General features: G+C 40.6%; 4 protein-coding genes and 1 pseudogene across 5 annotated transcripts; 3 read left to right on the forward strand and 2 right to left on the reverse strand.

The window, feature by feature from the left end:
* Positions 1-7,863: 7,863 nt before the first annotated feature.
* Positions 7,864-9,893, reverse strand: C9H11orf71 (chromosome 9 C11orf71 homolog). Its single transcript, XM_057553638.1, has one exon. The coding sequence runs from the start codon at positions 9,681-9,683 to the stop codon at positions 9,288-9,290; it is 396 nt and encodes a 131-aa protein (XP_057409621.1). The 5' UTR covers positions 9,684-9,893; the 3' UTR covers positions 7,864-9,287.
* A 10-nt stretch (positions 9,894-9,903) lies between these two features.
* RBM7 (RNA binding motif protein 7) lies at positions 9,904-18,798 on the forward strand. 2 transcript variants are annotated; one of them, XM_007171977.2, is made up of 6 exons: positions 10,002-10,113; positions 10,704-10,827; positions 11,008-11,170; positions 11,811-11,898; positions 14,671-14,761; positions 17,232-18,798. In XM_007171977.2, the coding sequence occupies exons 3-6, from the start codon at positions 11,110-11,112 to the stop codon at positions 17,592-17,594; spliced, it is 603 nt and encodes a 200-aa protein (XP_007172039.1). In that variant the 5' UTR covers positions 10,002-10,113; positions 10,704-10,827; positions 11,008-11,109; the 3' UTR covers positions 17,595-18,798. The 2 variants fall into 2 exon arrangements, with proteins under 2 accessions (XP_007172038.1, XP_007172039.1); XM_007171976.3 differs by lacking the exon at positions 10,704-10,827 and having other exon boundaries at positions 9,904-10,113.
* Positions 18,799-23,359: 4,561 nt separating this feature from the next.
* On the reverse strand, positions 23,360-24,507 carry LOC103011927 (nucleus accumbens-associated protein 1-like; annotated as a pseudogene).
* Positions 24,508-46,374: 21,867 nt separating this feature from the next.
* REXO2 (RNA exonuclease 2) lies at positions 46,375-56,816 on the forward strand. The gene is made up of 7 exons (XM_007196539.3): positions 46,375-46,582; positions 47,546-47,629; positions 51,030-51,107; positions 51,625-51,736; positions 53,070-53,178; positions 54,403-54,456; positions 56,375-56,816. Exons 1-7 carry the CDS (start codon positions 46,436-46,438, stop codon positions 56,502-56,504), a joined length of 714 nt encoding a protein of 237 aa, XP_007196601.1. The 5' UTR covers positions 46,375-46,435; the 3' UTR covers positions 56,505-56,816.
* Positions 56,817-61,768: 4,952 nt separating this feature from the next.
* On the forward strand, positions 61,769-62,746 carry LOC130708925 (ATP synthase F(0) complex subunit B1, mitochondrial). Its single transcript, XM_057553428.1, has one exon. It carries the CDS (start codon positions 61,803-61,805, stop codon positions 62,571-62,573), a length of 771 nt encoding a protein of 256 aa, XP_057409411.1. The 5' UTR covers positions 61,769-61,802; the 3' UTR covers positions 62,574-62,746.
* The last annotated feature ends 8,510 nt before the right edge of the window (positions 62,747-71,256 follow it).

Here is a 71,256-nt window from a genome sequence, read left to right on the forward strand (position 1 = left end):
TAAAATACTTTACAGATTATTTAAATTTAAACAATTTTTTGATAAAAATTAACAATTATTTTGTAAATTCAGAAAAACATAATCAGCATATATTATACAAAATGCCATCACCCAAAAATCACACTTTGGCAAAATTATTCCTAGTCTTTTCTCTATATATTTTGTTGATATAGGTTAGAGCATATCATATATACAATTTTATATCCAGCTTTTGTCATATATAACATAAATGTCATTACACAAATAAATTCCTATGTTATCTAAAACTTCATATGTGAATGGCTAAATGGAATGCCATCTTAAATCAGAGGTTGCAAGCTCAAACGGCATCAGGGGCCAGGTAGGTAACTAAAATATGTGAAATGTAAGGGTATAAGACACAGGGGGTAACTGAAAACATATATCCCACCAAAGGCATTCAAATTTAGTTTTATTTTTAAATATATGATGCCAAAATCAAGTGGAGAAAATAAGCAAGCCACAGAAGAATAAGTACAGTATAATACCATTTATATTGTTTTAAAACAGGTAAAACAATTCTGTGTTACACTTAGAGATACACTAGGCATGCACATGTAATGAAAGCAGTTTTAAAAAGTAAAGCAGCGAATGCAAAATGCCAAATTCAGGACAGTGATTATGTCAGGTGGGAGGAAGAGATGTGAGCACAAGATTATCAAAGTGAGATAAACAGAAGAGATTTTTAAGAGCGGGGTAATATTTAAAGTTGGATAGTAAGCACCCAGGTGTCGACTGAAAAAAATGCACATCCTAAAAGTTGAGAATTGTTTCATTTGGCAGACCTTCTGAGGACTTCAAGCCCCAGAGGCAGCCTCTCAGGTAGCTCTGAGGGACTGCTCTGAAGAGGTAAGGGAGGAGCGAGGATATATAGGAGTTTTGCAATGAAGACCAGGTAGTCAGAACATCAAAAGATTACTGTTAATTAAAGAAAACCAGATATCTCAAGTTAGTGAATTTAGCGCTTTTCTATGTATGGGAAGATGTAAGGGTCTGGGCTCACTGAAATCATTCCTTTGATGTGCACCTTGGCTATCTAGGGCCAGTATCCGGTGCTTTCCCATCCTGAGGCTCCTCTGGGTGCACCGCTAGGGGGCTGCAATGGCTAAAGTCTTGGCAGTAGGCAGCTGGGTTGTCCCCATCCTGAGTTCCCTCAGGGCTCACTGTTCAGTGTGGCTGCAGTCACCTGATGGCCGCAGCATCCTTTGTCTACTGATATGATAGGCAACATTTTTCATTCACATGGGTATTGGTTGCATTTTACTTACACTGTCTTGTACATATTATTGTATATTTTAAAGGGGAAAAAACGCCCAAACTGCTAGCTAAAGAAAACGTCCCTCTGGATTTCGCCACCAGCTAGCTGCTAGCTGGCTACCTTAGCACAAGTAGTATAGCACGGTCACCAAGAGTATGGGCTCTGAGGCCAGGCTGCCTGGTCAAACTTGAATCTCCACTCTACCACTAAATAGTTTTGTGCCCTTGGGCGGTTACTAAAATTCTCTGCAAACTAAGGCTCAAAGATCAAACCCAGCCCTTTGCCAATTTTCATAGAACCTTCCAGCTAAGAATGGTTTGTACATTTTTAAGTGGTTAGAAGAACTGCCCTAGACCACTGTTATCGAACTGTAAATGGCTTTGGAAATTAGCTTTTGCTACAGGCTTGATAATGTTTCTCAATGAATTAAACCTAAAGCTGTAAAGCAAAACAGCACTTCTACACCATACCTATACTGTGGTAGAGTCATTTCAACAACTAACCTTGTTTGAATCACAAGAAATCTCAAGCTGGTTTATATACTTTACTATGCTGTTCATAAGTTAAGAAGTAAGATCTCCATATCCAAACAAATTTGCAGTAGATATATTCTCTGAGTTCAAACTACTGTTCAACAGTCTTTTGGACCTAGATCTAAGTGCAAAGAAAATTCCCATATTTCAAAATCCATTTAACTGTGCAATTGAGGAGCTTCCACCTAAACTTCAATTGAAAGCAATTAATCTACAATGTAATGACATGCTAAAAGGCAAATATCAGAAGAAGAATTTAATAGAATTGTATAAATGCCTTCCAAGCAATGAATATGCTCAATTAAAACCATATGTTCATGGACCGATATCAGTATTTGGCAGTACCCATGAAAAGAAAATTTCAAAGATATTTTCAAAGATAAAATACATAAAATTCATTAAAAATCAGCATTTTCAGATGAGCATTTGCTATTGATTTTGATGATAGGGAATACCAACTTTGAATTTCAGTTAAGCAAAGAGAATTCCATCTTCTCCTTAATAGTACTAGTGTTACTGAACCAAACTTGGGTCCACTCGCCTGCACGCAGTAAAGCCAATTTACTGACACTGGATTGTGGTGAAGGAAAATGCAGCATTTATCCTAAATACGCTAATACAAGGAGGACAGTGGCTTGTGCTCTAAAACCCCAAACTCCCCAAAGGGTGTCAGCAAAGCATTTTTAAAGGCCAGGTGAGGGAGGGGGGGTCACAGGGTATGTGGTCAGCTCATGCACAATGCTCTGATTGGTTTATGATGAGGTAACAGGGCTGTGTCACAGGGGTTAATGTTGTCAATCCGTAGGTGCCAGTAGGTCTGGGTGGGGCTCATGATCATCAAGTAGTTAATTTCTTCCACTTGTTGGTGGTTTTAGCATCTGTAAAACAACTCAGGAAGTGTGCATCAGATACTATTATCTAGGTACTTCAGAGAGGATCTAAAGCAGAGGATATGGGGGAGGGGTCTGTCCAGGGAAGGCCCCATAGGGTCCTGCCCGGTTACATTAGCATTACAAAAAATTGTATCAATTATTATATTTTGAAATTCATCAATACAAATTTTGCAGAAATTTTTCTTGTTACATAAATACCTACATAATAGCCTCAATTTTGCCTCTTGGATTACAAAGTCTAAAATATTTACTACCTGGCTTTTTATAGAAAGTTTGCCAATCCCTGTCATAGAATGATTGTGAGGATTAAGTAAAATAATCCTTGTGTAAATAATTAGTAGCAACCTGGCATGTAGTAAGCACTCTTTTTTTTTTTTTTTTCCTTTACCTGTCATCTATTTTGGACACATAGTTTCCCTCTTTTTAAAATTATAGGTAGGGGGGCTTCCCTGGTGGTGCAGTGGTTAAGAATCTGCCTGTCAATGCAGGGGGACATGGGTTCGAGCCCTGGTCCAGGAAGATCCCACATGCCATGGAGCAACTAACCCCTTGCGCCACAACTACTGAAGCCCATGCGCCTAGAGCCTGTGCTCCACAACAGTAGAAGCCACTGCAATGAGAAGCCCGCATGGCAACGAAGAATAGTCCCCCGCTGGTAGCAACTAGAGAAAGCTCACACGCAGCAACGAAGACCCAACGCAGCCAAAAATAAATAAATTTAAAAATTAATTAATTAATTTAAAAAATTATAGGTAGGGAAAAATTTTAATACATTAAATATTTATGTGCATAAATATTTGTCCACATCTTGGATTAGATTATGTTCCTAGAGGCAGGTTGATTTCAAATCCTAAATACTCAGCTCTTGGAGAATGGTTAAATAAATGGTATAGTTATAGGTCAGAATAATATTCACATTTGGCCTCCAATTAAAATACAGAAAGTGAAACGAGTGTAGTTCTCACTCTAACAAGAACAAACCAGGTAAGCTACAAAGGCATGGCTTTTTTTTTTTTTTTAATTGAAGAAAACTTATTTTGCCTTACCATAATTACTCTTATTCCTGCACTTGCCTTCCTGGAATGTTCCATTTTGCGATTTTGATTCCAAGGAGAAATAGCCTATCTGTGAAGTTCATTCATTCATTTAACAGGCATTTATGAAATATCTACTCTTTGGGCACTTAATAGGTACAAATAAATACAAAGATAAATTTAGACAAGTTGTCTGCCCTCAGACAATGTAGTAGGGGAGATAAGAAATAGATTATACCTCTATCCCTGGAGCTAGGTGTGAAGCCTTACCCCAAATACATGAACAGAGAATGAGGGAGAAGGTTCCAAGGAAAGGGAAAACCAAGGTGCTCCTATAGATGAAGGATAACTAGTTGTTAGGTAGACAGAATATCAGAAGTCACCACACTTTTCCAGTTCTGTGAGTCAATACAGTCCATTTTTTGCTTAACCTGGTTAAAAAGGGTGTGTCCTTTGCAACAGTAAAAACTTTAACCAATCTGGATGGATAAAAATTTAACTGGCAGAAAATGAGAAGGACAAGCAATTTAGTTAAAAGGTCTAGGATAGGCATAGACACAGAGGCAGAAAAGAGCAGCAACCCCCCCGGGGCAATTAAGAACAAGAAAGAAGGCTGGCAATATAGCTTGGTCAGATTATGGAAAGTCTTAAAAGTCTGTTTATAGAGTGTACAGTTTTTAAAGCTGCACTGCTTCAGTTACTTTCAGGTCTCTGGGAAGATGAAGACAATTATTTTTCTCCTCTGATTCAGAAGAAGTGTATTTTGAAGGAGGGCTGCCTTCAGATATTACAGTGAAATAAAAGCCATTTTTATTTTATTTATTTATTTTTTAAAAAAATTTATTTATTTTATTTATTTTTATTTTTGGCTGTGTTGGGTCTTTGTTGCTGCGCACGGGCTTTCTCTAGCTGCGGTGAGCGGGGGCTACTCTTCGTTGCGGTGGCTTCTCTTGTTACGGAGAACGGGCTCTAGAACGCAGGCTCAGTAGCTGTGGCTCGCGGGCTTAGTTACTCCGCGGCATGTGGGATCTTCCTGCACCAGGGCTTGAACCCGTGTCCCCTGCATCGGCAGGCGGATTCTTAACCACTGCGCCACCAGGGAAATCCTCAACAATTATTTTTTTAACATTACACTATTAGCATACTTAATAACTGTACCTACCTGTATTCATCAGGGGAAGTTCCTAACTCCCTTCCTTAGTAACAAAGCCAGTCTTGATCCTCAGTGGCTGGGAATCTAGCCACTAGGCGCATGCTTGCCTCCATCCTCCCACCCACTCACCAAAGACGTAGACAGGTACCAGAAACCATTTGGAATAAAGATGGGGTGGAACTTTGTCAAACCATGAGTGAGGAAACCGACCCACTTGCATAACTCATAACATTCTGGAAACTTATTAAATTCCGCCACACCATATAAAGATCCATTTCTAATACCTGACGTGGGGAGCCGATGGAGCTTCTTAGGTAGGCAGCATTTCTAATTGTTTCTGTAGGACTGAGGCTCCTCAGGAAGATAGGTAGTATGCAAAAATTTTTAATTTATGGACAAATACATTTGTGAAACATTGGTTAAAATGAAGTTACACAGGTTTCCTTTTCTAAAGGAATTATCAGACCCTTTAACATGTTATTACACATTATGACAACCTAAGAAGGTGATAAAACATGCATTTGTCAATTTTATTGACCTCTTGTCTTTTTTCCAAAGAGTATCTTGTATTTCTAGTAGAGGTTCTATGGAATATACTATGGGAAACACTGGAAGAATTTATGGTACTGTAAAGTTATAGTTTAACTATGCGATCAGAGAGATATGCTTTGGGCTTATTGATCTGGAGCTATATATATTTAGGATGCAGAGAGACAGAAGCAAACAAAACGGGATAGACGTCCAGGTAAATACAGTCCAGGTGATGAAAGTATATATGGAAACATAACATAAATACATTGTGAAGATAAAATGAGCAGGACTTTGCAATTGAATGGACATAGGCGATAAAGATAGGAAATAGGTGGTATGAAGTCGTAGATACTTAAACTTACACATTTGGTTGGCTAGGAAAATGAGAGTACTTTTCATGGAAATTGGGAAGACAGAAGCTGCACCTAAGTGGGATCTAGATAGGTTCATCAAAGGAATAAAAGACACAATTTTGTTCGAAATACAGTTGAGCCTCACCATTAAGTCTACCTACTCTTCCCTCCCATAGGACTTTCCTCCTTTTCTTTCTTTTCTTCCTGCTGAGTTACCCCTCTTAGAATTAGGCTTAGCACCAAATCTGGGTATTAAGGGAAAATCACCTTGGCCTCCTTTTTTTCTATACCCCAAATGGGCATTCTTTTTAAGAGTTTTAGAACTGATGAATAGAGGAAGTAAATATACTAACAGGACTTCCCTTCGACACATACTAGTCAGTTGCTTAGTATGATATAAAAAACAATAGCCAATAAGAACAAAAAGGAAGTTACCATGGCTTTTAAAAAACTTATGGAAGTATTAATTTGGGGGACTATTTTTTGTCTTAGAAAATTCATCTATTTTAGAATGACAACATGCTATACTTAAGCAGTGATATTAAATTAAAAGTAATTTTGTACACTAACATATGGATTTTTAATAACATGGACTACTCTTGGGAAAACTTAGTTGTTTCATTTAAAGAGGTTTATGTTGGTCCTTGCTTCCACAATACAGTCTTTGTGGCTCTAGGCAGATGCTGTAACTTGGACACCAGTGCAGATGTTAAGAACAAGGAGAATTTAGACATCCTTTGGCTCAGATTTAAAATCATGGAGCATCGGGACTTCCCTGGCGGCCCAGTAGTTAAGATTCCGTACTCTCACTGTAGCCGGCGAGGGCTCGATCCCAGTCCGGGGCACTAAGATCCCACATGCCACGTGGTGCAGCCAAAAAAATTAAATGATGGAGCATTAATGTGAACAAGGTTCTCCTCTTATCAAACAATTTTTTTTTCATATCATTTTCTTTCTGGCACATATACACTATTTATTATTCAATCAAAGTCCTACTCCTGATGACCCTATGGGAGAACAAACAGAAATCAAGTCACTCCCACTGGGTCCTCTTCCTCTTGTGTGCTTTTGTGCACGTTTATGCCAAACTTTTCCTCCTTTGTTTACAAATCTCAGCTTTCTTTCCCTGAAGCTAAGGAATATGCCTCAAAGGTATATTTAATGTTGTACCATCTCCTAGGGTGATATGATCCAACCTGGCTGCCTAGGGCAGCCCCTATTTATGCCTATTGCCTAAGCATAACTAATTGATAGCCCCCTTCCCCTCTCAAGTGCCCTGGTTTGCACAGTAAATATGGTCATCCTACGTATTGGATGTATACATCCTATACAAAAATGTATACCTCATTTTTCACTTCTCACCCCCCCCAATTCTCCATTTTCAATTTTAATCAAGTTTATGATTTAAAGAATAGAATTAAAGGTTAAATGGAAAAGAACTGAAGAAGTCATCTATGACTTTTCATCTTATAAAATAAGAAGTCTTATTTCATACTTGACAGAATTTAGCCTCTATGTGAACTTTGGAGAGTTAATTTATTACCCTGTGACGTGGTATTTTCCACCATCAGGCATCTCTAAGTTTTATGAAAATCCTTCTTACCTTCAGCCTTAATTTTATTATTCTTTCCCAATCTAAAACTCTTAGCATGTAGGTTTGGGATTCTTTCTCAACCACACCCAGCCTAAGGAATCCATATATTATGAATTAACTTCTTTTCAGATATCTATTGATAGAATAGCATTAGTTAGCTACTATCTTTGCGAGAATTGAGAAAACAGTCACTCAAGTCATTTTTGGTGTTACGTGATTCAAATGAGGAACCTGGGTTGAATGGCTACAAGGCTCTATCTAGCTGTATGACCTTGAAAAGTTTACTTCATCTCTTTGTGCCTTGGTTTCTTGGCAAAAAAACGAAAGTATAATACTTTTGTTATGGGCTGTTGTGAGAATTAAATGACATACATAAAGCTCCATAAGAGCAAAGACCTTATCTATCTTATTCACCACTTTATTCTAAGTGCCTAACATAGTTACTAGCAGGCACAGTTACTAGCAGGCACAGAATAAGTGCTCAATAAATATCTGAATAAACAATGAATAATCGCCTCTAGCACATTGCCTTGTACATATTACACATAGCTACTATCCTTTCAAACGATTTTCTATGACCTGGTTTCCAGACCTCTCACTGTATTGGTCACTCTTACAGAAGCTCTCTGGTTTGTCAATATTCTTCTTAAAATGTAGTTCTCACAATTCAATTGTTTGGTGTGTGGTAATTTTGCTTTATCTGAACGTAATTACAGACCAGAGTCCGCTGGGAAAAAGCTACACTGCCTGCTTACATAGAGTTGCCACTTACAAAACCCACAAATTTTCTCCCAATACCACCCTTTAAACCTTGGGGTATGTATGGTTAAAACAAAATTATTAGCAGATAAGGAGCGATCAGCCAGATAAGGGAAGAACCAGGATAGTGCAGTATTACGGAAAGCCATGGCAACCAAGGTTTATTTTCATCACTGCACCTAATGAACAGTCCAGTGTGGTGATTTAGTAGCCTCTCCATCTTGAGTACACTCCTTGATCTCCTTGATAGCAGGGCTATGTAAAGTTCATCCACAGTGCTTAGCACTGGGAAGATCTTCAAATACTATTTAATGGTGGAATGGGAAAAGACAAATGAGAAAGCTTAAGGAAGATGCTAGAGTGAACAGATGAGCAGCTGCCTAAGAGGAGACTGTTAGATGAAGGTTTCCAATTTTTGTGTAGTTTGGGACAAGATTCAGATTAAGGAAGCTGGGACTGAATGTGAGCAATAAAGTGACAAATATAAGTGTAAAAGTTCATTTGGAACTTTTGGCGAACAAAGAAATGTAAATTGGTTTAATAATTTGAAAGAGTAGCAAGGTTTAGGTTTTGCTTTTGCTGTTTTAGTATAATTGAGACTGAAGTTTGTAGATATTCCTTAAGAAAGAATGGAGGAGGGGAATGGAAGAAGTCTTAAGGACAAGATGATAGAACTGTTGGGCCATGGGTGGGAGGATACGCCACAGTAATAAACCAACAGAAGTAAAGGTAAAGGAAATAGTCTGAGGTAGAAAGGTAGGCATGTAAGGAAACTCGGAATTGTAAGTCTCAAAGTAGGAGAATCTGCCAGGGAGGAGGTGTAAGACTTGGTGGAAAGCAAGACAAATTTGGATCCATTGTTGGGAGGATAAAAGGATTATTGACCTCTGGGAAGGATGATCCCATCCTTTGTGACTACCTCAAAAAAATCTCTGCAGCTCCTCCCTTCCGATCTAATCATCATGGCTGTTTAAAACCATCTGCATCAAGTAACTGTAAACATTTTACTTTGCGCTAGGCTAGAGTTAACAGGACTCCCACGCATTTTTATATGAAACTGAAAAGACGTCCCTCGAAAAATAAGACTTCGGTTGCACCAAGAAAGTATTTTAGAGAAGCCTTGTTCACAAGCTAACTGAGGGGCGGAGCGAGGTATTCATTTTAAGCTGAAAGACGGGCTGCGCTAACACCTCCAAATGCCACCAGACGCTGTTGCAGGACACTTCTTAGGAGGTCGAGTTTAACCGCAGGGCCCGGGTAAGGTGAGAATCTGGCTCGGCGGCTTTGGCTCCGCGCCTCCTGTTCCCTTCCCTCTATAAAGCGGGTCGGGCTCCGGCCGCCACCAGGCGCCCGACGGCTCTCGGTCCGGAAGTTCAGCCGCACAGTGGACCGAAGAATAGGTTCTGGAAGAATCTCCTCGGGACTGGTAACGAGGACGCTGTCTCCAGAGACCATCGCCAACGCTAAGGCCGACGAGCTGAGGTCGCCGTGGGAAGAGCGGTAGGCCACCAGGCCTCTTCGATCGCCGGCAGACAGGGACACATAGTTCAGGGCCATCTTCAAACACTGCCCGCAGTATCTGTGTTACGTCCCACGGTCAAGGCAGGCTCTTCGCGGCTCCACTGATCAGTCCAGCCGGTCTCGAACACTGAGACCGACTTCATCGGAAGCCATCACCTGAGCGGCTGCGGATCAACAAGCCACCTTAACCCAGCGCTCTCCTCAAGCGCATGCGCAGTCCGTCAGCGCACGACGACGCCGCTGAGAAACGACGTGATTGACGTTTACGTCTGTGACGCCTGGGAGCGCGAGGACGTGGGGTTTCTGAGAGTGCGCAGTGGATGCGTCGGCGGCGACCCTTCGGTCTTTTTCGGGAGGGGGCGATGCTGAGATGGGGGCGGCGGCAGCCGAAGCGGATCGTACTCTCTTTGTGGGCAACCTTGAAACGAAAGTGACAGAGGAGCTCCTTTTCGAGCTTTTCCACCAGGTAAGCGGCTGGGATCAGCCTTTCCCTTTCGTTTTCCGGCCCGGCTAGGGCCCGGCCCAATGGCCATCCCCGCTTTCCTGGCTCAAGCGGGACGGTTCGTCCCGGCACCCGACAGGTGGGCGGGCTGGAGGTGGGAGTCGCGCTTAGAAAGGGAGGCGCTCGCTACTTGTCCCTTTATTAGAAGGATCCTGGTTAGTTCAGGCCGAAGTAACGACTAAAAGTGGTGGAGGGTCCTCTATCGGGCACTCACGTGGTAAAGAGTCAGTGCTGTTAAGCGACCTCGTACGCGTGGGTCCTTCGTTGAGCTGTGCTTTTCCTCTTCCTGCTTTTCTCATCTTCCGCTTGTAAATTTTATTTCAATTTCTTTCTTAGTATCCGTTTTCCACTTAAGCTTCTTACGAAGTTGCAACAAAGACAGACTCAAATACTCTGTATAAGAGCGGCACTGTAGTGTTTATGTATTAAAATCTGTATCAAGACGCGTTAAACCTGTTCCCTCCAGTTCTTTCAACAACTGGTAATGTTTGATTAGTCGATACAAAAGTGAATTTTTAGTCCAAGAAAACTACTTTCTCTTACTCTTGATAAAGGTTAATTTCCACGCAGTGGGATAATGATGGATGTTGGTCGCCTTGTTAAAGTCATAAAGTGCTGTGAAATGTAAATTCAGTCGGTGATTGGGTTTCCGGTTCCTTATGGGCTCCCTCCCTCCAAGTAAGTTAATCTAATTTTCAGTCATATCTATAGGATCTTTAACCCAGATGGAAATCCGAGTGTATCCATTTTTAAAATTAGAGTCCCCGGTTACATTTTTGAATTTTTTAAACTTTGTAAAAGTTGAGTATTTTCCTGAAACTGCCTTACTGAAATTCTGAAAACTTTTTTTGTCTGTAGGCTGGGCCAGTAATAAAAGTGAAAATTCCAAAAGATAAGGATGGTAAACCAAAGCAGTTTGCGTTTGTGAATTTCAAACATGAAGTATCTGTTCCTTATGCCATGAATCTGCTTAACGGAATCAAACTTTTTGGAAGGCCCATCAAAATTCAGTTTAGATCAGGTAACTATTCACTGATGATGTTTAGGAGAGAGGTTGCCGCTTTGTTTGTTGTTTTTAATTTTGTTATTTAAAGAACCTATTTTTGGATGAAAATGCTTTAAGCTTTATGAATAGTAAACTTTATATATCCCTGAAAATGGGTAACATTGACAGTATGGATTTTGAAAGCTGTAATTTTAAAATGAGAGTTAAAATTTCAGTTTGGGTTTGTGAAAAGGACATAAACTTTATTATTAAAATGACTGAGTTTGGGTTCACGCTCTAAAAGCACAAGGATTATTTCCTGAAAATACTTTTCCTGACTGCTTTGTAATTTACTTTTACAAATTTTGATGCGTGATCATGCGAGGAAACTTTCCTTGTAGTGAGTCTTACAATTTAGTGTGGGGATCAAAATATTATGGCCAGATTGGGTATTTATACATTGGAAAGTACCTTATTTGGAACCCTTTGTTTTGGGTATATTTGGTATTAAACACTTAACAATTTTCACTCTGATGAACTATAAAGCAATCTACTGAAATTTGAGGTTTTCACTTTTAGCCTATGTCTACCTTTTTTGGCGTGATTGGGCTGAGGGATACAAAATTTCAAATTAAGTTTTTTATCAATAAGAATTTATCAAATTGTTTCATTTTAGGAAGTAGCCATGCCTCACAGGAGGTCAGTTTGTCATATCCCCAGCATCATGTTGGAAGTTCAAGCCCTACTTCCACATCTCCTAGCAGGTAATATTTATCACCTATTTTTAAAATCATTTATCAGGAATTTTTTTAGGCAGTGACCTCAAAATGCATAATGAGTGATTGGTTTCTTTCTTTATGCTCCTACCTCTTAATTCTTCTGCTATATTTGCTATGTTGGATTATAGTTATATATGTATCTATTTTAAGGGGACTATAAGCCCGTTATATATAGTTCCCTTAAAATAGATACGTACATAACTATATTTATGTTCATTTGTAAAGATATACCCACACCCACATACATGTATATAACCGAGACAAAATTTCTCAAAACATTACTTAACCTTACTACTTGTAGTAACCTCTATTTTCTATTTTATTTTATTTTTTAAAAAGTCACATTAGTTTTATGACCACTAAATGGTTGTTGCTTGCAGTTTAAAAATACCTGTTAGTAAACAGACTACTGGACTAAGAGTTCATAGAATTGGATTCTAGATCTGTCTCTACCAATTGTGTAATCTTGAGCTAGTCTGTGTCTCTGTCTTTCCATTTGTAAGGAAAAGAAGTTGATTTGAATGATCTCTAAAATCCCTCTTAGCTACTGAGGATTAGAAGAGGTACCATATTTATATTTACTAATAATTTTCTTTGGAGAGGCTGATATTTTACCAGGGACAGTTTCTTCCCGGTATGTCCATAGAGCTATTTATCAATTTATGGCTTCATTCAAGAAAGAGTTAACAAATACCTGTCACCTGTCAGGTTCTTCACCAAGTCCTTTGCACCTATGATCTCATTTATTCCTCACAGTAGTTTTATGAGGCAAGGATTATTATTATCTCTACCTTATGTATGAAGAAAATGAAGGTTGGAGGTTAACTTGCTCAAGCGTGAACTGCTCATAAGCAGTGGGCTTGTTTTCAAACCCAGGCAGTGTGATTGAGCACACCCACCATGATATGAGTAGAAAGTGTCTAGAAAGTTTTAACAAGGAGAGATAAGTGAATGAGGACTTGAAAGAGGGCAGTGTACCTAGATCATAATGAATAAAAAATGGAGAGTAGTAGATGATACTGTTGAAGTAGATAGAGGCAGATGATACAGGGTCTTTCTTATAGGCCCTAATTAGGATCTTGGAATTTCACCCTAAGAACAGTAGGAAGACATTGAAACGTTTTCAGTAGGGTAGCAAGAGGAACGGGGGTTTGTATTTTAATGAGTTAGTTGGTTGTACTGGTAGAGAATGGATTAAAGGGGACAAGGGTCACTAGGAAGCTGTTGGTAGCAAGGTATTGTATTATTGGTGTTAGTAGCAAGGAAGCTGTGGGAGTGAGGTTGCTGCTTTGGATTAAGGTGGTGCCAAGAGCTGGAGAGAAGTGGGTGGATATGAAAAGAGTTTGGAAGGTGAAATTGTAAGAGAGCAATAATATGAAAAGGGTACCCTCTTAGAGTCTTTTCTTGCCAGCTGAAGTTAATTGTGTTTAAATGCTTTTCAGTATGGTTGGAATTCGAAGCATCTCTAACCACTTTTATGGACTCTTGAAAGGTTATCTTAGGTGGAGGGGAAAAAAAGAGTTTTTAACCCTTCTTAGAAATTCTTGGGGAAAAAAATATACAAGTAAATACTGTAGTTTTAATCAAACACTAGAGTGTACCTGATTTTTATACTCTCTGTAAGTAAAATTACACTTTTTACCCCCTTAGCATACAGGTACGTAATCCGATTTCAGAAAACCCAAAATACGGCACTTCCCTGGCGGTCCAGTGGTTAAGACTCCGCACTTCTACTGCAGGGGGCAAGGGTTTATTTATATATATATATATATATATATATATATATAAAGAAATAAAAGGTCTTTTTTTAAAAAAGTAGCTTTCTTTACAGCGTACAAATAAAATCAGTTCTGCTTAAAAAAAAGAAGAAAAAAAGAAAACCCAAGATAAAAAGATCTAAACTGTAAGATAAATCAGTTGGTGATTTGATTCCAAAGGCATATTTTAAAATAAAATTAAAACCTTTCTGAGTTTTTCTGTAGAGCAAGTTACCTCTATAGGAAGTGAGGAATAAGGTTTAAGTCCTTAAGATTAATATTCTGTTTATGTTACAGAACTCCTTACTCCCCAAAACCTATTATTATTTTTTCTTATCTCAGTAAAGGTCTACCTAATTGCTCAAGCCAAAAATCTAGATTTTTATCCTTTATTTCTTCTGTTTCCCTCACCTGTTATGTCTAATTGATCAAATCCTTTTCATTTTAGTTCTCAGTCTAGGCCTTTGCATTACTGGCACAGGTATTGACGATTTTTTTTCTATAAATTGACAAAAAATTTTTTTTCTATAAAGAACTTGTTTCTTCTGCCATTGTAGCACCGCACAGATAATACCAAAACAAAAGAGCCTGGCTAAGTTCTTGTAAAACTTTGTTTACACAAACTGAGTTTGGCGCACAGGCTGTAGTTTGCTTACCCGTGCACTAGTCCTTCCCTCAGCTGGAGTGCGTTGCCTCCAGGTAATCTTGTTCAGCTCAAACTTCAAATGTCTCCTTTTTCGAAAGGCCATTCCTGACCAGTCAAGCTGAAGTAGAACCCCCTATCTCTGTCACCTCAAGTTGCTCTTTAGTCATTTATTACTATATCTTTGTAACCATGTGAAATTGTCTTGTCTGAATCCTTACCCCAGCTCCATGAGAGCAGACACCTTGTTGGTCTTGTTCATTCCTATCTTTGAAGACTGTGTCTTGCCCAGGATGGGTATGTAGTAAACATTTACTGAATGAATGATTCTATGTTGGTTTTCTTAACTTTTCACAGGTATGAAAGGACAGTGGATAACATGACTCCATCAACACCGATAATTCAAAGATCTTTCTCTTCTTCAGAAAATCTTCAGAGACAAGCAGTGGTAAACTGATTTTTCAACTCGAGTTGCTAAAAAACTCATACTTAGTTCAAACATTCATTCTTAATTCTTAAGTTCATTTCTTAAATTTTAGTTAGACTAGCATGATCTTTGTAGATCACTCATTTTAGTTTTCACTGGGCTGAAATATATATTTAAAAGATTGAAGATAAAAAGAACTGCTTGTCACATTTGTATTTTTCTTTAACCATTGTTGGTGTGATGTGTGTGTGTGTTGCAAATATTGGATACTCATTCTTTGATGTTCTTGCAACCTGTGCCAAGTAACTTCTTATCATGTACTGTCTTTAATACTTAATACGTTAATATACTACAGTCTTCTAGACCACCTCCCTTGTGAACATGCCATTTTTATCTGTAATAATATCACCAGTGATAAAATCTTAGGTATCTTTTGCTGTTGCATCTTTGTCTTTGGTCAGTCTCCAGATCCTTCATTTTTTTCTTTTTCTTACATTTGTTTCTTCCTTTTTATTTTCTTTGCCCAAATCACAATCTTGAATTGTGGTCCCTAGGATTTTGTATTGCACAGGTCTGCAGAATAAAAATATAAGTGAAATAAAATAAAATTGAGAGACCAATATAAACAGATATCAACTCTTATAAACATGTTATATATTTTCCTTATTTTGCTGTAGACCATTAAAAAAAAACCATCATTGGCTAATGTCTGTCCACAGGCAGAATTTGGGAACCACTTGTCTAGTCACTTAGTACTTATGTCTATTTTCTTCTCACTAGTCCATCTCACACACCATTTCAAAATTACTATTATAACTCTGTTTTGCTTATCTTCCTGGTGATTTTTTTAATATAAATTTATTATTTTATTTATTTATTTTTGGCCGCATTGGGTCTTCGTTGCTGCGTGCGGGCTTTCTCTAGTTGCGGCTAGTGGGCTTCTCATTGCGGTGGCTTCTCTTGTTGCGGAGCACGGGCTCTAGAGTGAAGGCTCAGTAGTTATGGCAGCACATGGGCTCAGTTGCTCAGTGGCATGTGGGATCTTCCCGGACCAGGGCTCGAACCCGTGTCCCCTGCATTGGCAGGCGGATTCTTAACCACTGCGCCACCAGGGAAGCCCTAGCCTTGTTTTTTTTTTTTTTTTTTTTTTTTTTTTTTTAAATTTTTATTTATTTATTTTTATTTATTTATGGCTGTGTTGGGTCTTCGTTTCTGTGCGAGGGCTTTCTCTAGTTGCGGCAAGCGGGGGCCACTCTTCATCGCGGTGCGCGGGCCTCTCACTATCTCGGCCTCTCTTGTTGCGGAGCACAAGCTCCAGACGCGCAGGCTCAGTAATTGTGGCTCACGGGCCCAGTCGCTCCGCGGCATGTGGGATCTTCCCAGACCAGGGCCCGAACCCGCGTCCTCTGCATTGGCAGGCAGACTCTCAACCACTGCGCCACCAGGGAAGCCCTGTTTTTTTTTTTTTTTTTAATTATTAGCACCTTTAATTATTATTTATTTATTTATTTATTTATTTTTGGCTGTGTTGGGTCTTCGTTTCTGTGCGAGAGCTTCCTCTAGTTGCGGCAAGCGGGGGCCACTCTTCATCGTGGTGCGCAGGCCTCTCACTATCGTGGCCTCTCTTGTTGCGGAGCACAGGCTCCAGACGCGCAGGCTCAGTAGCTGTGGCTCATGGGCCCAGTTGCTCCGCGGCATGTGGGATCTTCCCAGACCAGGGCTCGAACCCGTGTCCCCTGCATTAGCAGGCAGACTCTCAACCACTGCACCACCAGGGAAGCCCCTAGCCTTGTGTTTTTGCTCCCACTATCTGATTCCAATAAACCTTTCTAGCCTACCATCCATTAGTCATGGATCATGAGATCTATAACCTGTCTTAGCCAGAATTACTTGCTATTCTATGAACCTATTCTGTGTTTCCCTGTTATTTTTGTTTGTGCAATTTTCTTTCCTTGACATACCTCCCCCTTAAAATATTTTCTTTAAAAAACTCCATCCAGGGAATTCCCTGGTGATCCAGTAGTTAGGACTCCACGCTTTCATTGCCGAGGGTGTGAGTTCGATCCCTGGTTGGGGAACGAAGATCCTGCAAGCCGTGCGGCATGGCCAAAAAAAAAAATTCCATCTATACTTCTAATACTCAGATCATGTGTCGCCTTCATTAAATCCTTCCTAAAGATACTGAGCTTTTGCTTTTAATGTGTTCATCATACAGTGATTTACATTATAGTCATTTTGTATTACTTCTTCCCTTCTAAATTGTATTCTGGAAGACGAAGAGTAGTAGTTATGTACAGATATCTTGTAGGTATACATTGGAATTAATGAAGCTATTGTACTACTTTAGTTGTGTTTACCTTAAGATTCAGCTGGCAAGAATGATTTTGCTTTTCCATTATTGTGTTCGTTTAACCATGTCTTGATATCTGTTGCCTTTGCTATCTAGAAATATTTGTGGTTAACACATTTCCTTCTTTTTCTCTTCACTCAGATGAACAATGTTTTGAGACAGATGTCATATGGAGGGAAATTTGGTTCTCCACATCTGGATCAGTCAGGATTTTCCCCATCAGTTCAGTCACATAATCACACTTTTAACCAGTCTTCAGCCTCCCAGTGGCGCCAAGATACACCATCATCACAGCGAAAAGTCAGACAGAATTGTCATCCCTATGTAGTGGATAGACATTATAGCCGTGAACAGCGTTACACTGACCATGGGTCCGACCATCATTACAGAGGAAGCAGAGATGATTTCTTCTATGAAGAGAGAAATCACGATGGCTGGAGCCATGACTATGATAACAGAAGAGACAGTGGTAGAGATGGAAAATGGCGCTCATCTCGACACTAACAAGTGTTAAAGGGATGTTTTCATAGGGTCATTCTAGGCCCTTTTTGTTAAGTTGTTTCTGGGAATGTTTTCTTAAACTCTATAGAGCAGCTTTACAAGTTGCCACATTTCTTTATAAAATTTTTAAAACTTAATTGCAGTCCAATACAGAAATGAGAATTGTGGTTCTAGTTTTATTACATTAATAACCTTTCACCTCAGGGTTTTAAGAAGAGGAAAGGGTTTTATGCTAAAGAAAGTGCCACAATTCCTAATCATTTTAGACAGTTGAGGAAGGGATGTATTATATGGATTAGTTGTATTATGAAGCAAATATTTTAATTATCTGTTATCTTTTTGTATTGCAAGAAATTTCTTGTTAGGGAATCAGATTTTGGTGTATATAATGGAAAACATTCAAGTTGATAGTCTGAAATGACTCAGTATTTTGTTACTAAATGAGAAAATGTAAATTCAGTGATTCATTTTACTAACATTTGAGAAAACCTTTTGGTCAAGTTTGGGGATAAATCATATTATTTAACTTAGAGAACTTAAGTGTAAGTTCTGTGACATGATCTTGAGTTTTACTGTAAGTGAGCGTACAAGTATACATTTACACATGCTGGTTCATTATAAAATTTTAGAATTTGCTCATTAAATCATGTTTGATGTATGACTGAAGTCACTCAGGAAGTTAAATATCTCTAAATGTATTTTTTTTACAGTAAAAATACAGTGTTAATGTAAATCTTTTTCTGGAAGAACAAAAATGTAAATGCATAGTCAGATAAAATAGTAAAATGTTTTACTGAAAGTATTCTTTTTTGGGAAAAAAAGGTTCACGAAACCTTTAAGTGCTGCCTCTATCACTCAAATTTCTAAAATTTTAACATGTTCAAAGTGCAAGGGCACATTTTATTATGGAGATTGTACAGGGTTTTTTTGGTTTTGTTTGAACATTTGAAAGAATTTAGTCTAAAACACTTTGATTTAAAATTTTTAAAGTCTTGTTTAACAAAACTTTTATGTATCAATATGCCGTTTCCCTTTCATTGTAGAACTTGTTTATAAAAATTCATTCCTTGAAAAATTTGGATCCTTTTTAATATTAACTACAACATTTGTACTATGTTGCTTTTTAATATATTGAAAACAAAAAGGAGGGGTGTGTCTTTTTTTTTTGACATGACTAACATTGTACACAAAAAGCTAGCAGCATACTTTTTTTTTTTTTTTTTTTTTTTTTTTTTTTTATGAATCAATAGATGCATTTATTTACCACCAATTCTATGTATAGTGCTGATGGACCTGAGACATGCTTGGGATTCCTCCCCTGCACACTCCAGGTAGCAGCATACTTTTATTCAGTGATTGCATGGTGTTAATTAGAGGATCCTGAAATATACCTTTTGAACATATCGAACTTATATTTTAGAATCAGATTTTCAGTAACACATGGTTTATGTTTCTGAGCACTGTAAACTAATTTAGTTACTCTCCCTAGTCTCTAGGAGTTTGTACATTTGGTTTTCTCTGTTTCTAAATGCATGTAGCTTTTCTGAGTCCACCTAAATGGAGCTAGCTATCCAATTACTCGGCACAGAACCTTAAAATCAAGTTTCTCTTTGCTTAAGCAGTTTCATAGTAGAAGGATTTGTTTCCAATGAGCCTGTTACTTTCAGGTGTCTTACCTATATGAAAATTTACTCAGTAGCATTTGTAGATATTAACAAAGATTAATACTGCTTTATTGCAACTTATCTGTGGCTCAGATCTGTTCGTATTGATTCACAGGTGACCCTGGTCCAGAATAATTTTTTTTTCTTTTTTAATGGTTTTTGGGACACCCCTTGTGAGGTTCCAGTGAATCTTTTTCACTTCATTCTCATCCAGTTGAAAGTAACCAAACTAAATATATGTACTGTGTAAAGAGATAGAACAGGACAGCCACAAAGAATTGAGTATAGCTGGTGAGACAATTCACCGAGGTATTGAGAGCTGCAGGAGTAGAAAGGAAGAGTGTTTTTATGGAAAGCAGCTTCTCCCAGAGTGTGTTCCATGAGACAGTACTCTCACAAGTGTTCTGCAAAAAATAACAGGGTTCTGTAGTCAAATGTATGGTAAACATGTACTACCTAACACTGTGACTTTCTCTTCATGAGAAAGTGCCATAAAGCTGACAAGTGCTGCAGGAATGTTTATACCTAACAGTACTTTTTGAACTTACTTGACCCTTATTTTACCCTTTTATACATCATACATTAAGATCTCCCCAAAGAATCTCTTGACTCCACCCTTCTCCATCCAATCAGTCATCAGAAAATGTTACACCACTTTCTGATGATGTCGTGTAGGCCCATCTTATCTGTATCCACTGCCACCATCCTAGAATGAGCAATCATCATCGCAACCGGGTTATTCCAACAGCACCCTAATGTTTACGTACCAATTTATGTATTCCTATAGTAGTCCCTGTATTTCTCTTACAGCCTTTTTATTGTATTAAAATTTTATTTTTACTTGTATCTCTCTAGATGTCTCCATGAAGTCCAGGACCTCATCTTTTTCACCACTGAATTCCTAGTATTCAGTGCCTGGCATATATATAATACATGGTAAATTTTTGATGAATAAATGAAGGAACATTTGTCAAATAATTGAATGAAGAAAGGCTTCAACACTGAAAACTTCTTTGGTATGGATTTCCGAACCCTGAACCATCATTGCATCCTACTGTAAAAATTGTAACACAACACACTGTGCCTTTAATACACTCTAGAATTCTATTTGTTTTTCAAATTTTTAAGAAGTTATTGGATCTGTATTCATGAGGTTTTCTTAAAATAATTGTTTACCTTAGTTGGGTTTTGGAATTGTGGTTCTGTTAGTTTTGTAGAATGAATTTATATCTTTTGTTGTTTGTTTGTTTTTGTTACAATGGCGTTTAGTATATTCTCCTCATCAGTATCACTGATATTCTCATGGTTCACATTTCCCAGTGCGGCTCCTCTTACAGTAGTTAATGTGCAATCTCACTTATGGGCCCGGGGAGGAGGGGCTCGGCCCAGGGCAGGGAGGGTGTTGGCACTCCAGGCAGACAGGGCGGGTGGTCTGTGCTGCGTGAAAGGTGTGGGTGAATGGGCGGCCGGGGGAGGTGGAGGGGGGCCCCCAGAGTCTTTTTTGCGTTGGTCGGTGGATTCTCCATTCATGTTCCTTCCTGGCTGCCCCGGGTGGGGGTGGGGGGGTGGGGGGGGCGGTCTATGCAGCTCAGGGCAGGGCAGGGCTGGGGGAAGGGAAAGCAGGAAAAGCAGCAGGCCGCCCAAGAGCGGGGAGAGCAGGCTGGGAGGGTGCAGGGGTGGCTCCTGGGGTAAGGCACAACCCTGTCTTTGGCTCTCCTGGTGAGGAGTTTCCTCCCCTGCGCCCCTGCCCAGCCCCTCTCCCCCGCCCCCTCCCCAGACCTCTACACACGGTCCAGGGAGCCAGGGGCACCTCCTGGAGTCCCTGAAACAAGAGGGCTCTGCCACCCAACCCCGTGCTGCAGGGGCTCGGAGGAGGGATGGGGCAAGCCCCACCCGAGGGCAAGGCGAGGAGGGGCTGGACAGGGGCCTGCCCAGGACAAGGGGGTGGGGAAGGAGAAGACCCCAGTCCCAGAGAGCTGGCCCCCGCTAAGGCCTGGAAGGAGGGGAGCGCCTGGGGACTCCTGCTTCCTTTGTGGGTCTGGCTGGAGCCCCAGCCCACCCCTTGGCCTTAGTTGGCCCGGCAGCTTGCCAAGTGACCAGCGTATTGTGCTTTGGGATCTACGCTGGGGTGGGGTGTCAAGGCCAGGATGAGGGGCAGGGGAGGTGCGACTAAGGTGCTCGTGCTTTAGCTGGGGCTGTCGACCCCCCCACGCACTCGGGCCGGCTGAGGGCTAAGGTACTGGGGCTGGGCCAGGAAAGCAGAGTGCCAGGGCCCCGCTGGACTGACCCACCCCCTCGCAGCAAGCAGAAACCAGGAAGGACCCGCTCCCCGCAGGCTGGCAGGGGCTCCTGGGGCGGGGGCAGGCCTCCAGGTCAGATCCCAGTGGTCCAGCTGGCGCCCACCCCACCTCCTGTAATCCCCTTGCCTTTGGAGAGAGAGGCTGCTGGGAGCAATGGGCTAGTCAGACTGCGCGGAGACAGAGGCCGTGAGCACCAGGGCTAGAGACAAAAATGTGAAATTGCAAAGAAATGGACACTCAGCGTGTGTGGGGAGGGGTGCGGGGGGGGGAGGAGTTAAAAAAACAAAAAGAACCCTCCAAGTTTACACGTAGAACTCAAAAAATCCACAAAACCACTCGCGGAGCTAGGCAAGGATAGAAAGCGACGAATGGTAAAAGAAGATTCGGCAAACAATCTTTAACCATGAAGCGGACCCGGCCCTGCCAGGAGCTGGACTCAGCCAACTGGACAAACCAGGGACACGCTTGCAATGTAGCCCTTGGGGGGAGGCCCTGGGGTTGAGTGGGAGCCGGCCAGACCCACAGGAGCCCAGGCAAAGCGGGGCCTGGGCGCTCCCCCCCACCTCGGCAACGCGCGCTCCCACTCCACACACACGCGCACATTCAGCCTGCCCCCCGCTCCCCACTCCGTCCTGCCTTCCACAGCCCCGAGGACCGAAGGGGGCATCAGACACGGTCCCACTGGTTTGAAAAACAAAAGGAATCTTACACTTCAATATCTCATTAGCTAAAAACATGTTTTAAAAAGTATGTACAGGGGCTGGGGGCTGGGAGCCCTGCCTTGGGGGTGGGGAAGGGAGGGAAAGGCAGCAGCACCCCCCAGCCTGCTCCCCTGGGCTCCAGCCCTGGTCCTACTGCCTCTCACGTCTTCATCTGTTTAAAAGCAAAACTTCTACACACGCACGCGCGCACACACACACACATGCAAACCTACATGCTTCTGCGAGCCCCGGAAACCTCTCCTTCTATCCTCAGAGACCCTCGGTCTGTCCCCAAGGGCCCCCCTCTCAGGACCTGACCCTCTCAGGCCCCAGGGGGCTGGTGGCGGCAAGAGAGGCTGAGCACAGGTGGGGGAAGAGAAGGGCGCTGGGCCTGCCACCGCCCGCCACCTTAGGTCGGTCATGGAGTTTCCCTGAGCCTCAGTTTCCTCAGCTGTAAAACGGGCAGTCCTCACGGCCTCGCCTACCCCAGCCCCCAGGCGCAGGGACAGACGTGGGAGACAGGAAGGCGCTTTTGGAAACGTGGAAGCACTGGGAGGTGGTGGCCGGAGGGGTCCTGAGAACCCGGGGCCCCTGTGAGTCCCAAGAGGCTGCAGTCGGGGGCGGAGGCTGAGGAATGCTCCGGCTAGGTGGCCCAGAGCCTGGGAAGGGGGGTCTTCCCAAGCCCCCCAGGCCAGCACCTCCTTGTGCCTGGCCTGGTGAGTGGGGAGACAGTTGCTAGGGGTTAGGAGAGGGGGAGCAAGAGCCCCCCGACTGTGCATGAGTGTGTGCTAGAGAAGGCAACGCAGACCTCGCACCACCTGCCGTCCTCTCCCAGCCCGGACCCCCGATCGGATTGGGGTCAGGGGGTGGGACGGGGGGGGGGCAGAGGGGCCGGGTGCATGCAGTGCCCCTCGCGGGTCCTGGGGAAGGGCAGACAGTAGCTCGTGCCCAAGATGGCGGGCGGGTGTGACAGGAGGGGGAGTGTGACGGCCCCGCGGGAGGGTCCGGTGGCGGGTACTGGAGGGCCTCCTCGGCCGAGGGGCTGGCCTCGCCGTCATGGCTGGCCGTCTCGAAGCCGTGCTCCACACCCATCATGTCCGGCTCTATCTTGCTCGTGTAGCTGACGAAGGTGGTGTAGGCGTCACCCTCGGCCATAAGCAGCTTGACCTTGGGGGTCCAGCTTGCCGCACTCGGATGCGATTCCGGGACTCGGGGGCCACCTGCTCAGGGAAGGCCTCCACCTTCTCGGCGGTCTGGACGACATTCATCATGCGGTAGCGGACATATTGCACATCTGCCGGTACTGCTCGTCTGTGCCCTCCTCGCCCGCGTCCTCCTCCTCCTCCTCGTGGTTAAGAGCCGCGGCTGTCGCTGGTGTAAGCGCTTGAGATGCCCGGGCTGGTCCGCTCCGACGTGCTGGGCCCACTCACCGCTCCGCCTGCCGCTGCCGACACGCCGCCCGCCGGCTGCCCCGCCCCCCACCCCCCCGCCACTCCGGCGCGCTGTGCGGCCGCCACCACCTGGGCCCTATGGGGCGGCCGATTGGCGGTCAGGTCCTGCGCGGAGAACTTGGCCATCTTGCGGCTGCCGTTGCCACTGCTGCCACGGCCGGCCTCCTTCTAGCTGCTGTCGCACAGCCGCTTGGCCACGGGCGTGCACTGCACGGAGTCCGACTCCTGCTGCTCCGTCTTGACGCGAGACGCCAGGGCCAGTGGGGTGCAGTGCGGTCCCGCAGGCCGGCCAGCTCGACGTCTGCGCCACAGGGCTCGGGGGCTCGGACGAGGGGGCCTCCTCGGCGTGCAGGCCCTGGGAGTCACAGTGGGGGGAGCTTACCTTGAGGAAGAACTCTGTGCCCTGCTCCATGATCTCCTGGATCTGCAGTGAGCCCGCTGTGTACACGAGCAGGACCTGACCGCCCATGTTCATGCTCAGCCGGCCCGTGTAGCGGAAGCTGAGGCTCTGCTGGAAGGACTGGGGCTGCGCAGCCGCCGGCAGCTCCACCGCCGTGCTCCGGCTGCTGTTGAACAGGTCCCGGAAGTAGGAGCTGCTGGCGGCCGGCAGGGCCCTTGACCACCACCGAGACATCACAGTACGGGCCCTGCAGCCGCTGCTCCTTGAGACACTCCAGAATGCTGTGGCCGAAGTTCAGGATCTGCATCTGCAGGGTCTGGGCCCGGGGCGCGTCCCCCTGCACCGGAGCTACGGCCCCCGCGGCCTCTGCTTCAGCAGCAGCGGCAGCCGCGTTGGCCATTCATTGTGGGCCAACTGAATTTATATCTTTATTAAAAATCAACATTTCCTCTGTCTTTCCAAATTAATGGATATAGAGTTGTACCTAGTATTTCTGATAGTTTTTGTAAACCTCTCTCTCGAGTTATATATAGTCCAGTTTTAGTTCCTGATATATTTTATCTTCCCTCCCACACCCTGTTCAAGCTTGCTAGAGACTGTGCTGTTATACACTTTACATTTATGTGTGTGTGTGTGTGTGTGTGTGTGTGTGTATGCACATACCCCACACAGAATTGTTTTTGTTTGTTCTTTGGGGTTTTTTTTGTTGTTACTGTTGGTATTAAAACATAGATTTTCTTTTAAGAAGATTTAAATAAGAAAAAAATCTTAACATATTTTTCCAAAGTTACCATTTCTGGAGCTCTTCATCCTTTTGTGTAGCTCCATTTATCCATTTGGTATTCGCCTGCTTGAAGAACCTGTTTTGATAGTTCTTATAGCGCAGTCTTGCTGGTGATGAACTCTTTTAGTTTATCTATGTCTGAAAAAGCCTCTTTCACATTTGTTTCTGAAATACAATTTGTCTGGGTATAGAGTTCTAAGTTGACAGTTTTTTCTTTTCTCCTTTCTATACAGGCATACCTTGGAGATATTGTGGGTTCGGTTCCAGGCCACCACTAGAAACTGAATATCACAGTAAGTGAGTGACAAATTTTTTGGTTTCCCAGTGCATACAAAAGTTATGTTTATATTATACTGTATTCCATTGTGTACAATAACATTATGTCTAAAAAACCCCCAGTGTGCATACCTTAATTTAAAAATCCTTTATTGCTAAAAAATGCTAATCATCTGAGCCTTCAGCGATTTATAATCTTTTTGCAGGTGGAGGGTCTTGCTTCGATGCTGATGGCTGCTGACTGATCAGGGTGGTGGTTGCTGAAGGTTGGAATGGTGGTGACAGTTTCTAAAAATAAGACAACAATGAAGTTTTGCTGCACTGATTGACTCTTCCTTTCACGAATGATTTTTCTGCAGCATGCAATGCTGTTTGATAGCATTTTTACCCACAGTGGAATTTCTTTCAGAATTGGAGCCAATCCTTTGAAACCCTGCTCCTGCCTTATCAAATAATTTAATGTAATATTCTAAATCCTTTGTTGTCATTTCAGCAATCTTCACAGCATCTTCACCTGGAGTAAATTCCATCTCAAGAAACCACTTTCTTTGCTCATCCATAAGAAGCAACTCCTGATCTGTGGAAGTTTTCTCATGAGATTACAGCAATTTCATCACATCTTCAGGCTCCACTTCTAATTCTAGTTCTCTTCCTATTTCCACCACATCTGCAGTTACTTCCTCCACTGAAGTCTTGAACCCCTCATTCATTCAAGTTGGAATCAGCTTCTTCCAAACTCCTGTTAATGTTGATATTTTGACCTCTTCCTCTGAATCATGAATGTTCTCAATGGCATCTAGAATGATGAAGCTTTTCCAGGTTTTCAGTTTACTTTGCCCAGATCCATCTGAGGAATCACGGTGTCTATGGCAGCTATAACCTTATGAAATGTATTTCTTTTTTGTTTGTTTGTTTTTGTTTTTGTTTTTTTGGCCGCGCCCCACGGCATGCGGGATCTTAGTTCCCCCACCAGGGATCGAACTGGTGCCCCCTGCAGTGGAAGCGTGGAGTCTTAACCACTGGACCGCCAGGGAAGTCCTGAAATGTATTTCTTAAATAATAAGCCTTGAAAGTCATAATTACTCCTTGATCCATGGGCTGCAGAATGGATATTGTGTTAAATGGATGTTGTGTTAGCAGGCATGAAAACAACATTAATCTTGTCCATCTCCATCAGAGCTCTTGGGTGACCAGTTGCGTTGTCAATGAGCAGTAACATTTTGAAAGAAATCTTTTTTTCCTGAACAGTAGGTCTCAACAGTGGGCTTAAAATATTCAGTAAGCCGTGCTGTAAATAGGTGAGCTGTCATCCAGGCTTTGTTGTTCCACTTATAGAGCACAGGCAGAGTAGATTTAGCATAGTTCTTAAGGCGCTTAGGATTTTCAGAATGGTGAATAAGCATTGGCTTCAATTTCAGGTCACCAACTGCATTATTCCCTAACAAGAGAGTCAGCCTGTGTTTTGAAGTTTCAAAGCCAGGCATTGACATCTCTCTAGTTATGAAAGTTCTAGATGGCATGTTCTTCCAATATAAGGCTGTTTTATCTACACTGAAAATCTGTTGTTTCATGTAGACACCTTTATTAATTAACTTAGCTAGATCCTCTGGATAACTTGCTGTAGCTTCTACATCAGCACTTGCTGCTTCACCTTGTAAATTTATATTATGGAGACGGCTTCTTTCCTTAAACCTCATGAACCAACCTCTGCTGGCTTCAGACTTTTCTTCTGTAGCTTCCTCACCTCTCTCAGCCTTCATAGACTTGAAGAGAGTTAGGGCCTTGCTCTGGATTAGGCTTTGACTTAAGGGAATGTTGTGGCTGGTTAGAATCTTCTATCCAGACCACTAAAACTTTCTCCATATCAGTAATAAGGCTGTTTTGCTTTCTTGTCATTCATGTTTTCAGTGGAGGAGCACTTTTAATTTCCTTCAAGAACTTTTCCTTTGTATTCACAACTTGTTTAACTGTTTGGCGCAAGAGGCCTTGCTTTCAGCCTATCTCAGCTTTAGACATGCCTTCCTCACTAAGCTTAATCATTTCTAGCTTTTGATTTAAAGTGAGAGATGTTTGACTCTTCCTTTCACTTGAACACTTAGAGGCCATCGTAGGGTTATAAATGGACCTAATTTCTATATTGTTATGTCTTGGGGAATAGGGAAGCCTGACGGGGGAGAGAGAGAGAGGTTAGGGGACATTCGGAATACACACACTTATCGGTTAAGTTTGCCATTTTATATAGGCACAATTTGTGGCACCCCAAAACAATGACAATAGTAACATCAAAGATCACTAATTACAGATCATGATAACAAATATAATAATAATTTAAAAGTTTGAAATATTGCAAGAATTACCAAAAATTGACACAGAGTCATATGAAGTGAGCAACGGTTGGAAAAATGGTGCCGATAGACTTGCTTGACACAAGGTTGCCAGAAACCTTCTGTTTGTAAAAAAACAAAAAAAACCAATATCTGTAAAGGGCAATAAAGTGAAGTGCAATAAAATGAAGTATGCCTATATTTTTAAAATGTCCTCTTGCATTTTTTCCTATAAGAAATCTGCTATCATATATGAAAGAGGGACTCTTTCATAAGGGACTACTATGAACAACTGCATGCCAACAAATTAGATAACTTAGATGATGGGACAAGTTTTTAGAAAGTTGCAAACTACTGAAACTGACTCAAGAGGAAATAGAAAATCTGAATAGACATAACAAAGAAATTGAATTAGTACTCAAAAACTACCCAAAAAAGAAAACCCAGACCCAGCTGGCTTCACTGATAAATTCTACCAAATATTTAATAAAGAATACCAATTTTTCTCAAACTCTTCCAAAAAATAGAAGAGTAGGAAACACTTCACAACTCATTCTATGAGGCCAGTATTACTCTCATCACAAGAACCAGAAAAACATGTAATAAGAAAATCAAACCACAGAGCAATATATCTTATAGACACAAAAATCCTTAATAAAATAGCAAAACAACCAGAGGTATATAAATGGATTATATAACATGGCCTAGAAGGATTTGTCTTAGCAATGTAAGATTGGATTAGCATCCTAAAATCAATTAATATACCACACCCTATCAACAGAATAAAAGATAAATAAAAACCTCAGAATCATCTCAATATACAAAGCATTTAACAAAATTCAGCACACTTCATGATAAAACATTTAAGGTAATAATGAAAAAGAACTTTCTCAAACTGATAAATGTCATCTATAAAACACTCAAAAAAGGATTTGCCTATTCTGGACATCTAAGCAGATTCATATTTGTCCTTTTGTGTCTGGCTTCTCACATTTATCATGTTTTCAAGATTCATCCATGTTGTAACATGTGACAGCATTTCAATCCTGTTTATGGCCAAATGATATTCCATTGTATTGATATACACTAGATCTTCATTACTTGCGGCTTTCTTATTTGTGAATTCCCCTACTCACTGAATTTTATTTGTAACCCCAAAATCGAAAGGCTGGTGGTGCTTTTGGAGTCATTTGTGAACATGCACACATTATATATACATAATGGATATATAATGTGAGAAATTTTCTCTAGCTGGCTTTGAGCCATTTGATTATAATGTGCCTTAACGTAATTTTTTTTCATGTTTCTTTTGCTTTGGGGTTCATTGAGCTGCATAGATCTGTGGGTTTACAGTTTTCATTACATTTGGAAAAATTTTGGCCATTATTTAAAAAATTTTTTGTCCCCATTTTTTTCTTCTTTGGAAACTCTAATTAGACTGCTTGATATAGTCCCATAGCTCACTGATACGCTGCTTCTTTTTTAGATTATTTTTTCTCTGTGTGTTTCATTTTGGCTAGTTTCTATTGCTATGTCTTCAAGTCCACTAATCTTTTTTTCTGCAGTGTCTAATCAGCAATTAGTTCCAATATAATCTTCATCTTAGACACTGTAGTTTTTCTCTCTAGAAGTTTGATTTGGATCTCTATTTTTCTCATTTTTTTTGGTAAGCTTTATTGAGGTACATTGATAAAACTATAAGATATTTAAAATGTACAACATGATTATACACACACACACACACACACACACACACACACATTGTGAAAGGATTCCCCCCATGGAGTTAACACATGATTTGGATCTTTTTTTTTTATATCTTCACTGCCTTTACTTAAAATTTTCAACATATGGAATAAAGTTATAGCAATTTTTAATATTCTTGTCTGCTAATTCTTATATCTTTTGATTCACTCTCTCCTTATTGGATGTATTTTCCTGCTTCTTTGCTTGCCTTGTAATTTTGATTGAATGCTAGGCGTTGGTGAAATTTACCGTATTACATGCTTGATATGTTGTATTTCTACAAATATTCTTGAGTTTTATTCTGGGACACAGTTACTTGTTAACAGTTGCATCACTTCAGGACTTGCTTTTAAGATTTGTTAGGCAGGATTTGAGAAATATCATGTCTAGGGTTCATTCACCCCATTACTGAGGCAAGACGCTTTTTAATTCTCTACTAGGTATCTCATGAATTATGAAGTTTTTCGGTCTGGCCAGTGATAGCAGATACCGTTCCTGGTCTTATGTGAGTGTTGGGTAGTATTACTTGTAATTCTGTGGGACAATTCTTTCCCCAGGCTTGGGTACTTTCTTCAAACCTGTATGCTGATCAGTACTCTCATGAATACTGGAGGAAACTTTCTGCAGATCTCTAGTTTTCTCTCAGTACCACTTAATCCTCTTCAGTACTGTGTAATGGACATTCTAGTGACCTTAGTTTCCCTGAACACTCAGCTTTACCTCCTCAACTTGGAGTTTGCCAAGCTCTGCCTGTCTGCCCCCGGACCACACTGCAGCCTGAAGATTTTCTCAAGGCAGCAAGCTGCAGCCATCACAGAGCTCACCCCACTCGTCTCCTGTTTCTCAGGGATCACTATCCTTTGTACCTGATGTCCATTGTCTTTGTGTATTGATTGTTTCAGGCAGAAAGGTAATTCTAATCTTTGTTACTCCCTCTTGACTGGAAGTGTAAATTAATCCATGGGATTTGATATATAGTGCACTGACCATTCTTCATTTTAAATGGTCTGTATTTTTAGGTTTGATTTTTTTTTCCCCCTCTAACTTGAATTACTTAGATTCTATTTAGTTATTTCTAAATGACTTTTTTCTCCGTGCTTCTATTGTGACCTCTAATTTTCTAGCCTTGTGAACAGAAAATGTGGCCTGTGTGGTAAAAACTTGTAGAGAGACAAACCAGTTCACTAGCTGGATGATCACAGGATTTTTCGAGGTTGCCTGGCAGTGAGCTAGCAGGACTGAACCCACAGCCCAGGCACAGCTCTCCAGGGGCTGCTGAGGGAATCTGAAACCACATCCATCATTCTTGGCTGACCCTCCTGCCTGCGAGTTTCATCCTGCTCAAAGTGATGCCTGCGTGATGTTTCTTTTCCCAACTCTCATAATGGTTCCGTAGATGTTTGAAAAACACTTGTGAAGTATTCAAGTTTTCTAGAATTCACATCCTTTTTTTTTTTTTTTTTACAGTTGTCTTGCACACACTTAATCTGACAGCAAATTTTTATAATGATATATCCTTACTGGATCTTTTCAAAGTATTCAACTTAGTTTTCTAGAAACAACTACTATTTTTCACGTTCATATTTTATTGGTTTATATAATATTTAAATTAAGAACATATATTAATAAGAGCTAGCATAGGACTTCCCTGGTGGCGCAGTGGTTAAGAATCCGCCTGCCAATGCAGGGGACGTGGGTTCGAGCCCTCACCCGGGAAGATCCCACATGCCACGGAGCAACTAAGCCCGTGTGCCACAACTACTGAGCCTGAGCTCTAGAGCCCGTGAGCCACAACTACTGAAGCCCGTGCGCCTAGAGCCCGTGCTCTGCAGCAAGAGAAGCTACTGCAATGAGGAGCCCGTCACTGCAACGAAGAATAGCCCGCGCTCACCGCAACCAGAGAAAGCCCATGCACAGCAACGAAGACCCAACACAGCCAAAAAAAAAAAACTAGCATAAGCAGGATTGGAACAACTCAATGCTGGAGAGGGTGTGGAGAAAAGGGAACCCTCTTGCACTGTTGGTGGGAATGTAAATTGATACAGCCACTATGGAGAACAGTATGGAGGTTCCTTAAAAAACTAAAAATAGAACTACCATATGATGCAACAATCCCACTACTGGGCATATACCCAGAGAAAACCATAATTCAAAAAGACACATGCACCCCAATGTTCATTGCAGCACTATTTACAATAGCCAGGTTACGGAAGCAACCTAAATGCCCATTGACAGGCGAATGGATAAAGAAGATGTGGTACATATACACAATGGAATATTACTCAGCCATAAAAAGGAACAAAATTGGGTCATTTGTTGAGACGTGGATGGATCTAGAGACTGTCTATACAGAGTGAAGTAAGTCAGAAAGAGAAAAACAAATACTGTATATTAACACATATATGTGGAATCTAGAAAAATGCTACAGATGAACCAGTTTGCAGGGCAGAAATTGAGACACAGATGTAGAGAACAAACGTATGGACACCAAGGGGGGAAAGCGGCGGGGGTGTGGGGATGGTGGTGTGATGAATTGGGCAATTGAGATTGACATGTATACACTGATGTGTATAAAATTGATGACTAATAAGAACCTGCTGTATAAAAAAATAAATAAAATAAAATTCAAAAATTCAAAAAAAAAAAAAGAATACCAGACGGTGATGAAGTACCAGAGAGCAGGGAGGTAACATGATCTGATAAAAAAAAAGAACAAGCATGGGTGGACATACAGGAGTAGCTTACTAGCCTCCAGCCTTCAGCATGTCAGGGACTTTGATGTTTATTACAGGAAGAATAGAGACCATCAGTTGTGTGGAGTTAAAGTTAAACATGCTTCTAATATGGTAGGTAAGTCCTGTTAATTATGTTTTTCAAACCTTGTATTTTTTTTCTTTTTGATCTTTAAATTCTAAAAGAGATGATTTTAATTTGTTATTTTCTCTGTGTCTCCCAGTTTTTGTTTTATGTATCCTGAAGCTATGCCACATAGAAAGAGAATCATGACATTTCTTCACACGTACTATAACTTTTATCAATGTAAATATCCTTGATCCATTTTCATGCTATTAATTATGAATTCTATTTTTTATATTACTATATCACATCTTTATTTTTATTAATATTTACCTGCTATGTCTGTCTATTAGTTAATTTTTAATACTTCTTGATTTTAGGAGTGACTCTCGTGCTAAGATGTTTTGATTTATTTCTGTTATACTTCCTTGTGTGTGTGTAAGATTGATTACCTTTTCTTTGCTTTTTTTCTTCCTTCTAGTGCAGCATTTCGTAACCCTGGATGCATACTAGGATCACCTAGGAACCTTTCAAAAAACAATTTAACATCTAAACTTTACCCCAGGATCTCCGGGGAGGAGAGTGGTATCAGCATTGTTTTTAAAGCTTGTAGCATGAAGTCAGGATTGACAACCCTAGTGTTTCTATTCCTGTAGTGCTTCTTCTTAAGTTCTCAGCAATCATATTTAAATTTATAATTTTCTATCAGTGGATAGACTGAAACAGCTGTGGCAGTCAAAGTAAAATCAGAGAGGCAGAAGTAAGAGCATTAATGAATAAGGAACTTATTATAGGGATTCAAGTTGATGCAATTGTGATTGCTGGTGGAACAATTTGTTGCCTGCCTCTGGTATTGGCCTGAAGTCATCATAAGTTAGCCAGCCCAGCAGCTGGGAAGGAAAGCTGAACAAGTACAGGAGCAGGGACAAACTGGAAACTGCTGGGGGGAAAAATAATGGAGCCTGTATCTGTCTGTCATTCTCTACCTTAGATGACTTGTATGACCTGAAGCCTGCAGGCTGGGTGCTGCCCCACACCAACAAGGTGAGCCAGGAGATCAGCAACAGCATGCATGAGGTACCACAGTGCCTGGCACCCTCCACCAAGCTTCCACAGTGTGGAATATATGACTGCTGCTTCCCTTATGACTTCTGGATCTCAAGCAAATTTCTCTTGTTGTGAACTGCATTGTAATTCTGAGACTAACTTCTTGGAGTTAGGCTAACCTTCACAGGTTAAGGGCTTAGTCCTCTGTGAGACTGCCCTCACTTCAGACACGAACTGCAGCTCCTGGATTCCCAGGCCACCCGCACTTCTGAACAACTGGCTACAAATTTGAGGGTTCCCACTACCCCCTCAGGTTTGATAATTCACTAGAATGACTCACAGAACTCAAGAAAGAACTATACTTATGGTCACAGTCTTATTATAGCAAAAGGATACAAATCAAAACCAGACAAAAAACGGAGAGACACATAGGGTGGGCCTTGGGAGGGTCTCAAATGGGAAGTTTCTGTGTCCTCTCCCCAGGCAGTCAGGAAGAATCAGACTCCTGGCATATCAATGTGTATTACCAGCCAGGAGGCTTATCCAAGCTTTGAGTCCAGAGTTTTATTGGGATTATATTACCCGAGCATGATTGCTTTAATTCTTGGCCATGTGATTGAAGTCAATCTCCAGCCCCCGATCTTCGCCCCCCACCCCGTGGAGGTTGAATTGGTATTACTTGGCTCAGAGCCCTAACCCTCTAACCGCATGGTTGATCTTTCCAGTATGGCCAGCCCCATCCGGGAACTATCTAGGGGCTCAACAGCCATGAATAACAAAGACACCCCTATCACTTGGGAAATTCCGAGAATCTAGAGATTCCCTCCCAGAAACCAGGACCAAAGACCAGAAAGCTAAATGGAAACTAGACATGGACCGGAATTCTGGGGACCATAGTTCCAGCTTAGATGACACAGTGCAACACCACCACAACATATTATCTCTGACTCCCCTGCACCCCACCAAGAAAACACCTTTAATATACTGTCACTTTCCTTGGTGCTTCTCTCTCACTACCAGCATACAGACCAACTCCAATGCTTTATCACAATCACTTGGATTTTAGTTTCAGATTGCCATTAATTTTTTTTTTTTTAATTTATTTTATTTATGGCTGTGTTGGGTCTTCGTTTCTGTGCGAGGGCTCTCTCCAGTTGTGGCAAGCGGGGGCCACTCTTCATCGCGGTGCGCGGGCCTCTCGCTATCGCGGCCTCTCCTGTTGCGGAGCACAGGCTCCAGACGCGCAGGCTCAGCAATTGTGGCTCACGGGCCCAGCCGCTCCGCGGCATGTGGGATCTTCCCAGACCAGGGCTCGAACCCGTGTCCCCTGCATTGGCAGGCGGACTCTCAACCACTGCGCCACCAGGGAAGCCCGCCATTAATATTTTAAAGTATTATCCCTTCTCTTTCTAAGGAGTCACTTCTTTTTTTTTAAAATAAATTTATTTATTTTATTTATTTATTTTTGGCTGTGTTGAGTCTTTGTTGCTGCACATGGGCTTTCTCAAATTGCAGTGAGAGGGGGCTATTCTTCATTGTGGTGCGAGGGCTTCTCATTGTGGTGGCTTCTCTTGTTGTGCAGCATGGGCTCTAGGCACGCGGGCTTCAGTAGTTGTGTCGCGTGGGCTCAGTAGTTGTGGCTTGCGGGCTCTAGAGCACAGGCTCAGTAGTTGTGGCGCACGGGCTTAGTTGCTCTGCAGCATGTGGGATCTTCCCAGACCAGGGCTCAAACCTGTGTCCCCTGCATTGGCAGGCGGATTCTCAACGAAAAGCAAAGGTTAAAGTCAAAGAAACAGATCTAACATGGAGTCCAATTTAGCTCTTCCCTGTTACAGAAACTACAGTTTAGATGTGGCCAATACAAGTGAAAATAATATATTAATTTTTTAGTCTATTTCTTTTCCCTTTAGAATGGAATGCAAAGGCTAGTTTAAGGTCAGTGCAAAATTAGATGCTAGGAAATGGAAGATGTCTTTCTGTTTAGGATATTTGGGATTAGTAATCAAAGTGTTCTCTAATGTGAAGTACATACAGTACATATGTCTTATTGTTTTTATAGGAAGCAAAATAGATACAATAAATGCCAAGAACAAGATAGTACTGAGGAATTTGTAGAGTTTGCAGTTAAAGTGTTTCAGAAAGAGGGATCCCTTCCACGGCCCAAGAGTGGGCTTTCGTCCAACACTCAGAAATGAATTGTCCAAGGAGACACATGTGCTGACAAAGCAAGAGGCTTTATTGGAAAGGGGCGCCCAGGCGGAGAGCAGCAGAGTAAGCGAACCCAGGAGAACTGCTCTGCCACATTGCTCACAGTCTTGGGTTTTATGGTAATGGGATTAGTTTCTAGGTTGTCTCTGGCCAATGATTCCGCCTCAGGGTCCTTCCTGGTGGTGTGCACATGGCTCAACCAAGATGGATTCCAGTGAGAAGGATTCTGCGAAGTTGGTAGGACATACGGACTGGCGTCTCCTCTCTCCTTTTGACCTTTCCTGAATTCTTCTGGTTGGTGGTAGCTTGTTAGTTCCTCATTCCTTACCAGGACCTCCTGTTGTAAGATAACTCATGCAAGTAGTTACTATGGTGCCTGGCCAGGGCGGGCGGTTTCGGTCAGTGGTTCCCCTAACAAAAGCAATGCTTAAATTTAGCAGTATCACTTTGATAATTTTTGAAAAGAAAATCAAATGTGTGCAATTAGATGAAACAAATAGGTCACTAAAATTTTTAGTTGTGGCACAAGATGACTAAAATTCAAAGGTAAATGATAAGCTCTGAAGAGGGTCTGATTTCATGAACATACTTCTGATATATTAGTTTATTTGTTGTTAATGACAATTTTTAAAAATGGAAGGGCCATTTGATTTAAGCTAATGATACAGTATTCCCAACAATTATGTTTCCACATGAAGTTTTGTTGTTGTTGCTATTGTTGTTGCAAGATTTCTCCCCTTTCAAAATTAAATACTGTGTTGTTAGGGCTATTTAAAATTCAGTGCAAGGGTTTGAAGATGGTACTTAATTTACCATGTAGAAATAAAATTACTGTTGTCAGAACTTATGTTTGAAAAATCTCGTCAGGACAATTGAATTATTTTGAAAAACAGTGTTCATTCAAAGGAGAGGATTTCATTTGTTAAAATGATCATTCTAAGGCTCATCTCAGCAGCTGTGCTTTTATGTTTTGTTCTCCCAGAATCTTTTGCCTGTATCCTTTTCTCAGCTTCACGCCTTTCTCCACCTCTTTCCCTTTAACTTCTTGAACTTTTTCCTATCAGCTTGTACTCTTTAAACAAACCCATTTACTACTTCTCTTCCATTCTCTACAAGATATCAAGAAAGGGTCTTTATTACCTACTTTCTCAACTTGCAGATTCTCTTATTTGTTTCTCAAGTTTGCAGCAGAATTTTGTGCTCTAATGACCAAATACAATGATATCTTGCAGACCTCATCCCGAGATTGATACCAACGACTTCACACCTTCATTCAAACTTTTTCTTCCTTTATTTTCTGTGTCAATGAAAAAAAATTAATCAATAGTCATTCTAAGAAAGAAATAGTTTCATTTGAGCCAACCTGAGGATTATAACCCAGGAGACAGTCTTTCAGAAAGCTCTGAGGACTGTTCCACCTGTTAGAGGTCAAAGCACAGTCATATAAGTTTTTGAGACAAACGGATATACATCAAAGGGCTATACATCAAAGTAATATATTGACAGTTTACATAGTCCAAAAAGATGAGTAGTGATCATTGTGATCCCTTACAGGATTAAGGAAGGAATGTTATCACCTAAGGAGTTACTGTAACAGGGAAGAACAAAATCTGACTCCATGTTGGATCTGTTTCTTTTACTTTGACCTTTGCTTTCCATTGCTTTTATTCTGTCTATATCTATAGGCATACATAATGGCCTTCCTCAGGGAACCCTGCCCCTCTGCCTGAATGTTAAAGTGCCTTTGTTCAGCTCACAGAGAAACACCCTGACCCTGCTCACCTCTAAATTGCTGCAGAAAAGAAGAAATAACACATCCTCTCCCTGAGGCTGGCTAAAACCAGGAGATATTTTGCAAGACTTATGGCCTTTTTACTTTACTTCCTCACCTCCTCCCCATCTCTGTTCTATAAAAGAAGCTAACATCCAGACCCTGATAGGATGGTACTCTAGGACACTAGTCCACCATCTTCTTGGATGCCCAACTTTCTGAATAAAGTCGCTATTCCTTGCCTCAACACCTCGTCTTCTGATTACTGGCCTGTCATGCAGTGAGCAGACCAAGCTTCGATTCGGTAACATTACCTTGCTGGCACTAATGAAACAGGAGGGAAGGGGGTAGGGCACAACCTTTGAAAGAATGACATAGTCTGAGGACATGACATAAACTGCTTAGAACAAAATGGGTCCAAGATGGCAGACAAGTCAACTTCCACTAGACCTTGAGCCTCAGTACTTGCTCATTGTAACACATCAGCAAGCTAAATGACACACCCACAGGTCCCATGACAGTTCTAAGGCTGACCATAAGGATCAAAAAGTGGGCGGTGGCTCAATTCCTGGAATTCCCCGCCCCTTCCCGAAATAGCTGGAATACTCCTCTCACTCATTAGCCTATGAAATTACCCACCCCTATGAAAACTGACAACCCCATACCCTGGTGCCTTTCTCACCTTCTGAGATGGCCCACACTTTGTCTGTGGAGTGTTTCTCTCTAAATAAATCCACTTCTTACCTATCACTTTGTCTCTCACTGAATTCCTTCTGCGATGAGACATCAAGAACCTGAGCTTCATTAAGTCCTGAAACCAAGTGTATGATCTCAGTTGGAAGACCATGGGGTTTTGGCCAGGTTCAAGTCCTGGCCGCATCGGTTCAAGTCCCAGTCTGAGGTGCATGGTTTCACTAGGAGAAAATTGCTTCTTTCTTTCTTTTTTTTTGACTAGTAGGCATTCCTGTGTCTTCTAAGGAGATCTGGTTAATGTAAAATGCAGATGCATAATGCACACTAAAGGGGCAGGAGTAATGGCTCAAATGGCAGAGAAAATTTTACATTAATTTTTTTTTGGGTCCTGCCTTAAAATAATCTTATTTCATCATCTGTAATGCTGCATTTTCTTGAACCTCTTCCTATCATTTTGACCAACAGTTATCTGTCTTTCTAAATTCCTTTCTTTACCCACCACTTCTTCTGTAAGGGTTGGGGATTACATTAGGTTATAAAAAAACAAAGGTTCAAAAATAGTGGCTTAACATAATAGGGGTTTTTCTTTCACCTATACCAAGTTTCTAGTTAGTATGGAAGTTCCCTTAAGTCACCATGCATGGAGAGACCAAGGTGGCTCCCATCTTTCTATTTCACCATCCTCACCACTAGTTCCATGCTCAAGATCACATCATGTTCCAAAGAGAGAACCTGGGGCTTCACCACCACCTCAAAATTCCAGGTAACCAGGAAGGGTAAAATAACACCTCCAACTTATATCAATTCCCTTAAGAAATCTTTTGGAAATTCCATAATATCATTTGCCAGAACTTAGTCACATGTCTATACCCAGCCACAAGGATGGCAAAGTGCCCTGTTAAAACCCAGAAACATGTTATTAATGAAGATGCTTCTAAAGATAGATGCATATTTGCTAGATAACGATCAGCCTCTGCCACAATCTGTTTTCTCCAACACTGCCTACATGATCAGAAATGATCTGTGATTATAAATGGTGAGTGGAGTGGGCTTATTAAGTAATAATAACAATGATTTATTTATACTATTTATTAAGCACCCACGATGGGCAAGGCATTGTGCTGCCTTTATGCATATTACCTCAAACTTTTGTAGTAATTCTTCAAATGAAGTCCTGCTATTACTATTTTAAGGAGGAAAATGAATCTCAGAGAGATTAGAGTCAACTTGTTTAAGGATGTATGGATAGAAATGAGCTGAGGTTGGGTTTGAATTCAGCTAGTATGGTTCCAAAGCCTATTGTCTTTTTCATTATACATGGCCCACACTGAATATTCATATTCATAGTCTTTTGTCCAATAATGTGGCATTGACATTGGACTATTCAAAATTATAGAATTGTTTGTTTGGCTGCAATGACAATTACTACTTGATTTAAGCTTTTTATCAAGACAGAGATCACCAGGTAAACTGGTACCACAGGGAGGTGGTTAAATCTCAACAGTTGTATGGGTGCAAATGAGGTCACACTGACGGACGGAAACAACTTTCTGTTGCTCTCTGCCTGAAAAACACAGGACCTCAGCTCTCTGCAAAATCTCCTACCCAGGTATTTCAAGGCTTCCTAAACAGGTCCACCCACTCCCAAAATACTGCCTTTGTTGTGCTGGGTTGTGCATGTCTAACATCTGTCCTAAATCTTGAAATTTTACCCCACTTTTCATGGAGAAATAAGAGAGGCTGGGTACAAGAGGCCAGGACTGTTATGCCAGTGGTACTTCCTCCACGTGGAAGGAAATATCAGGAGTGAGAAGAAACATTCCTCTCTGCTCCCCATCTCTATAACTGTCTTGCTTCAGTTTTGCTTTTTGTGTGTGTGTGTGCTAGCAGAGAACTCAAGTAGGGTTGTGTGATACCATTATTAAATGTGCTTTTCATTGAAAAAGCTATTTTAGAATACCTCTTTGTTCTTTAGACATGAGTCAAGTAGGGAATAAGCCAGGAGACAAATCTACTACTGATAGTTGCTGTTCTGTCAGAATTCTCCTTTTTCTTCCTCTTACTTTGTCAGCTTTTGTGCTGCACTGTGCTCTTTGTTTCTGGTTGCTTTTTCTGTTAGCTGATTTCTCTCCCAGGATACTCCTTACCCTTCCAAGAAACAAATTTCTGGTAGGTTCTTCACCAGTTTATTCAATAGGTGCCAACATATACAAATCAGGCTGAGGATCCTCTTTACATGCTAATTAGATTTTTAAATTTGCAAAAACTTAAAATCCTCAAGGTTGGCATGGGCCTAAGGTATTTTGCAGACAACTTGCAATCTCCTCTCCCCTAGCCTTCAGCTACGCCCTCTATGTAGATGACCTCCAAGTGCATGTCTCTATCCCTGCCCTTGTCCCAGCAGCCTGCCAGATATCTCTACTTAGTTGTCCCCCTTGAATCACAACTTGAACCTGTCCAAAGCGAAACTTCAACCTTTCCAAAACGGAACTCATCAACTCTTACTTGTTCTTTGTGTAATTTGTTCTCTTCAACTGGTTTCTCTCTCACTATAAAGGCTAACCATTCTAGTTGCTTAGATCCAAGATGTTTTATCTCTCTGGGATTTTCTTACCCATAATAGGTGTTGTCAAAGTTCTCTTCTTTCAGGATCTAATCCAATTTCCATCCTGCACCTCTTTGGTCAAAATGAATCCTTTTCCCCTATATTCCAGTATGACTCTCTAATTCTTTAAAGCATTTTCATGATCTCCCTTGTATTAAATTTTGTATCTCCTGATTTTTGTACAAAAATACATTAAATGAGCACCTACTATATAATGTATTAGATATTCTCTATGTGTTTATTCAGTCTTCATACCATCCATTTTATGGATGGAAAAATGAAAGCTGTTTCCTTATCTGCAAAAACAGCAACAACAAAAACTAAAAAACAGGGACTTCCCTGGTGGTGCAGTGGTTAAGAATCCACCTGCCAATGCAGGGGACACGGGTTCGATCCCTGGTCCAGGAAGATCCCACATGCCGCGGAGCAACTAAGCCCGTGAACCACAACTACTGAGCCTGTGCTCTAGAGCCTGCAAGCCACAACTACTGAGCCCGCGTGCCAGAACTACTGAAGCCCGCTCACCTAGAGCCCATGCTCCGCAACAAGAGAAGCCACTGCAATGAGAAGCCCGCACACCACAACGAAGAGTAACCCCCGGTCGCTGCAACTAGAGAAAGCCCGTGCACAGGAACAAAGACCCAATGTAGCCAAAAATAAATAAATAAATAAATTTATTAAAACAACAACAACAACAAAAATACAACTCTAAACCTAAAATGAACCATTAATATTTTAAATACTTCTAGTGTCTGGTATAATATCAGCTTAATAAATGTATTTTTCCTTTGGCATTCTAGCACAGTGTTTGATACATACTAAGTATTCAGTATTAAATATCAAGTATCACACAAAATGTTTATTGGACTACACTGAGATAAGATGAACATCAAATTTCATGAAAACCTATATAGTGTCCATTTTGTACAAGGTGTATTTTTTTTTATTAATTAATTTATTTTTGGCTGCGTTGGGTCTTTGTGGCTGTGCGCCGGCTTTTTCTAGTTGCGGCGAGCGGGGGCTTCTCTTGTTGCGGAGCATGGGCTCTAGGCACGCAGGCTTCAGTAGTTGTGACTCGCGGGCTCTAGAGCACAGGCTCAGTAGTTGTGACGCACGGGCTTAGTTGCTCCGCGGCATGTGGGATCTTCCCGGACCAGGGCTCGAACCCGTGTCCCTTGCATTGGCAGGCGGATTCTTAACCACTGTGCCACCAGGGAAGACCTACAAGGCATATTTTGAAGATTATATTTGGCTTGAATTTTTTACAGTGATAGAGTGTAAAAGGCAAAAGATTTATCAGCCTTTATTCCTCCCCAAGATCACTAGAAGGAAGTAAACAACAGTTATCAGTTATCAGCAGTAAACCTGATGTCAACATTTCTCAAGACAAAGTATCACAAAGCAGGAAAAGAAGAGATACTATCACCAAACAGGTATTCATGAGGTATTTACTGCCTATTTAAAAATGCTTTATAGGACATTTAAAAACTGTAGGACAGTTTACAGGTTTGTTCTTTTTTTTTTTAGAGTTCAAGACATCTAAGAAAAATCTATTAACTTTTATGGCCCTTGGGAGGATGAGGCCAAAACACCTCAGAAGGTACTTTTCAGGGAGTGTGAGGAAACCCTAGATAACCAGCAAGGATCAGATTACTCATGCTAATCAGGAAGGGCTGGCTCAGGAGCAAAGTAAGGAGACTGGCCTTGGTGGGGGGACCACAGAGCCCCCTCTTCGGTTCCCAGTTGCACTGCTGCTGGGCAACAAGCCAGGGCTGCCCCTAAGGATACCAGACCTTCCCTCACCAAAGAGTCTCTGTTGTCCAAGAGCCTCCAGGACCCACTGCCTACAAAGCTCATGGAGAAAACCAACCCCAAACCTGGAGAAACTGATAACATGAAATAGGAAGGGAGAAAGGCAAAAAGAAAGAATGGCGGTGATGGTGGGTTTTGTTTAACCTTTGCTCGGATGCAAAGAGAAACAGGCAGAATGACTACTAACTAGTATTGCTACCATTACTGTATGGCTCTGTGTTAGTCCTATACAAGTATAAAAATTATTGTATTCTGGAAATTAAAGTCAAGTTTAATAGGATGGTGATAAAGCATATCAGATAAAGCTCACTGGGGACATAGTTGTAACAATGTTAGGTTTACGAACTTGCTGTAACAATTAACATGAGGAACCAGGGGTCTCTCCTAAGAGGGAGTAGGGAAGGACTTTTAAAAATAGGGCTTGGGGGCTTCCCTGGTGGCGCAGCGGTTAAGAATCCGCCTGCCAATGCAGGGGACACAGGTTTGAGCCCTGGTCCGGGAAGATCCCACATGCCGCGGAGCAACTAAGCCCGTGTGCCACAACTACTGAGCCCACCGCCACAACTACCGAAGCCCATGCGCCTAGAGGCCGTGCTCCACAACAAGAGAAGCCACCGCAATGAGAAGCCCATGCACAGCAATGAAGACCCAATGCAGCCAAAAAAATAAATAAAACATTAAAAAAAATAATAAATAAATGAAAATAGGGCTTGGATGATTCTAAAGAAGAACCAGGGGAAGTAGGGGTTACCTCTGGTTTGATTATCACAGTAATCTCTGCTCAGGAGGTGAGAGAATCAAAGCAGGGCTGGGGAAGTCCTGGTAAGAAAGCAGCAATAGAAAAATAAAATTAAAATCCATGTAAATATTCACAGTAGTCAAAGGGTGGAAGCAACCCAAGTGTCCATTGAGTGATGAGTGGATAAACAAGATGTGGTAAATATATACAGTGGAATGTTATTTGACCTTAAAAAGGAAGGACGTTCTCTGTGTATCACATTTTACAAATGTGATTTGTTATGATTCTCAATAATAACTGAAAATACCCATCTTATATATATGCAAGATTGTTTTGGGCATCAATGGTAAAAAAAAAAAAGGAAGGACATTCTGACACATGCTACAACTTGGATGAATTTTCAGGACATTATGATAAGTGAAATAAGCCAGACACAAAAGGACAAATATTGTATGATTCCACTTATATGAGGTACCTAGAATAGTCAAATTAACAGAGGCAGAAAGTGAGATGGTGGTGGCCTGTGGCTGAGAGGGGCACGGGTGGAAACAGGGAGTTAGTATTTAATGGTATGGAATTTTCAGTTTGGGAAGATGAAAAAGTTCTGCAGAAGGATGGTGGTGATGGTTGCACAACAATATGAATGCATTTAATGCCACTGAACTGCAGACTTAAAAATGGTTAAAATGGGAAATTTTATGTATGTATATTTTACCACACACACACAAAAAGTAAAAAAAAAAACGCTTAAAAAAGTAGTGATCTTTAAGTAAGGGGAGGGTTTGTGTAGCCTCGGCCATGTCTTGTTAGAAACAGATCAGAACTGAGTTGTAGCCCCAACTCAGATCCTTACTAACAGCATGACCTTGAATGAGCTGAATCCTCTCTCTCCCTGGGCCTCAGTTTTCTCCTTTATGTAATGTGGGGTAAGGCTGAATCATCCCCAGAGTCCTGTCTAGCTCTAACAACCTGGGCCCTTGAGGCTGGGCAAGTGGGGGTCTAGTGGAGCTGCTGTGCTCACCTCCACCCTTGTGACCTTAAGCCCAGAGGGACCAGAAACATCACAGTCTGACTACCAGCAGTGTTGAAAAGCTGACTCAGGTCCTGTTTCCTTAGAAACTATAAATTTAAGATAAATGTGGAATGCTGTGTCTGGAAACCTCTTATCTGAATCTCTGCCCCTGGGTTGGAAATTGAGGCAGCTTCTCTGTGTCAAAGTGACACACATGGCCCAGATTCTTTAAGAGAAGCTGTTCTCTCTGAAATGACTTCAAACAGCCAAGTTTCTCATAGTCTATGATTTTAGAGAACAAGATTTATCAGCATTTTACCCTTGTTAATTAACAAAAGCAGTTCTTATAGGTTCATGACAGAACTGAAAAAGCAAAGTCTCTGAGCAGAGTGGTGTGGCTTTAAGATAAACTCTGTTGTGAAAGGAAAAGGGAACGAAATGAGTCCACCGTGGGACAATGCTGCTTTCAGATTCTAGAGCCCCATGTTCTTCTGTCTGCCCTCCCTCTTTTCCTTTTGGCCACGCGGCTTGCAGGATCTCAGTTCCCTGACCAGAGATTGAAATAGGGCCACGGCAGTGAGAACCCAGGATCCTAACCAGGGAACTCCCTGCCCTCCCTCTTATTTACATGGTTTCGATTTGTGAATTTGATGCCTACATTGTTCTGATAACCTTTAAGATTACCAATCGAATGTTATTATACACAAAATCCAATAAACTATAAATCTCCTTACATTATAATACCATTCATCTAAAATGTGTCTTTATGTTAAAATGAAAGTACATTACTATGAAAACTGGTTTCAAAGAAGTCTACACATAATTTTAACTACCCAATATTTTAAAATTACGATCATAAGTTTTCAGGATACAAGTTCTTTAATGTAAATAGCATTTCCTAAGTTGTAATTTGTAATAAAACTGATCAATGTCCCAGTAGTAACTTTGAAAACAAAAGGTGTTTGTTCTTTGAAAATTTAAAGAAATAATATCAGTGCTTCCGGAGGATAAAAAGCACAATTGATAAAAATTTATATACTTCAATTGATTCTACTTTCTATGAATCAAGTTTAAAACAAAGAAAAAACTACAGAAGAAATGTAGACTACTTTTTTTATTTAAAAAATTTTTTACTTTTTGTAGACTATTTCTTATCAAGTAGGCTACAAGTGAGTAAAAAGCTAAAGCAAAACAATGTGACTCATCAGGCAGTGCAGTTAGAATATATACCATTTTGTGTGTGTGTGTGTGTGTGTATACATAAAACTGCACACGACTTGATGACACTTAGAAGAGATTTTCTCTGTGACCTGGCAGGTGGTGGGTTGGGTATACCAGAGAAGTTGAAGGTGAAATCCAGGACACTGCATTATTCTTACAGCTCTTACTAGGCAACAAAGTTTCCCTCTCACAAAACCAGCTCACCAGGTATGAATTACACGATGGACCACCAGCTCTGTAATTAGTGGCAATACGGCTTTCAGAAAAATACACAGAGGATATAATTCCAGGCTGAGACCAAATGTTTGTAACAATGTCGCACTCAGCACCCTGACTTGCCACTGAATAGCCAAAGGTTTAAGAGACTCAATGCAATTTGATACTCCAGGGTCGAAAGATCTTGTTGGTGGCCATCTCTATTCTCGGAAATAATGGAAACTATAGCTGTTAGTGGAGGAGATTAAAAATACTTTGATCAAAACCAAAGCAGATTGCAGAGCGGGCAAAGCTGTTTTTAGTTCATTTAATTTACTGCATAGATTCGTTATACAAGGACGAGATTTAACCTTGAGAACTTGTAAGGGTGGACTAGGAAGTCATTACCACCGACACCTAACAGCTGAACTGAAACAGACCACGGCAAGCCCCTCAGTAAGGAATAAGAAGTAACCCTTTGCCTATGAAGGAAAGGGACTTTTAGTCAGCACCTAAAGCGTGCTAAGTGATCTCTCGGATAAGATCTCATTTAAGGATTTCTAAAGGACTTGTTGATAGCGGAAATGGTCTTCTGGCCTGAAAAAAAGCACACCGCCCTGCTGTTTCATGTAAATGAGAAAAATACCCAGTGTGTGAAGTGGAGTTGCAAGTAAGTAAAAAGAAGGGGGAAAAAAAGCAAAAAAGATACATTAAAAAACAAACAAACCGGTAACCAGGTCTTTTTCGACTTAACAAAGTAACAGAGTTCCTCCTCAACTAGGCGATTTACAACTAATCCAAATTCAGGAAATAACTCCTGGAAACGAATAAACTTAGTTCTGAAAAACATGCGCGTCCACTAACATCCGAAAACACGTGGCGGGGGCGGGGATATCGGGCGCAACACCAGACAAGACTCTAAGTCCCATCATCCCATTCGGCAGCTAAGCCGGACTGTTCAGGGCCAGCTGGCGCACTGGATGCTGGGACTTGCGGTTTTTGCTCCTGCACCTCCCCGCGGGTTTGCGACGTTTAGCGACCATCGCGCCTGCGCCGGCGCCGGCTGAAAGGCTGGGGCTGTGGTGGCTTGTGCCGGGTGATGCTAGGCGGCTCCCTGGGTTCCAGGCTGTTGCGAGTTGTGGGTGGGACTCGAGGGTCGTTTGGGGCGTGGGGTGTCCGTGAAGCTGGCGCAGCCATGGCGGCTGGGGAGAGCATGGCTCAGCGGATGGTCTGGGTAGACCTGGAGGTGAGTCAGGGCGGTGGGGCGTGAGAGGGGACGAGTGAGGTTTCGCGCGTGGGACAGAGTAGCCGAGCCTGTCCGGGGAGAGTGGCAGTGTCTGGGTCTCAGGTGTGGCAGGTGAGCGCCTCCCGGCTGTGGACGGCGCGGGGCAGGTCGGGGGCGGGGGCAGGAGTCCTGCGGGTGTTGGGGATTGTGCCGGACTGTGGGGTTTCTTTTCCAGAGGGTGGAGTCATCCATATGGCTTGCCCTAGCCCCCAGTTCCGCCCAGATGTGGACCTCCCTAACCCTCTGATGGGCTCAGGGTCACGGGGGTAGGGGTGCGTACAGCGGCTGTGCTAGACCCCAGTTCCCCAGTCTCCCAGGACCCTAGGTTGTTAGAGCTAGACGGGACTCCGGGGATGACTCAGCCTTACCCCACATTCCCTAAAGGAGAAAACTGAGGCCCAGAGAGAGGACTCAGCTCATTCAAGGTCGCGCCTTTAGTGAAGGTCGGGGTTAGCACTACAACCCGGTTCTGATCCCTTTAGGTTTTCCATACTCAGCCAAGCACTCCCCTCTCCCTTGAGCCTCGGTTTTCTCATATATGAAATGGGGATCATAACACTAGATTGTGATGAAGATCAAGTGGTGTAATTAGCATAAAAACTTTGTACACTCTGCAGAGATGTAGTAATGTTAGTTATCTAACTCTTCCAAAATTGAATGCTGTCAGCACTCAATTTTGCTTACTTTGCATCGGCCCCAGAGTAGGACTGTGATGCCTGGCATGTAGCAGGCCCTTGGTAAATGTTTATTGAGTAAATAACTCATAATGAGTGCCTTGAGGACTTGCTCAAGGAGCATTCTCGTCTCTTTTATCCTGGCTGTGGGATATAAATTGAATATGCTTGAGGGATGTCCTGTTAAATAAACTTGGATACAGTAGGCCAGAAAGATGGTTTCGTGTGTGTGATGTATTTTTTATTGCAGATGACAGGATTGGACATTGAGAAGGACCAGATTATTGAGATGGCCTGTCTGATAACTGACTCTGATCTCAACATTTTGGCTGAAGTAGGTTATGCCTTGTAATACAACCATACTGTTTAGAGTGTTTTGGAAATCTAAAGATTGGTGCCCCCCCCCCATCTCTTTATTTAAAAGATAAGAAAACTGAGGTCCCTGTAGATTAAGGTCCAAAATAATGTTCTAGGTCATGGTGGGCTTGGTACAAGAACCAAAGTAATCCATCTCAGAGCCTAGTATTTTTCTATAGTACTGCCAAAAATTAGGAACTATAAATGCTATCATTTGCTAAGAGCTTACTGTGTGCCAAGCACAGTTCTACGTGCTTCACATGTATTCACTGTTAATCCTCACAGCAACTATAAGGTAGGTACTGTTATACTCACTATATAGAGAGAGACGCTTTGGCAGACAGTTGTTGGGTAATTTGCCTAAGGCCACCTGGCTAGTTATTGGGAGTGCCAGGAGTTTAACCCAAGCAGTCTGAGTAAAGTGCTCCCAACCAATAAGACACTTGACTGTGGTCCCACCAGGATTGGTGACTCATGCCAAAGTTGACTTCTTTATATTATAATCTTAGCTTATATGTAGCTTAGCTTATAACTCCATATATCCAGTTTCTACCTTTTCAGCTAGGACATGTGATTCGTCTAGATCTATATTAAGATTTTAGAATTCCTGTTGATACAGAATCATAAAATATCCTCCTGTTGACATATTGGGCATGATTAAGGTTTTAACATGCTGCTTTTAACTGAAACATTAAGCAAAACAAATAAAACGCACCTGTTGCCTTTTGGCCACTCACAAAGCATTTAATAAGCGTATGAGAACGTGTGATTGGTAGAGGGTGAAATCCTGGGCCCTGAATAACTCTGTGTCATATTGTCAGCAGTATTCGGAGGTGGTGAGAAACTCTAGAATAGGAACACAGTAGGGATGTTTTGGGGAAAGACAGTTTTGTTAAAATAAGTTTCCAGAGGGTCGGATTGATGTGCTACTGGCACTGGATAAATTTCACAAGTCTACAGTTAAGAGTTGTACTTATTTTCCTGGGTAGGTAAGAGAGGGGAGGAACCATTTTAGATGAATTGCTACTTTCATGGAGTACCAGGCATATATCTTGGAGTACCTCCTGATACATCAGCTGGAGGGGAATCATGAGACTTTGTATCTCACTGTAGCAACTACCTCTTTTTTTTCCAAAACAAAAGAAACAAAAAATCTTTTATATGAACCTTGAGTTTTAGGTTTGGTTGTTTTTTCCTGTCACTTGGAATTTCCTAGATATGAATAGTGAAGAGAAGTGTGTTTATTTACCAGCCCTACTTACCCTTGTCTGAAGAAGAGTTTTTCCCTTAGACTGTTGATATAATGTGAAATACTGACAGTTTAATGGACCAGTTAGTTGATATGTACCCTGGAGGAAATTTGGGTCTGTAGTCACACAGCTGCACATGAGGGTGGCATTTGTAAATAGACCCAGTCTGATGAGGATAAGGATTTTTTTTTTAACATCTTTATTGGAGTATAATTGCTTTACAATGGTGTGTTAGTTTCTGCTTTATAACAAAGTGAATCAGCTATACATATACATACATCCCCATATCTCCTTCCTCTTGCGTCTCCCTCCCACCCTCCCTATCCCACCCCTCTAGGTGGTCACAAAGCACCCAGCTGATCTCCCTGTGCTATGCGGCTGCTTCCCACTAGCTATCGATTTTACATTTGGTGGTGTATATATGTCCATGCCCCTCTCTCACTTCGTCCCAGCTTCCCCTTCCCCTTCCCCATGTCCTCAAGTCCATTCTCTACGTCTGCATCTTTATTCCTGTGAAGATAAGGATGTAAAAAAAAAAAATTGCTTAGGGGCTGTTAGCACTGAAGTGTCAGTTCTGTGGAATATATGTTTTATTCTTGTATATGAGTCTGAGGAAAATGTTTTACGCTAGAAGAACAGACATCCCACCTGGAAATTTTTCTGTAAGTAGCTTAGTGTGCCACACTGGGATCTAGAGTAAGTTAAATAGCCTTAAGTTGATAGTCGTTGGCTTTTTCCATCATGGTTTGTTAGAATTGTGTTTTGCAATATGAGGTTTTTGGTTTCTTAAAAAATATGTTATCAAAACAGCAAGGTCCTACTGTATTGCACAGGGAACTGTATTCAATATCCTGAGATCAACCAGAATGCGAAAGAATATAAAAAAGAATGTATATGTATGTAAAACTGAATCACTCTGCTGTATAGCAGAAATTAACACAACATTGGAAATCAACTATACTTAAGTTAAAAAAAAAAAAGGTTATCAGAGCAAATTTTTTGTTTCTTCATGGAGATTGCCGTCACCAGTTTTCTTGTTTGGCTAAAACTCCTTGTTAGTTGTAGCTGTCAGGCATATTTTAGTCAAATTCTTGCCATTCCTCTCACTAATTGCAAAGTACTTTTACCGCTTTAGTAGTAATCATACCTTGGATTTAGAGAATCTTTCTTTCCCAGAGAGTTCAAAGAACTTTCATATCTATAATTTCTTTTATCCTGTTAACATCCCTGTGAGGGAAGGGGTTGGGGGGGGGCTGTTATCTCCATGGTACAGAAGGTAAAACTAAGCCGAAGGTGACTTGCTTTATTGCCGCAAGTTGAGCTTCTGCTACTGCTGGGATTCTGTCGGACTCACAGTTGAATGTTCTATTAAGTGGAGCTGAGAATTCCAGCATCACTTTTTTTTTTTTTAATCTTTCACATGTCACCAATTACTTTTTGAACTTTTTAATGTGAAAATACTGTTAAAAGTAAACAGTATAGCTTTATGCAAAATATTATGTATAGTAAGTTGTTTTTTTGTGCTGTTCTTCTCCTGTCTCATCCCACTCCCCAACTTTTATGTATTTTCTTAGTATTTTCCATGCATATACAAATGTGTGTTTTTTTAAATCAAGTATAAGTGAACTCATAAGCATGCGTACACTGTTCTGCAATTTGCTTTTTTCACTTGGCAGTATAGACACTTTTCATAGTCAGGGGCTGGCAAGCCTTTTCTAAAAAACACCAAATATTAAGTATTTCAGGCTTAGAGTGCCACGTACCTCTCTGTCCCATATTTGTTTGTTTTACAACCATTTACAAATGTAAAAGTCATTCGTAGCTTGCTGGCAATTAAAAGAAAAAAAAGCCACAGGCTGGGGCTATAGTTTGCTGACCTTTGGTGGATACCTGTGTCCTCTGTTGATAGGCATTTCAGTTTTCGGTTGTGTTATGTGTGTGTTCGTTCATTATTTTTTGTTGTCATAAATAGTGCTGGAATGAATGAGGACCACTTTTAGAGTTAACAAAGTCCCTCATCTTTCTTCCCTTCTCTAGTATATATATGTAATTCTTAAAGCAGTTAAACTCAGAAACCAAGCTTATCCCCATTGATTCTGGATGAATAACAGCTTTTCCTATCCACAGGGTCCTAACCTGATTATAAAACAGCCAGATGAGTTACTGGACAGCATGTCAGATTGGTGTAAGGAGCATCATGGGAAGGTAACATTACCATAAAAGGGGTAGAGGAAGATTGCTTGGCGAGCCTGGGAAACTGCTTGCTTGTTCACTTTTCATCTTTGGGACCTCTCGAGACCATCTTCTCCTGAATGTCCTCTTTTTTCCTCTCCTGCATTCAGTCTGTCGCGAGCACATTGCGGATTATCAAGTATTGCTCAAGTCAGTCTTTTGGATAAGGTTAGACGATCAACTTTCAGAGAAGGGAGAATGCCGCTCTCCTGTTAAGTTGTTTCTTCCCAGAGGTTATATCCTTGGACTTTGAGCGCCATCTTTTCTGACTGTGTGGAAATGCTATTAACAATCAGGAACCTAGCTTATCTGACTTGGATTCTTTAAGAAAAAAATCGGTGCCAAGATGGCAGTTTCAGTGTGAACTTGAGCTCTGTAAATGGTCCATCTGTGGTTATATTTGCCCATTTTAGAAGTGAAGTTTCATATGTGGATGCCTTTGAACACTGACTTCATGTGTCTTGGTGGGGCTGGGGATTTTCTCTTGCAGTCTGGTCTAACCAAAGCAGTGAAGGAGAGTACAATGACACTGCAGCAGGCAGAGTATGAATTTCTGTCCTTTGTACGACAGCTGACTCCTCCAGGGCTCTGTCCACTTGCAGGTAAAATCCAGTCCTATGTCTGCCTTGTAGATAGTCTTCCATCGTAGCGGTTCAAGAGACTGCGGTTCCAGAATGATCAGCCAGGATCATCGTGCCTTCCACTTAACCCTGATTTGGATTATCCATCTTACTTTTGTTGCTCAAATTTCCTTGTGTAATTTATACATGAATATCGGGGAAAATGCCCCGAAACCTGACATGAGATCTGGGATACCCAGATTAACTCAATAAAAATTTTCCACCTATTTTTATTATGGAAAAATTTCAAATATACAGAAAAGTTGGATCTAGTAGTTGTTCACCTTGTGCCATGTTTATCTGTCTATTTTTTTGGACATTTGAAAGTAAATTGCAGGCATCATGACACTTCATCCCTAAATAGTTCACCCAGCATTTCCTAAGAATAAGGACATTTTCTTAAGTAACCACAATATCACTGTCACATTTAAGACGATTCAAAACAATTCAGTAACATCATCTGATCTCTAGTCCACATCCGAAATGTCTATTTGTTTTTTAACCAGGATTCAGTCAAGACTCACGCATTTCATTTGGTTATTATGTCGCTTTAGTCTCTTAATCCAAAGTGTGCACCTGTCTTTTTTTTTCCCCTTGTGACATTGACTTTTTAAAGAAACTAGGCCAGTTCTGCTAGGATTTTGAAAGGACTGCCATTGTCAAAGGGGAGCTAATGTCCTGTGGTGGTGTGTTTGTATTTGTATATGTAAGCTGGTATAGTAACTAACACTTCCCTTAAATAGTCATAAAAAAGTTTTGACTTTAAGTACTATATAGCATGTATTGTATCAGTTTTCCCCCTAGCCAATGCAGCTGGTGTCTGTTTTAAAGTTCTTACTTAAAATTTACTGTTTTTAATATAAATTACTGTGTGGAAACATGAATGTGGATATGATTGATTAAAATTGAAATGTAAATAAATGCTTATCTACTTATGAGTTTATCTACAGTTAAACTTTTAGTGTTAGTGGTGTAGATTTTGTGATACTGGGAGAAAATTTGTGCATGTGGTATTATCTAAAGAAGTTACAGATTTGAGCGTTATTTTTAGTATGTGGAATGATAGATTCATCCTTTTGTCCATAAAGAGGCCATTTACAAATTTATTATGAGCTAAACTGTCTAAATACTCCGAAATCTGCACTTGTAATCGAATCAGATACACTCAAACCTAATTTCGAAGTTTTGAGATGCTTTGAGGAATTGTTTGAATTCTTTAAAAAAACACCTCCAATTAAATACAGTTTGTGAATTTGTATATCCTTTTGTATACTACTAGAAATACACAGATGCGGTATGCTTCGTGTCTTTCTAGGAAATTCAGTTCATGCAGATAAGAAGTTTCTTGACAAATACATGCCCCAGTTCATGAAACATCTTCATTATAGAATAATTGATGTGAGCACTGTTAAAGAGCTGTGCAGGTAAGGGCTATATTTAGGATCCATTCAACTGCCTCATTTAGCATGTTTTCCTTGAGAATTTGTACAGAGTAATTGAATAAAGGTGTAGAACTGAGGGGGCCAAGTGGGTGTATAACTTCCTCGTCCCATTCTCGCTTGAACTGGTGAGAATTGGGAGAAAGAACCTCAAAAATCTTCCGTATAAATTTCACTAATCTGGAAAATTTATTGAGCACCCATTTTCTGTGCCACGTGTTGGCCTATGTGCTGGGAACATACAGATGAAAAGCCCTTAAGTGCTTAGAGTCTAGTGCATTGACAGATGTGTAAAAAACACACCTGAGAAGTGTACTGTGTGATGACGTCTGTTAGGGGAAAGTGCGGGTAGAATATTGCGGGCACGAGAGAAGGAGCACCCGGCAGCTGGAGTGAGGGGAATGGGGAGGTAGCAAAAACTTCACGGAGAAAATAGCTTTCAAGTTGAGATTTAAGGAAGAGTGGCCATGTTCCAGGTATTTAAGGTGAGGAGTGAGCTTTCCCGAGAATGGGCAGAGGTATGAAGATAGGCGGGAGCAGGAAGGTAAAGGTGATGTGATTAGATCATTCTGATTAGAAGGTGGTAAGAAAAGAGGTAGGGAGATGAGAAAGACTCTCTCACCATCTTGGAGAGAGAAGGAGGAGCTAGGGAAAAGGCAGTGGGCGGTAGAGAGCAGGAGGTAGAGCATTTGAGAAGATCCGTAGCACGGCACTGAGTGCTTGAATGGGGGCATGAGGAAAAGGAGGACGTATAAAGTGATTCCCCGCGTTTCTAGTTTGGGTGGTTAGGTGGATGATGGAACTGATCAAAGATAAAGGGGAAAATAAGAGGAAGAGTAGAGTTGGCCGATGGGGGAAGGGAGATGTTGAGGATGATGAGTATGACCATATGTGTGTGTGGAGTTGGAAGTGTCTGGTGGATTTTAGGTGGAGATGTCCATTGGGCAGTTGGATATCCATGACAGAAGCGCAGGAGAGGGCTGGGCTGGAGTGCGCAGATTTAGCAATCTTATACATTGTTGATCTTGCCCAAAGAGAATCTATAGTATGAAGAGAGGAAAGGGACGAAGGTGGAGTCCCAGACAGGGAGGCAGCTCGATAGTCACAACCCAAATGCCTTTTACAAAGTTATTAAACTACTTGAAGGACGTAATTATTCAGTGTATTTGAGACGGTTTCCTTTGAGAGTTCCATTTTTGCTGTATGTAGACGCTGGTATCCAGAAGAATATGAATTTGCACCAAAGAAGGCTGCTTCTCACAGGTAAGTTTGGGTCCTTCCAAGTGCTTGGCGGTCTGACACGCACATAACTCCCGAATTCCTGACTGCTTGAAATAATGTCTCTGTTCCCTTGGGGGAAAAGTAAAGGACAACTACATAAAAATAACCTTCTTTTGCTAAGATTATCAGGAATTCTGATCAGTGTTCTAACATTCCATTGTGAGATATGTATGGTCTTAATGTCTTTATTGCTGTTTTGAAACTTGCAGATAACTTAGTTTGTAGGTATGTGAAGCGATCTAATTTTTTTTCTAGTAATGAGCAGTATAATTTTCTTCCCATCAAGCATATGGATTTGTAGTCATTTAAAATTGGAACACTTTGTGTACAGTTGTGCAACACAGTTAGCCTAACTTAGACACTTTGTAGTTTTTCAGATTGTTTCTTTTTATGTCTTCAACCTTAGGCTGAAGTACACAAGGAATTTAAAGAACTTGTGTATCTAGAGTCCTCTTTTACTTTTTGGTGTTGTAGTCTCTGAGGAAGGACATAAAACTTGGTGGGAGATATAGCAGCTGGCATTTGTTTCATCCATGTACCGAGCCCCTACTGTGTACTGTGTACCGTGTACACTTCTAGCCAAACAGGAAGACCAAGTCCCTGCTCTAAAGAGCCTGGCATTAATGTTTTTTTATTGGGCTTTCATGGACTACAGCACAATAACACAGGTCTGGGATACCTCATGTGAAACAGTTGGGGCTTGATGTGTTTTGGATTTCAGGAGTTTTCAGGTTTTAGGAAGGTAGTAATACCCCTAACAAGGCCTGAGGAAGCACCTCATAATCAAGCACATTGCCGTTTCTACAGTGAAATGTACAGATGTTCACACCAAATGGCATAACTAATGACTATAAATAGCCTCGCATCAAGATTGGTCAGGTTTTGCCACATAGTGGGCTGTAGAAGAACTTTGGGTTTTCAGATCTTGTTTTGGGTTTCAGTACTGTGGCTAAGCTGTGGTGTACCTTGATTTAGCCAGAGGCTGTATTTTTGACAGCTTCAGCTCTCCACTGGTTATCCGAGACCTGGGAAGAAAGCAAAACTGTTGCCTTAACCACAGAAATAACTGTCTGAAAGCTCTTGCACTAAAGTTTGTGCAGTTTGTTCTCTAGAAGAGGCCCTTGACAATCAGAGCAGATTGATTTACTTGCACACTGTTCTAGTAATCTTGGTTGCCTGATTTCTCAGACTACGACAGATGAGAAACAGCGTGTTGGAGGAGAAGAAAGGCTGTTAGATGGAGGCAGGCTGCCACTGATTACAGCACAAATCACCACGAGAGGGGAGGTAGATCCTCTTTTGTGGTTAGGTACTGTCTGATAATTGATGTTCATTATGATGATGGAGTCACGAGTTACATTCGAGTACGTGATTATATTTTGTGCAGGACGTCATTAAGTATTGTGCAGTGTTTCCCAAACTACATGCTATGAGCTGTTAATATGCATTCCACACAGGTGGTCGATTAAGTTTTAGAAATACTGTGTATATAGTACAACCTCCTCTGGGGAATTCACAACACATCAGTACATTAAATGCTTGGCAAAAAACTTCAAAAGAAGAAATGTTTAATCTAGGTTTTCCTAAATTTATTTGACCCCGGAATTCCTTTTTTTTTTCCCCTGTGGAACACCTCACTATCTTATGGAACAGTTTGGTAAACTTTAATCTGTTATAGTTTAGAAATCCTTTTTTTTTTTTTATTCAAACATTTTTTAAAAAACAAAGCACTTAAATTTGCTATGCTGAAATGTTCCACTTCTTGATGATGTCAGATAGTTGCATTTACAGTAGTCCTTGTTATTCTTAAGTTATTTATAAGAAGTTACACTTTGCAAAATGGTGATCATCTCCTCTGGGTTTTGGACATTTCAACTCAGCGTGGTATGTTTGCTTGTAGGGCACTTGATGACATTAGTGAAAGCATCAAAGAACTTCAGTTTTACCGAAATAACATCTTCAAGAAAAAAACAGATGAGAAGAAGAGGAAAATTATAGAAAATGGGGAAAATGAGAAGACTGTGAGTTGATGCCAGTTCTCATGCTGCCACCACGTAGTTCTCTGGAAGGACCTCTGGTGGTTTTTCTTTTTCTCCCCCTGGGCTCACGCTGACTGCTTTGGCAGAGCACCTTCCTTCAGTGCACTTGCGTCTCCTGATTATTCAAGCACACAGCCCCTGGAAATTATTTTTCTCCTAACATACTGTTTTCATTTATGACACAGCAGCTCCTTTGTAAGTACCAGGTCACATCCATCCCTTGGCACATATCTGTATTTGCTTTTAGACCATTTCTTTTGTTTAAAAAAAAAAAATAATAAAGCTAGTTCTATTGAAATGCAACCCTTTTTGTACCATCTATTCTTTAGTAGTTTAATGACTGGAAAATGATGGGTTTTTTTTCTTTTTTAGGTGGTATGCCTAATGTTTAAATGCTCATAATGCCATTAGGAGTGGGTTAAGTTTCTTATGTTAAATAGGAAGTGAACTTATTCTGTTTTGCTTTACAAGTCAAGAATAGAATAACTGGAGATGGGCTCAGAGAAGCAAATTGGGCTCATAGTTAGTTATAGTTACTGAACTGTCAGAGCTCTGGAATAGCTACTCTTTGCTACATTCAAGAAATTCAAGTAAGCCACCAGACAGTGATTCTGTAGGTAACAACTAAGGCTTATTGAATAGATATTATGCGCAAGGCAGCCATGGTGCTAGGTTTGTAGAATGTAAATAGTTGGCTGCCCTAGGTCTAATGGTCAGCAAGTATTTGAGAAGGGATTTTGGTTTGAATATCTTGACTCCTAAGTTTATGTACTTTAGAGCACAGTAGATAGTTTAGTCCTCAGCCAGAGGGTGCATTAGGATCATCTGTCTTTACAACAAATCTCCTTCAGAGATGCCCCCTAAAACAAGGAATCAGAATGGGGAAGGGCCCGCAGGTGACCCACGTCTCCTAGAGAACCACCGGACTAAAAGCCTTCTGTGCTGATCTCAGATTCCATCCTAACTCGATTATATGGCCGTTATATCAACATAGCAGTGTGATCCTAATGTGAGAGTTACAGACAGAAGTCACTGGACTATAGATTAGAATTACCTCATAATTTCGTTGACTAAGTTGTTTAACCTTATACAACAACCTATGAGTGGAGAGAGGCTTTAGTGGTACTTCTCTAAATGAGTAAGTGAAGGCTCAAATTCACAAGTGTAGGAAGCGTGAGTTGATGAAAAGGTTAAGTCTGTTGACTTTTCTGACCAGTGCTTTTTCCACTTCTCAGAATGGCATGGGTTTTAGCTCATGTACCAACTGCAGCGGGTTGGAAGGCAGGATTTTATAGTAGTTAAGAACAGGGCTCTTGAGTCAAACTCTGGGTCCATATCTGAGCTCCGTGACATACTGAGTGACTTTGGCAAGTTCACTTTTCGAAGCCTCGCTTTCCTCATCTATAAAGTGAGAATGGCACTACCTAACTCAAAGGATTGTCAGGATTAAATTACATACTACACATAGTTCTGAGCTCAGTGCTTGGTACACAGTGGGTACCTTGTCAGGATGGCTGATGCGTGATGGTGATAGATTGACTCAGGCCAGGATCTCTGGGAAGGGCTGCTCTGGTCCATAGCTATGGTGCCTGGGCCTTTATCTTCAATCAGTGTTCACTTAATGCCCATGACTGTGATGCTGAGGGCTGTTACAAACCTCACTAACAGGGTGACTTTGACCTGGCTTAGCGCTTCTAACTAGAATTTGACAAGATGGTCTCTGTCCTTACTTGGCTCTGAGGAATGTTATCAATTCTAATGCAAGAAGAGATATGAAAACTCTAGGCTTGAAAAAGCGGTTCAGAGGAAGCAGATACTACTAATAATGTCATGGGATTTCTCCCACCCAGCTGGCCTGTTTATTCACCAGGTTCACTGTTTGAGCCCTACCGTTTAGTTTTCTCGAGAATCTTAACTCCTGGTGTTCATTTTAAATCTTGTGTCACAGGAATGGCCAGCTTGCTGTTTTAATCCTCTGTTCTGTAGCTTCATTATGTAGCAGAATTCTCTGTTATCCCCTAATGGGGCATGTGTTAATTTTTAGTAAAATAATTGGCAACCTGTGAGATAAGCCAGTCTGGTTTGATGTGGGTCTGTATGAAGATGTGATGGTTCAGTGATTAGTTCATTATTTATTGGTCTGCTCCAAAATAAGAAATTTAAATTTATAGTGCTGGTAACTATTTCACAAGGGAGTCCTGAGTCTACGAAGTAATTTCTGTGAAATGAACTGTAATGCAAATAGGTTTAAATATAACTACAGCCTTAAAAATGATCAGTATGTTTGTTTAGCAGAGCTTGCCACTCCCGTGCTGCTGGGGCTCTTCATTTGGTGGTTCTGTGGTTCTGTGGTTCTGTGGTTCTGTCTGTGCTGTAATTATCCTGCAAGCTGTATTCTTAGGATTATCCAGATATACTTCCCCTGCATTAAACTCAGGAGGTGAATGAACCAGTACTGTGATGATAATCTGCAGTCAGTATTCCTTGAGTGTTCATGGTAATCTAGCCATTGTACTGAGCCTGTGGGCAAGAGAGACCCTCTTTTCTTCTGGCAGCTTAGCCATAGGAGATTAAGAATGGAACTTGAGACACCTGTGTTTCCTCATTTACAAAACAATATATCCCTTTATTAATAAACCAGCTGACAAGTTCATGGGGAAATTGATAGTTTCCTTTGGCACAACTGGTGTTCTTAACATGTGTAGGCCTTAATGAAAAAATAAGGAATAGCTAGTTATAGTGGTCAAGTGCAGTTTTGTCATTAAATAAATTTTGACATATTGATTGCCTTGTGATAGTCTATGAAAAGTCCTAGGTACACTCGAATGCCTATCTTGAAAAATTAGTAAGTGGCAAGGATAGTGGAAAGTTGGTGGTTGCAAGGATAAGCCGTATGTAGCAGGTTGATGCAAAAGCTGTTATGTTCTGTATCTATTGATGAAGCAAAAACTATTATGCTATATCTATTGATAGATGCTGTATATCTACTGTGAAAATTGAGTTTTAGTTATTTGAGCGAAGTCTTTAATTTTATGTGGCTTCTTTTTTTTTTTTACCTTTTGACCCCCCCTCCCCCCACCTTATATGGCTCCTGATAGAACCATAGCGATGGTGGTGATATAAATGAAGAGTTCCTCCCTAGTTGAGTATTTTCTATTGAGTAGAGGAATACTTGAAATTTTCTAAGAGAATAGGTCTTAAATCAACATACATACACACAAGGGTAACTATGTAGAGGTATATAGCTATGATAAGTTACTTAGTTTGATGGTGATTTTTCCACTATATATATATATGTATAATCATTAAGTTGTACACCTTAAATATATCATTTCTGTATGTCAGCAGTATCTCAATAAAGTTGTTAATATATACGTTAAAAAGTCTGCAGAAAAGAAGGGATTATAAGTCTTCATTACACTAGAAGGCAGGCAAGATGCAATAGTTGCTTTCAGCTTGCCAAGTTGAATGCGTAGGGCCTGAGACTTAACTTGGTCTTCAAGGATAATTTAATCGGTTAAGTTTTGCACCTGGGTTATAATGGAATTCACTGGTATTCTATTGTTTGGAAAATAAGAGTCTCTCATTAGGAATGAGCCCTAGAAAATGGGAAGGTTGTGGAGTGTGGAGCAAAAATATATTCTTCTGCAAATGAAAACATACAGCCTGCAGAATCCTTGGGGACCCTGGATAAGGTGCAGAATTTGGGTTGCACAATGATGTGAATGTACTTAATGCCACAGAACTGTACACGTAAAAATGGCAAAAATGGTACGTTTTATGTAATGTATATTTTACCACAAAAAAGGACGCATAATTGACCATGACTCATTTTCAGAATGATCCTGTCTTAGGACGAAGGAGTAACGGGAGCCAGCTTGGAGGAGCTGAATCTGGGACCCTTGCTTGTGCCCGTGGGAAGAGTGAGTTCCCTTTGTTTCCCTGATTTGGAATAGCAGGAAGCGGGTAATTTAGGGTGGTGTTTTCTGTTATGTCGGTGTCAGAGTGGTATGAGGAATTGCTGGTTTTGTTTACAGACAAAGGAAATTTAACAAATTAATATCCCTGAGGAGCGTCTAGCCGCCTGCTGCTTCTTTCCAAATTTAGCCATGTGGATTGGGGGAGAGATGTTTCTGAATTCTGAGCTAAGTGTACTTGGTTAATCTAGGTTAATGGCCAGCCTAGGCTGTCCTGGAACCCAGTCCTATTTTGTTTTTGTGGAGGAACTTTTTCCACTTTGCATTCCATCTTACCAGCTCACAATTCATACTGAGCAGTGGAATTCATTGCTAGAGACTGTGTATAGTTTTCTATTTTCACTCATCTTGGTTGTGCTCTCTGTGTTCAAATCATTCATTTATTTTTCGTATACACTCATCTCTACTATTCTAGGAGTTCTAAAGTACCTTGTTATATCCTTCTGCCTTCTTATTCTTTTACAGTCTTCTGTGAAATAGGTTGACACGATAGCCCGGTCATTTTTTGTTCACATTTAACAACTAGCAGAAAACTATTTCATTTCATTTTATTTTATTATTATTTTTTTCTGAAAGTAATTTCAGCAGAATTAAGAAATAGGACAGATGTTAGGAACGCTGTGAGGAAAATTCCTAGCCCTTCCTCGAGTGGAAGAGGAGCAAACATTGCTCCTGCTGGAACGAGTTACGATAAATACAAGCTTCCAGAAATGGTGGCGGTTGACTTCACACGCTCCAGGGCCAAACCTTGTTCCCTCCTCAGGTGGTCAGTGCTCGTTCTACACAGCTTTGGGTTTTATAAATAGTAAACATTTTACATTATCTGGATACTCTGTAGAGATTGTCAACTTTTATTTTGCTGATTAAGGATGTTGAAAATACCATCTCTTAGCACCATCATTTCATAAAAGAGATTTTCAAACCTATAAAAGGACATAATTTTAGAATAAAGGACAGTTACTTTCTTTTTTATTTATTTTTTTCACATCTTTATTGGAGTATAATTGCTTTACAGTGGTGTGTTAGTTTCTGCTGTATAACAAAGTGAATCAGCTATACATATACATACATCCCCATGTCCCCTCCCTCTTGCATCTCCCTCCCACCCTCCCTATCCCACCCCTCTAGGTGGTCACAAAGCACTGAGCTGATCTCCCTGTGCTACGTGGAGGACAGTTACTTTAAACGGAATACATTTAGCTTTGTGTAAAATCCAATCATGTCCTTCTTCTTATTATTATTTATTGTGCTTTGATTAAAAAACATACTTCAGACTGGGGCGCGAAGACTGTTGTGTGGACGCTGCTTGACAATGCTGTCCCGGGTGGTACTTTCTGCCGCCACCGCAGCAGCTCCCTCTCTGAAGAACGCAGCCCTTCTCGGTCCGGGGGTATTGCAGGCAACAAGGATCTTTCACAAAGGGCAGCCAAGTCTTGCCCCTGTACCACCTCTTCCTGAATATGGAGGAAAAGTTCGTTTTGGGCTGATCCCTGAGGAATTTTTCCAGTTCCTTTATCCTAAAACCGGTGTAACAGGACCCTACGTGCTCGGAACTGGGCTTATCTTATATTTACTCTCCAAAGAAATATATGTGATAACTGCAGAGACCTTCTCTGCCATTTCAACAATAGGGGTGCTTATCTATGTAATTAAAAAGTATGGTGCCTCTATTGGGGAATTTGCTGATAAACTCAATGAGCAAAAAATTGCCGAACTGGAAGAAGTGAAACAGGCTACCATCAAACAAATCCAAGATGCAATTGATCTGGAGAAGTCACAGCAGGCACTGGTTCAAAAGCGCCATTACCTTTTTGATGTCCAGAGGAATAACATTGCCATGGCCTTGGAAGTTAGTTACCGGGAACGGCTGCATAGAGTATACAAGGAGGTGAAGAATCGCCTGGACTATCACATCTCTGTGCAGAATATGATGCGTCAAAAGGAACAAGAGCACATGATAAACTGGGTGGAGAAGAACGTGGTACAGAGCATCTCTGCGCAGCAGGAGAAGGAGACAATTGCCAAGTGCATTGCAGATCTAAAGCTGCTCGCAAAGAAGGCTCAAGCACAGCCAGCTCTGTAAATGCATCTGTCCCAGTTGAGACAACTAGAAACAGTTGACTGACTAAATGGAAACTAGTCTTTGTGACAGAATCTTTCTGTATTGCTCTCTACTGAAGTTAGTTTCCCTTTCCTAAAAATGAAAAGTTTGAGTTTCATATAATGAGAGAATTAAAACAATCTATTGGCCAGTAAGATGTTTCTCTCATCCTTCTTGCTCTGCATTTTGAGTTGTTCCATGATCACTTTTGAATAAGCAGTTTGCTTTGAATAAAATTTGGTACCTGACTAAAAAAAAAAAAACAAACAAACAAAAAAAAAAACATACTTCATCCTGGGCCCGTATCAGTCCTCATATTGGAGTTTGAGAATCACTGGCGTATGTATGCCTGGGACTTTTGGCCAAAACACTCTCCTGGAGGAGTAGAAGAGAGAGAAGTTACATTCTATACTACCCAAATTATTCTTTTTGCAAGTTATTAAACGAAAAGACTTTGAAGATATCCAAAAAGCCCATGGTGGTCTAGTTGAGATGAAATTGTGTGATGTGCTCATGATCGGCGCATCAAAGGAAAACGCTTTGTTCGTGTGTTTTACGCTATGCTTGGCCTTGTACAGCTTTTCCAAGTGATTCTAGGAATGCTGCAAATTCCTTGTTATTTGAAACTTTGTTTTCCCAGATTTGACATTTTGAAATTGTTTTTATGTGACCTTTAGCTATAAAGTCTTCAATATTCAAACATTGGCTTCCTGGAGATGGGTGGAGAGTGGGAGGGGGACAGATAATGAGTTTTAAAATTATTTTAGAGTTTCAGATACAGCCTGAAAAATTTTCAGGTAATTTCATTTGAATTAAATCCTAAATCTAGTTTAGGTTTGAAGAATATAGTTAAGTGTTTCCTGTGGTTAACACTGTTTCTTGAGAAAAACATGACAAATACTTTGAAACACTGAGTTTAAACACTAAAAGATCTTTGGGAATGGAGTGTTACAGCCCCTTGATAAAAACAGTTCTAAAATTATATGGGGGGATGGTCATTGCTTTGGGAATTTCTTCTCTGAAAACAAACTACTTAAATGTAATGGCACATGTCCAAATATCTGGAGAAATCAGGTATTATTTAGTTGCTAATGAGAAAATAACAATTTTATGAGTAAGAATTCACTTTTTCACTTGTCATTTCAATACATATTTATTGGAGATTCTGATTTGTGCTGTGTATTGTTTTAAAAATCGAGGGTCCAGCCAGGACTTAGGCATATCCCTGCCCTCATAGAGTTTATGTTCTAGTGAGCAAGACAGAAAATACATAAGTAGAAAGAAATTAATTGTGCTATTAAAAAGATGCTGTGGTAAAGACAGATGGTGGTAGGGGCTGAGGAGGAGCAAGGGCTACTTTAATTAGAATGGCTGGTGCAGTTCGCCTTTATCAGGTAACATTTTAGTCTAGTCCAGAAAGACAAGAAGGAGGCCGTAGGAGGCATACAAGACTATGGCTTTGAGGTAGCAAAGAACTTGGTGTATTCTTGGAACTGTCTTTGAAAGTCAACTTCGATGGAGCTTAGTGAGCTAAGGGAGAAGGGACATTCTAGGCTCTTCTTAATAGGGCCCTAGTAAGTGCTGAGTGAATGAGTGAATGAGTGTAAGATTTTTACAGCAAACCCTTATTGCAGACTAAAGGAGTGATCTTGAGTGAAAGATGGATATCACTGGGGATGATGGTCAACTGATCAACTCAGAGACTCTGGAGCAGGATCTCAGTTGGGTGCCCAAGCTTTAGGTTCCATGTTCCGGGCCCAGAAATTCGATTTCATCAGTACATCAGCATTATACCAGTCCCTTAAGGAGGAACTTATTCCCAACAAACGCACTAGGAACTGATGTGTAATTCTGAATGCTGATCAGTTTTCATGGGGGTTTCCTTTTCTAATGACTAAAATACCACGTTAACGTGTGCTGTATGGGGCAGCCCTTTCTCCAGCATCAGGGCACTGGGAAAATGAGTTTGTAATCAGAAGCCTACTCAGTAAATTTAGAATAGGCTCAAGAAAGTCTCGAGGAATATTCTGTAGGGGTTCAGTTGAGGCTTGATCATGAAATATCTTTGCTTCACAACGAAGAACACTTTTTAGATCTTTTTAGAATAGCACTGGATTTCTGTGTAATTTTTGGGTCACTGATTTACTTCCTCTAGGCTTCCTTTCTCATTATCTTGTTTTGCACAATCTTGCTTTTTCGTTTTGTATGTATTTTTTTTTTGTTTGTTTTGTATGTCAATTTTTTTTCTGATTATAAAATAACAAGTGAATATTGTAGAAAATAACCACACTGTAAAGAGAAGACTGCCACTGGTATATTGATGCCTGCCCTTTTTTCCTTTGTAGCAGGCTGCTCAATGAGGCAGGCTTTGAAATGTACTTCTCCTGCCATAAATATTTAAAGTTGGTAGCAGATTGTGTCAAAGGTGACAGCAAATCATCTTTGAACAGACTCCGGCTTTAGTAAGATCATCAAAATGCCTCTTGGTTTTACGATTATAATATTCTTGTATTTTTTAATAATGTGAGAAAAGCAATCAGAATGCAAATAAGTCAAATGGAGATACAAAGTAATCTGTTTAATCATGTAAATGGTTCTCATTGAGGGAGGGTACATCTCAGCAGAAATTTATTTAAATTTTTTATAGAAAATTTAAGACATAGTACAAGTTAAAAGACTAGTATAATGAACCCCCATAGACTTTCATCCAGCTTGAACAGTTTGCTCTACTCTAAATGTCATCTGTACCCCCATCTGTTCTCTTCCCTCACAGATTATTCTGTAGTAGTCCCCAAACAGCATGTCATTTCTTTTGTAAATATTTCAGTATGTAGCTCTGTAAGGACTCTTAAAAAAATTAAAACAATAACTATGATATGATTACTATATCTAAAAATTTCAACAGTGATTTCTTAATATCATATAGCATGTGTATGCTTCCCCATCTGTATTTCCCATTTAATTTGCATTTGTATCTATTAAAAAAATTAAAACAATAACCATGATATGATTAGTATACCTAAAAATTTCAACAGTGATTTCTTAATATCATATAGCATGTGTATGCTTCCTCATCTGTATTTCCCATTTAATTTGCATTTGTATCTATTAAAAAAATTAAAACAATAACCATGATATGATTAGTATACCTAAAAATTTCAACAGTGATTTCTTAATATCATATAGCAAGTGTATGCTTCCCCATCTGTATTTCCCTTTTAATTTGCATTTGTATCTATTAAAAAAATTAAAACAATAACCATGATATGATTACCTAAAAATTTCAACAGTGATTTCTTAATATCATATAGCAAGTGTATGCTTCCCCATCTGTATTTCCCATTTAATTTTGCATTTGTATCTAGTGGGTGCCTGAGACTTAGGTTTGATTTTTTACTCTTTCCCTTTCCATACTCAAAATTCTTTGAAGATAGTTGCTGCGTGCAGCCCACATTCCAGGAGGGAGAGGATGAAGCTGTACCTTCTGGAGAAGGGGGTGGAATTCAGAGAATTATATTGAAGTCAAATAATTTTTTTTTCTGGTAGTCTCCTTGGGTCTGGTAAAGAGTAGAAGACAAAAGAAAGGACTCAGCTGAATAGATATTCCAGGAGAATGTAAGGGGAAAAAAAATGGCCAAAGGGAGCTCCCTTGGCTGATGAACTGAAGGAGCTCTGATGATGAATCTATAATTTTAGGTTTTCTTTTTGTGTGTTGTAATTTATACTTTCCGTGAAATTTGTTAAATGCCTACTGTCTGGCATGAACATTAGTTACCAAAGGAAAATTGAGAGAAGTGAGCAGGTAAAGCTGTAGCAATAAGCTGGTCGGTGGTTCTCAGAGAGCAGCTGTACAACAGCAGTCACCAGTGAAAGGTGACACGTGACAGTAACCAAAACATAGAAGTCCCTCACGGGAATCCTCAAACATACAGGAGGGACTTGAATTTCCTATCATAAAAGAAGGGGATTGATTTCCTTTCATTAGATCTTAAGGAAAATATGACCCCAGAAGACTAGAAGGTTACTCATGATACATGTATGTTTTCATAAAGCGAAATGGATATAACATGATGAATTGATTAGGGATTACAGCAGTGTGAAAGTCTTATTACATGGACCTCTCTTTGTTACAAAGTGGTAATGTTTTGGATATAACATAGAGCCTAATAGGAAAATAGCTGTTGAGTAACTCATAGGAACACACTACTGTTTATTTGAATGGCTGGCCACTTAGGTTTTTTTAAATTAAATTAAATTTTTTATTTTTCTTTTGCTTATTCTTAGTGGCAGTGAATTGCTACCAAAATTGCTAGTTCAAGGCCAATAGTAATAGAATTTTATTTTATTTATTTATTTTCTTAAATTTTAATTTAATTTAATTTAATTTTTATTTATTTATTTATTTTTGGCTGCGTTGGGTCTTCGTTGCTGCGCGCGGGCTTTCTCTAGTTGACAGCGAGCGGGGGCTGCTCTTCGTTTTGGTGCGTGGGCTTCTCATTGCGGTGGCTTCTCTTGTTGTGGAGCACGGGCTCTAGGCGTGCGGGCTTCAGTAGTTGTGGCACGTGGGCTCAGTAGTGGTGGCTCGCAGGCTCTAGAGTGCAGGCTCAGTAGTTGTGGCGCATGGGCTTAGTTGCTCCGCGGCATGTGGGATCTTCCCGGACCAGGGCTCGAACCCGTGTCCCCTGCATTGGCAGGAGGATTCTTTTTTTTAAAATTTATTTATTTATTTATCTTTGGCTGTGTTGGGTCTTCGTTTCTGTGCAAGGGCTTTCTCTAGTTGTGGCAAGCGGGGGCCACTCTTCATCGCGGTGCGCGGGCCTCTCACTATCGCGGCCTCTCTTGTTGCGGAGCACAGGCTCCAGACGCGCAGGCTCAGTAGTGTGGCTCACGGGCCTAGTTGCTCCACGGCATGTGGGATCTCCCCAGACCAGGGCTTGAACCCCTGTCCCCTGCATTAGCAGGCAGATTCTCAACCACTGCGCCACCAGGGAAGCCCCGGCAGGAGGATTCTTAACCACTGTGCCACCAGGGAAGCTTCCCAACCTTATTATTTTGTAGACTTTTGATAAAATGATTCTCCAGTTTATGCTGAGGTTCAAAGGCCTAAGTACTGGCCCACTCTTGAAGAAGAATGATAAGGTGGGGGAGTTAGCCCTCTTAGATATAATGACTGATAAAGCTACTGAATTTAGTTGAGTGTGGTATTGTTGCAGGGATAGACAAATAGACCAAAAGAGCAGAATAGAGAATCCAGGGGCAGAACCACACTTTAAAAGACCCTTGGTATATAACAAGATGGTTTTCAAATCAGTTTGAAAGGATAGTTTTTTTCCTTCAATAAATATTAATGGGACAATTGGGTGCCTATATTCTAATAAATGGAACAGGACCCCTACTTTATACCATACACAAATGAATTCCAGAAAAAATATCTTTGTATTTTCCACATAAGGAAGAATTTCCTAAATAAGACTACCCTCACGCATGCATGCCAAAAGCAAAATAAAATAAAGTGCAGTCATGTGTGTTTGTGTGCAGAAACACACATACACATAGCGTAAAAGAAAAGATTGTTAAAATGAATTTATTTTCGTGAAAGCTACCATAAAGACAGTAAAGACACAAGTCGCAAACTGGGTGAAGATAATTACAAATCATATAATTGACAAAAACTGATATCCAGTATATATAGAGAATTCCTACCAAATAAACAAAAATGAAAGAATCTAATAGAAAAATGAGAAAAACATGAGAAAAGGTACTTCACAAAAGAGGAAATCTGAATGTCAATAAACATGATAATATGTTCAACTTCCTTATTAATTAGGAAATTCAAATTTAAAGTACAATAAAAAACATTCCTATGAGATTGGTAGTATTATAAAGTCTGATAATCCCTGGGATTAAGAATGTGGTGCAGCTGTAAGGATGTATACATGAAACATATAATGTTATAAACCAATGTTACCCCAATAAAAATGCATTTTATTATTTTTTAAAATTTAATTTTATTTTTTGGCTGCACCGCATGGCGTTCGGAACTTCCTGGACCAGGGATTGAACCCGTGCCACCTGCAGTGGAAGCATGGAGTCTTAACCACTGGACCACCAGGGAAGTCCCAAAAATGCATCTTAAGTAAATAAAACTGGGAAAAAAAGAATATGGTGCAATAGGAACTCTCAAGCACTACTGGTGAGAATGTAAATTGGTTCAACTACTTTGGAGACTAATTTGGCATTACTTAGTAAATTTAAATATGTGCAAATCCTAAAATCCAGTGGTTCTACTTCTAGATTTTTAACCTAGAGAAAATCTTGCACGTATGCACCAGAAGACAAGTATAAGTGGTGTTCATAAAAGCCCTAAAGTGGAAACGATCCAAATATTTATCATCAGTAGACTGTATAATTAATTGCGGTGTGTTTATATGATACTGCAGTGAAAATAAGATCTATAGCTACATGCAGCAATATGGATGGGCTGAAAGACAGTGATGAGCAAAATAATTAGGCTACAAAAGAATACATGCAATATGATTCCATTTAGGTAAAGTTAAAGGAACGGCCAAAATTAAGCAGTGTAATGTATACATACGTGGAACAACTATGAAGTCGGAATCAAGACAGTGGGCTACTTTCACAGGGGAGGGAGAGGATGTGATTGGAAGAGGTGCACACAGGAAGCTTCTAAGGTTTTGGCAATATTTTCTTTCTATAAGATGTGTTTTTTGCCTAGGTGTTTGCTTTCTAAAAATGAATATTCTTTGAAAAATATGTATATTTTCACCAGTATATATTTTACAATAAAAACACAGTTAGAAAGTTAAATAGGAAAACTTTAACAAATGCATCACATATAGAAAGTACTCTACATTTTTTATTTATTATTGCTTTATTAGTTATTAATATCAAAATGTTTCCTTCTAAATATAGCTGTAGCTGCATCTCACAAATTTTTCATGTAGTGCTTTTATCTAGCTTAAAGTCTCTTTAAAATTTGCTCATAATGTTCTCTTTAAAACAAATATTATTTAGTAGACTATAGTTTTTGGGTACATTGGATTGTTCAATCTCTCTCTCAGTGCTGCATTATAGAAAACAGTCTATGAAGGTAGTTTTTATTTTAGTTTTTGACATTTATTGAATAAATTTATTTGTAGCTTGAAATAACAAATTGTACTTGGGTGAATAAATATATCTTTTGAAGTTTAATGCAGTGAAAATAATTTTGGTATTGCAGTTCTGAAACTCTCTAGTCCATTGTCCTCTTTCCCCATTATAGCCTTGATTTTAATATCTCTATTTTTATTAAGCTGAGGTTTCTTAGTACCGTAACCATAATGATATTACAGAATAGACTATGATATTTTGTGTTTTAACGTATTGTTTAGTGTCAATTTAGACTACCTTCAGCAATGTATGGGAGTGCCCATTTCCTTGTCCCTTGGTGAGTGGTATTGAATAATATCTTTCAAAAATAATTTTTGGCAATTTGAATTACATATATCTTTCACTTATATTTTATTCTTTATATATCTTTCACTTATATTTTATTCTTTATAATTAAGGTTTAATTTTTTTATCCATACATTGTCCAATTGTCATTCTGTGTGAATTGTTCATGTAATTTTGTATTGTAGAAGCAATGTTTTTCTTTTAATTAATTTTAAAAACCTATTTATGTATTTAGGATGATATCATCCCGTGTTGCAATCCCCCCCACCCCATGTGCTATTTGCTTTTTAATTTCAACTTATTCTTTTTACCTTTCTTTTCTTCCTCTTCTTCAGGAAAAAATATCCCCACATTTTTCATCTTATTTCATGTAGAGCAGTATAGTCTTTTATTGCAGGGAGAAGATGATCATTTGGCAGAGATAATGTAGCCCAGATTGCAGAATTGAGTTGAAGGTTAAAGAATGTGAGCACTGATCCTCTCCAATTCTGTAAGTCAGTGAATATCACATCTATTCAGACAGCTTCCAGATAATAGATAACTGAAATATAATCTTCCTTATGATACAGTAGTGACCTCAAATTTAAGCATGTCAAGAAAAATATGACCTTCTGACTCCTTGACAAAATTTTATCTCAGGTGACTTCATAAATACACTGTGCACACTTTATCAAACAATCCCAGGGAAAACATCTCTGCTATCTATAGTGAAAGAATAACATTGACATTTGGCAAAGGTCAGAGCTTCAGAAATTTAACTTATTAATAAATCTGTGAACTGCTAGTATTTTTATATTGTTGTAAAAGAAAACTGCAGGATTTTTTTTAAACATGTTTAATTCCTACCAAGAGTTTCTAAGCACATTGTTTTTCTACTAAAATCCAATCTGTTCCACATTTTTGAAAGAGAAAAGCTAAATCTTTTCTCTTTGGAAAATAAAAAAGAGGCTTTTTTTTTTTTGGGGAGATCTATGTAGGATAGAGGTCTAGGAAATATATAAACTCTGCCACAGGCTTCCCCACATTCCCAAAACTGACTTAAGATGACCCCAAAAGAGGAGAAATCCGAGAGAGCCCTGTAAGTAAGGAAGAAAGCCACATGCCCCGATACTAGAGACCATCTACTGTAATACAGGAGGAACTATGTTGAAAGAAAACATTAGAACTGGCCTGCAATATTGCTTTTTAAAAAATCATCAGTATCACGTGA

Source organism: Balaenoptera acutorostrata, chromosome 9 (genome assembly GCF_949987535.1).
Source record: "Balaenoptera acutorostrata chromosome 9, mBalAcu1.1, whole genome shotgun sequence".
NCBI lineage: Eukaryota > Metazoa > Chordata > Mammalia > Artiodactyla > Balaenopteridae > Balaenoptera > Balaenoptera acutorostrata.

What these genes read in the sequence shown, in the direction of transcription:
- RBM7 (XM_007171976.3), top strand. Translation starts at nt 10,018, where the DNA reads ATGGGGGCGGCGGCAGCCGAAGCGGATCGTACTCTCTTTGTGGGCAAC. An exon ending in ACTTCCACATCTCCTAGCAG is followed by an intron (nt 11,899 to 14,670) that starts GTAATATTTATC and finishes AACTTTTCACAG; the next exon opens with GTATGAAAGGACAGTGGATA. An exon ending in ATCTTCAGAGACAAGCAGTG is followed by an intron (nt 14,762 to 17,231) that starts GTAAACTGATTT and finishes CTCTTCACTCAG; the next exon opens with ATGAACAATGTTTTGAGACA.
- REXO2 (XM_007196539.3), top strand. Translation starts at nt 46,436, where the DNA reads ATGCTAGGCGGCTCCCTGGGTTCCAGGCTGTTGCGAGTTGTGGGTGGG. An exon ending in ATCTCAACATTTTGGCTGAA is followed by an intron (nt 47,630 to 51,029) that starts GTAGGTTATGCC and finishes TCCTATCCACAG; the next exon opens with GGTCCTAACCTGATTATAAA. An exon ending in GTAAGGAGCATCATGGGAAG is followed by an intron (nt 51,108 to 51,624) that starts GTAACATTACCA and finishes TTTCTCTTGCAG; the next exon opens with TCTGGTCTAACCAAAGCAGT.
- C9H11orf71 (XM_057553638.1), bottom strand. Translation starts at nt 9,683, where the DNA reads ATGGCCCTGAACTATGTGTCCCTGTCTGCCGGCGATCGAAGAGGCCTG.
- LOC130708925 (XM_057553428.1), top strand. Translation starts at nt 61,803, where the DNA reads ATGCTGTCCCGGGTGGTACTTTCTGCCGCCACCGCAGCAGCTCCCTCT.